This window comes from Aedes albopictus, unplaced genomic scaffold, assembly GCF_035046485.1.
Source record: "Aedes albopictus strain Foshan unplaced genomic scaffold, AalbF5 HiC_scaffold_65, whole genome shotgun sequence".
Classification (NCBI taxonomy): Eukaryota; Metazoa; Arthropoda; class Insecta; order Diptera; family Culicidae; genus Aedes; species Aedes albopictus.
Window position 1 is genome coordinate 4,194 of NW_026917476.1, and position 72,089 is coordinate 76,282.

Below are 72,089 nucleotides of genomic sequence, written 5' to 3' on the forward strand. Positions count from 1 at the left end.
TTTTTACTCTCCGGATAATACTAGCCAGTTAGAAGGTAAGATGTGGCCACTGATAATTCCGAGTTCCTCTGAATACCTATACTATGTATATCTAAATAATGCTGCAGCTTAATAAATAAAACAGAATTAACAATCAATTCAGGTTGAACAAAACTATATTGGTGGCCACTAAACGGCAGCCGGAATGCTTCCGGAATCCCTTAGGGATGCTTCCAGAATTCTTCTAGGTTTGGTCAAGAATCCTTCTGGGTTACTTCCAAAATACTTCTGAGATGTTTCCATATTCCTTATAGGATGCTTCCAGAATCCTTTTGGGATGCTTCCAGAATGCTAATGGGATTCTTTTAGTTTTCCTTCAGGATGCTTCCCAAGTTCTTATGGGATGCTTCCAGAATCCATCAGGGATACTTCCAGAATTGTTCCATGACACTTTCAGATTCCATCTCGGATGCTTCTAGGTTGCTCTCAGAATCTCTATGGGATGCTTCAAGATTTCTTTTGAGACACTTCCCGAGCATTTCTTGGATGTTACTAGATTCCTTCTGGGATGCTTGCAGATTTCTTCAGATATGGTTCTAGAATCTGCCAGGGATACTTACATAATCCTTCAGGGATATTTCCTGAAACAATCTGGGATGCTTCCAGATTCCTTCTGGGTTGCTTTCTAATTCTTCGAGGTTGCTCGCAAAATCATCCAGGGATGCTTTCAGATTTCTTTCGAGATGGTTCTCGAATTCTAAAATGTTTCCAGAGTACTTCTGGGATGCTTCCAAAATTCTTCTAGGATACTGCCAGATTTCCTGGAATACTTAGAGAACATCTGGGTACATTCCGTAGCGAATAAAAAAATACTAGAAATTCATTTTGAATTTTGAAATCAATTGTTATAATTTAATCAAACATTTTCAGTTTCTGAAAATAACCTGAATCTATCTCTGAAATACATTTTTTGGGGCTGAAATTATAGGGAACCATTCTGAATAAATTTCTTAACAAATCCTTAGAGAAATCGTGAAAAAAATTGGATCGCAGGATGATTTGGATTATTAAGTTGCATTGATCAGGAAAATACTGACTTCGTAATGCGTTTCAATCGCATTTCAAGCGCTTCTAAAAGTAATACTGAAAAAAAATATTATACCATTACCAAAAATATTTCTGGCCAATCTTGGAGAAAAATAACTGTTTTTTTTTTCAAAACAATTTGACGGAATTGTGGTACGCATCTCAAAGGAGTAACACATGGAGTAACAGATGTAATTTGAGATCGTTTTGTAAAAAAATCTGTTCTAAATCTGAAATGATTTGCTGCTGATTCGGCATTAGAATTTATTGACAATTCCTCAATATGTTTCTGATACAAATAATAATGATTATTTTAATTGATTCAAGAATATAGTAGCCTTGTGTTAGAAGTTCCTACACATTAAACATTTTTCAAAAATTTTCAGTTAAAGTTCCTGTTGCAATTCATTTATCAGAAAAAATCTAGGAGCCATTCTGATGGAGTTCATAATAGAATATTTAACGAATATACCAGTCATAATTTAGTAATTTTGTTTATAAAAACTGCTTATTGGATTTCTGAACAACTTTTATCTGATTTATTTTGGAGGATTTAAATATTTTTCCTCAAAGGGTTTTATGAAAAAAAAAATGCCAAATGCTACATTTGAAATTTCTAGCCATTATTTTTAAAGGATTCTGAAAATCATATTCCCTTATCAACTTCTTTATGTTTGTTTACGAGCTTTCATACAAATCTCCCGTTTAATTTTAACCTAATTAATGAAAATTTGTTTGCATATTTCAAAAAAAGATCAATTTCTATCATTCATTGCTTCCAGGTATTTATATTTTATAAAATATAAACTGATTTACAAATTGGAAATATTACAAAACTTAAGTTTAATTAACCCTGTTAAAACCTGGAAAACTTACAGAATTTCATTTTGTCTTATGAGTATGAGTAGATACCCTGGAGATGGTTTCCCAATTCTCCTGGGTTGCTTCCATGATTTTTCTGCGATGCTTTCAAATTCCCTATGGATTTCTTCCAGATTCGTTTTGGGATGCTTCACGCTTCTTCCTGTGATGCTTTCAGATTTCTAAATGAATGCTTCCAGAATCCTTGAAATCTTGAAGTGGCCCTTCCAGATTCCTTTAAGGATGCTTCCAGAATTCTTTTGGGATGATTCAAGACCAATTTCAAGAATGTTTCTAGAATTCTAGATAGATTTTGGAAGCATACTAGATGGAATCTGGAAGCAACCCAGACCATTTTTGGAAACATCTCATAAATCATTTGTAGGCATCCTTGAAGCAACTTGAAAGCATTCCAGAAGGTTTCTAGAAGAATACTTGAAAGATTTTTGAAGCATTGAAAACGAAATTTGAAGAAGGCATTTTAATGGATTTTTGAAGCATCTTTTCACGAATTTTAGAAGCATCACGAATTTTAGAAGCATCCCAGAAGGAATCTAAAAGTATCCCAGAAGAACTCTGGAAGCATCCCAGAATCTGAAAATATCACAAAAAATCTGCAAGCAATTCTGAAGGCATCCCAGAATGATTCTGGAAGCTTCCCATTAGGAATTAGAAAACATCCCAGAGAGATTCTGAAAACAACCCAGAGGAACTCTTGAAGCATTCATAAAAGAGTCAGAAGAATCCTGGAAACATGATTCTAGAAGTATCCCTGATATTATGTAATAATAGGATTCTTGCAGCATACCTGAAGGACTTTAGAAGCATTCCAGAAAGATTTTGGAAGCTTCCAAAAAGAAGTTTGAAAGCAACCCAGAAAAATTTTGGAAGCAGCCAAGAACAGTTCTGAAAGCATCTCATTAGAAATCTGGTGGCATCCCAGGAAGAATCTGGAAGAATCTCGGGATTCCTGAAGCAACGTATAAGTATTCTGAAAGTACCCCAGAATGATTCTGGAAGAATACCTAAAGTATTCTGAAAGCATTCCAGAAAGATTCTGGAAGCATCTTAGAACGAATCTGTAAACATCCTATAAGGAATCTAGAAGTATTCCAAAAGAAATCTGGAAGCATCCCAGAAGAATTTGGAAAGCATCCTAGAAGGAATCTGGAAGAATCGCAGAAAAACTCAGGAAGCATCCTTTAAAAACTGGAAGCATCCCAGAAAGATTCTAGAAGCAACCTAGAAGATATCTGGAAGCAACTCAGAAAGATTCTGGAAGTATCCCAGAAGGATTCTGGAATCTGGAAGCATCCCAGAAGAATTCTGAAACAATTCCCAAAAAAAAAATTGGAAGCAACCCAGACAGAATCTGAGAGTATCTCTGAAGAACTTGGGAAGCATCTTTAAAAAAATTCTGGAAGCATCGTAGAAAATTTCTGGAAGTGTCCCAGAAGGATGTTAGCATGCCAGAAGAAATCTGGCAGTATCCTAGAAGAATTTTGGAAGCATCCCAGAAGTACTCTGGAAACATTTTAGAATTCGAGAACCATCTCGAAAGAAATCTGAAAGCATCCCTGGATGATTTTGCGAGCAACCTCGAAGAATTAGAAAGCAACCCAGAAGGAATCTGGAAGCATCCCAGATTGTTTCAGGAAATATCCCTGAAGGATTATGTAAGTATCCCCAATTCTAGAACCATATCTGAAGAAATCTGCAAGCATCCCAGAAGGAATCTAGTAACATCCAAGAAATGCTCGGGAAGTGTCTCAAAAGAAATCTTGAAGCATCCCATAGAGATTCTGAGAGCAACCTAGAAGCATCCGAGATGGAATCTGAAAGTGTCATGGAACAATTCTGGAAGTATCCCTGATGGATTCTGGAAGCATCCCATAAGAACTTGGGAAGCATCCTGAAGGAAAACTAAAAGAATCCCATTAGCATTCTGGAAGCATCCCAAAAGGATTCTGGAAGCATCCTATAAGGAATATGGAAACATCTCAGAAGTATTTTGGAAGTAACCCAGAAGGATTCTTGACCAAACCTAGAAGAATTCTGGAAGCATCCCTAAGGGATTCCGGAAGCATTCCGGCTGCCGTTTAGTGGCCACCAATATAGTTTTGTTCAACCTGAATTGATTGTTAATTCTGTTTTATTTATTAAGCTGCAGCATTATTTAGATATACATAGTATAGGTATTCAGAGGAACTCGGAATTATCAGTGGCCACATCTTACCTTCTAACTGGCTAGTATTATCCGGAGAGTAAAAAAAAATCGAAGATTCAAAGTGAAAATTGACACTCATTTTTTTATTCGTGCTTCGCCACATTCATTGTCAGCTGAATGCCTCTCTATTTTCATTCATTCATGGTTTCCGAGATATTTGAAAAAAAAAAATGTAATATTTTGGTATCTAATTTTTGGGTTACGACATTTTTTTTCTCAAATATCTCTGAAACCAGTAGAGATATCACAATTTTGAGCACAAATTTGGCCCAATTGGGTTCTAAAATTACCGATTTAGTCTAGAAAAATTATGTTTGAAAATTTAATTTGAAATGTTTTTTAAATGTTTGCTCTAGAAAAAAAAATCGCTTAAACCCTTTGTGCCACCCCTAAAGATCAACCAAAATCGCTCATTTTTGTACTGCTTACTTATTTCGACTAGTAGATCAATTTCCACTTGGGAAATCATATCCCAGAGAGATTTTTTTAAATTAGCCCCACCCTAATGTTCCGGGTTGTCCCGGATTGTTCCGGAACCACTATTGGACCATAATATGCAACTGATACTATCCGGAGTGCGGTTGACTTCTGATTTGCGGCTTCAGAATTAATATCGGGTGCGAAAGTATTCTTGGATGACAATGGTTTTGCTTTCCGTAGGGAACTCGGGTTGATTCCGGCCCTCTAGCTGGCCAGGGTGAGGCCTCCGGCCAATGAGACCCCCACCAATCGATTCAGCACACTTTTTCCAAGCGAAAATGGTCTCAGCCGTTGGCAGAACCCGTTACCCAGCTGAGAAAATGAATTTAGTCGTGTTTCGGGTTCAATTTTTCCCACTGTGCAGCGTCTGATCATAATTCATACCGCCCAATTGCTATGTTATCATGTTTAAGGAAATTGTTAGAAAAAATGATCCTATCACGACTCGATCATTGGGTCGAATCGAATAACTTGCTTTCAAATACACAGTTCGGGTTTCGCAAGGGCAAAGGAACAAACGATTGTCTAGCGTTGCTTTCAACAGATATTCAACTGGCCTTTGCGGAAAAGGAGCAACTGGCTTCAGTTTTCTTGGATATTAAGGGCGCCTTTGATTCAGTTTCCATAGGAATATTGTCAGAAAAACTGCACAATAGTGGACTTCCAGGAATTTTAAATAATTTCTTGTATAATTTGTTGTCAGAAAAACATATGAGTTTCAATCTCGGATAACTGACAACTTCCAGAATTAGTTACATGGGCCTACCCCAAGGCTCATGTTTAAGTCCCTTGCTTTATAATTTTTACGTGAAAGACATTGATAGTTGCTTGGAAGGACAATGCACGCTAAGACAACTTGCAGATGATGCTGTGGTTTCTCTAAAAGGCCCACATGCAGAAATGTTGCAAAGACCATTGCAAAATTCTCTAAATAATCTGTCAATCTGGGCAAGAGATTTAGGGATCGAGTTTGCTCCGCAAAAAACTCAATTGGTTGTGTTTTCTAGAAAGCGGAACCCAGCCCAACTGAAACTCAATCTTTTGGGAATAGAAATCGACCAGTCTTTGACTTCGAAATACCTTGGGGTCTGGTTTGATTCAAAAGGCACTTGGGGTACCCAAATCAAGTATTTGGTGCAAAAATGTCAACAAAGGATCAATTTTCTACGCACAATTACCGGAACATGGTGGGGTGCTCACCCGGAAGACCTCATAAAACTTTACAAAACGACTATTCTCTCTGTTATTGAGTATGGCTCTTTCTGCTTCCACTCAGCAGCAAACTGCCACCTAATAAAGTTGGAACGAATTCAATACCGTTGTTTGCGTATTGCTCTCGGCTGTATGCACTCAACGCATAATGCGAGCCTAGAGGTCCTGGCAGGGGTGAAACCTCTCCAGAACCGATTCTGGGAGCTCTCGCTAAGGTTACTTATCAAGTGTGGAGTGAGCAACACACTTGTCATTGAAAACTTCGAAGAAATGCTCAGTCTGAACACTCAATCAAAATTCATGAGAATCTATCTGTTCTACATGTCATCTGACATAAGCCTACCAAGTTATAATCCTCCCCGTGTACACTTCACTAATGACAGTTCCTCTGTTAAATACGATCTGTCCATGAAACAAGCTGTTCATGGAATACCAGATCAACTTCGATGTATATCTATTCCTCGCATTTTTAACGAAAAGTACCAACATGTCAATTCCTGTAAGAGATTCTTCACTGATGGGTCTCGCATAAATGGATCCACTGGTTTCGGTGTCTTCAATGAAAATTTTACCGCCTTCCGCAAACTTCAGGAACCTTGTTCGGTTTATGTTGCTGAGCTGGCAGCAATCAATTTCGCTTTGGGGATGATTTCCAACATGCCCGTAGACCATTTCTTCATCTTCTCGGATAGCCTTAGTTCGATTGAGGCACTCCGGTCGATGAAACCTGTAAAACATTCATCTTACTTTCTTACAAAAATAAGGGAGCAGATGGGTGCACTGGTCGAAAGATCATACAAGATTACCTTTGTATGGGTCCCCTCACATTGCTCAATTTATGGCAATGAGAAGGCGGACTCTCTCGCAAAGGTGGGCGCACAGGAAGGTGAGATCTATGATAGAAGAATTTCACATGATGAATTTTTCCATTTTGTTCGCCAGAGTTCTCTTCAAAGTTGGCAAAATGATTGGCGAGATGGCCAGCTGGGACGGTGGTTACATTCCATTATTCCTAATGTTTCTTTGCGAGTGTGGTGGTATGGTCTGGATGTAAGTCGCAATTTCATTCGCGTGATGTCAAGACTTATGTCCAACCATTACTCGCTAGACGCGCATTTACACAGGATTAACCTCGCGTTGAGCAATGTTTGTACTAAGTGCGGTTCCGGTTATGATGACATCGACCACGTAGTTTGGCAATGCCCGGATAATGACGCCTCCAGAGCGCTACTTTTGGATACCCTTGAGGCCCGAGGTAGACAACCCTTTGTTCTTGTGAGAGATGTGTTGGGGACCCGCGATGTCACATACATGGGATGTATTTTCGACTTTCTTCGCTCTGCTGGTATAAAAGTTTAATTTGCTTGTCTTTTCTTCTCCAGTTTTTTTTTTTCTCTGTTTTGTCCTCTTTGTGTTACCAAGCTGCTCCTGGCCATCCGGAAAACCAAGTCCCACAACAAGTTGGTACCAACACCACAAGGCACCGAATACGCTAGCAAGATGCGATTTACCCCCGGATGAGCAGCAGTGAAACCTTTGGCCCAATCCTTACCCTGTCCATCCCTCAAAATGTGACCTTCTAACCTCGAGCTGCCACGAGTACCCTGGCTTCCACCCATAACTAACAGATATCATTAAAAAGTTATTACTCTGTATAATGTATACTATTAAGTACAAAGAAAGATCCTCGGCTCCGTAAAGCGTTATACGCGATTGAGCCCCAAATAAATGAACTAGATAAAAAAAAAAAGAATGCTGATAGGCACCATACCAGTAATGACGCAGAGAGCGTCGTGTGACACGGTACGGTACGCGCTCGCAACCCTCAGGCACATAAGCCTGTAAGTACTTTCCAGCTTCCGTCGGTAGGATTTAGTACTTAGCGCGGTGCCCCACGCCGGGCCGCCATACCTAAGTATGGACGTAGCAACACTAGCCAGAAGCTTGCGCTTACTGGCGTACACCGCAGAGCTATTGGACAGTGCCGCAATAGCTGTGGAGGCTCTTTTGGGGCTGTTCATAAACCACGTAGACCAAAATTTGGCAATCTCAGACCCCCTCCTCCCCCCTCGTAGACTTTCGTCCATACAAAAAATTTGAAATTTGTATGGAGCGTAGATTTTGGCCAGACCCCCCCCCCTCCCCACAAAAAGTCTACGTGGTTTATGAACGGCCCCTTTACAGGCATAGTCGACGTGGCTACCGAAGGTAAGCTTATCGTCGATCATCACGCCCAAGTGTTTGACGGAGCGCTTTGACAGGATAGTGCACTCTCCTACACTGATCTCCGTCTGCTGCTCCGACTTCAGGTTGTTAACAACCGTCACCTCTGTCTTGTGGTGAGCCAGCTCCAGTTTCCTGGACCGCATCCACGCCTCCACAACCTTGATCGAGTGGTTGGTAGTCAACTTTACCTCCTCGATCGTTTCACCGTAGACTTCGAGCGTAATGTCGTCGGCAAATCCGACAATCACCACTCCCACTGGGTACTCTAACCTCAACATCTCGTCGTACATGACATTCCATAACACCGGACCCAGGATGGAACCTTGCGGGACTCCTGAGGTTATGTGAAAGCACTTCTGACCCACCTCCGTGTCGTAGACTAGTACACGATTCTGAAAGTAACTTCCGAGAATCTTGTACAGGTACTCCGGTATCCCCAGACGCAAGAGCGCATCGGCAATAGCAGACCAGCTGGCGCTATTAAACGCATTCCTAACATCCAGAGTCACTACTGCGCAAAAGCGAATTCCCCTCCTGTTAGGCTCGAGTGCTTTCTCGGCGGTTTTTGTAACCGACAAGATAGCGTCTACGGTGGACTTCCCCTTCCGGAAGCCGTACTGGTTACTCGAAAGACCATTTTTGCCCTCGGTGAACCTCAACATTCTATTGAGGATGATCTTTTCGAGCACCTTCCCCGCCGTGTCGATCAAGCATATTGGTCTATATGCCGACGGGTCTCCGGGTGGTTTCCCCGCCTTTGGCAATAGTACCAGGCTCTGCCTCTTCCAAGCTTCTGGGAAAACTCCCTCGTCCAGGCATTTCTGCATAGCAGACCTGAACATCTCGGGAGCCTCTGCAATAGCTACTTTAAAGGCCAGGTTCGGAACTCCGTCCGGACCTGGGGCCTTACCTACGCTAAGGGACTTAGCTATCCCCGCAAGTTCCACATCGGTGACCCTCTCCTCATCGCCAGCCCCAGTCCCCGGCTGTCCTACGAAAGGAGGCCAAGGACTAGGATCATGACGCGGAAAAAGTCCTCCAATGATCCCCTCCAACATCTCTGGAGATTGCTCTGTAGGAGCCATCACACCTCTCGTCTTGGCCATAACGACCCTGTAGGCGTCACCCCACGGGTTCGTATTGACACTCTGACAGAGACCAACAAAGCAGGCCTTTTTGCTTGCTCTTATCTCGGTCTTAAGCGCGGCTTTTGCAGCGGCGAACACCACCCGCCGTCCGTTTCGCTCTTCCTCTGCTCGTGCTCGCTGCATCCGCCGCCTAGCCCGTAGGCAGGCGTGGCGCAGGTTCGCAATCGCGTCGGTCCACCAGTAAGCTGGTGGCCTCCCATTTCTAGGGTGGACTCGCCTAGGCATGGTCGCATCACACGCACGTGAGAGCACCGCTACCAGCTCGTCGCCGTCTAAACCGATTAGGTTTCGCTCACGGCGGAGCGCCTCCCTAACTACCTCTTCGTCGAAGTATGATGTCTTCCACCTGCGAGGGCTTGGCCTTGGCCTAGCCGCCTCTTCTTCTATCCGCTGTCTGCTGTTGTTGTAGTCAATACTGTAGCGAACCGCCAGGTGGTCGCTGTGAGTGTAGCCATCATCTACTCTCCAGTTCGAACTACTTGTTAGGCCAGGACTACAAAAGGTCACGTCAATAATTGACTCCGCTCCGTTTCGACTAAAGGTACTCTTGGTACCGACATTAGCCAAGTCGACATCTAAGATGGCCAGTGTTTCTAGCAGGATCTGACCCCGCTGGTTCGTGAAACGGCTTCCCCATTCCACAGCCCAGGCATTAAAGTCACCCGCTATTACCACCGGCCTTCGCCCTGTTAGCACGGTCGTTAAGCGGTCCAGCATTTGCGTGAACTGCTCGATCGGCCACCGCGGAGGCGCATAACAGCTACAGAAGAAGACCCCGTTTACTTTGGCGACCACGAAGCCCTCATAGGTAGCAGACACCAACTCCTGGATGGGGTATTTACCCGTCGTCCATATCGCCGCCATTTTTCTGGTCCCATCCGCGACCCAGTTGCCGTTGCCGGCGGGTACTCGGTATGGGTCCGATATGATGGCGATATCCGTCTCCCACTCAGAAACCGCCTGACAAAGCAGTTGCTGAGCCGCATCACAGTGGTTCAGGTTCAGCTGCGTTACCTGCACTGTGATTTGTTGTTCACTGCGGCTTTCTTGAAGGCCGGGCACCTTGGACCACCCATCGGATGTCTGTTGTTCGAGGATTTCCCGGTACAGATCATGCAGATGGGCGGACTCGTGCAGCTTTGGGCCTTATGACCTTCAGCGCCGCATCGCCTGCACAGTTTGCGCCTGTCGGGGCCTTTACAGTCCCACGACTTGTGTCCTGGTTCCAGACACCTGAAGCAAACCTCTGGTGGCTCGTGGAATGTCAGGTGACATACACACCAACCCACCTTTATGCTCCCTACTTTAACGGACTTTTTGACAGCGGGGTCTATCTCGGGCGAAACGTCTCCTTTAGTTTTCCCATACCCTTGAAACACAGTAGGGAATCGCGCCACTTGGGCGGTGGCTTCTATATTCGTCTGTTTTCTACTATATCTCAGTCAAATTTGAACCAATTGACACAACTTTTGGAATGTGGTGAGATAGGTATAGTATCTACCAGTGAACAACATTTCAAGTCAATTGGTCCAAAATTGACTGAGTTATAGTGGAAAACAGACGAATATAGAAGCCACCGCCCAAGTGGCGCGATACCCTACCATAATCTTTTGCGATACGATATGCTTCAACGCGGTACAATTTAAGGGGATCTTCTCTGGCACCTTCCGCCGCAGATGACTATAACGAAACCGAGTTGCAAAATTTGACCAATTTCAGCGCATCCCACACTTTTTCCGTCAGCAGTGGACGATGATCCCCGTCCACTAGGGTAAATCGGGGTAGTTTGGCCACCCTAAGCAAAAGTCGTTTTAACATGCAGAAAACAACGATAAATCTCTCGTGCATCGTATGATCATAATCATTCTGATAATACTACGCAAGATACATGAAAATATCAAAGTCAATTCGTGTTTAAATGCCAAAAAAGATTTTTGAAAAAAGTTTGATTTTTTCGTCGATTTGAGCACTCAATTTTCAATGAAGATTTTTTTCGCCTAATGTAACACAAACTTAATATGCACCGATAGACATTGAATTGTAGTGTGTCAACTTGATGTATACAGAAAATAAACTAATTTTAAAGCTATCTAATGTATTTGAACAAAAGGAGTCTTATGTGGTGTTTTTATTCAGCCCTCTTCGGGGCAATTTGGCCAACGTTTTTCAATTTTATTTTTCTAATTTACTGTGGGCTTAAACTAATTCGTTCTACCGTTTCAATGGCTTCCATATTAGACCAATAGTAGAGCTGTAAGGTCGGTTTGTTAAAAATATTAGATTTTAGATGATTTTTATGAGGTGCTCAAATTGCCCCATTGGCCAAATTACCCCGACTACCCCTACTTGAAACACCAGCTTTTGGTTTTTATGACGGCAAGGTACTTTTTCCTTGGAGCTTGACCTTCGAAGGAAGCAACGCTGGTTCTTTTTGTCCACAATGTTCACGGAGTCAGTTCAATCCGATTAGGCTCGTACCGGTGTCAAGCTCACATTTCACTTTTTTCCAACCGCCTTTGAATCTCAAATGCACATCAGAGTACATGTCCCCCTCGAGAAGAGTTGTTGTAAATCTTTCCGATTTCCGTCTCGTAAGCTGAATCATCTTCAAAACGGACCATAAATAAGCCTTAGATAAACGTGTTTCAAAAACCTCTCCTGAAAGCGCCAAAACGACTACAGCATATGTTGCTAAATCTCCAGTCTTACAGCATCTAGCTTCAGTTCGTCACGGGTAAGAATAACGTTGTTGCCGATGCTATCTCCAGGACACCAGAGGATCAAACAGTGAATCACCATACTTTACCGGTCAGACTAAGGCCTGAATGTCCTCTGCTGTATGTAAGAGTCGTCTCCAGTCTTCTCTGCCCATGGCTGTGTGTCTCCAGTTCCACACTCCGCGAAGGGTCCGCGGATCGTCCTACACTTGATCGACCCACTTAGCTCGCTGCGCACCACGTCTTCTTGTACCGGTCGGATGACTCTCAAGAACCATTTTTTTTAATTCTTCAATCACTTAACCTAATTTAAAGCTCTTTTGTCCACTAGGGCACTGCGTGAGCGATTCCAATTGGCGGCTGCACTTACACTTTGTACAGCGCCTTAATGTATTCTATTAATTCTACTATATCGAACTGGTTGTCTTTTGCGCTGATGTTACTTTTCTACCCTGTCCATGTTGATGTGTGGCTCTTGTTCCTTTTGCAGTCCGATTGGGGGTCCGCTATGAGTTGCCGTTTAGCCGATATCCATGTTTCCGGGTCCGGTAGAGCATATGCTCAGAGAAGAGGGTCAGGTGTCAGCCGCTCTCGGGGGGAAAAGCAACTGACGAAAAATTGTCACACAAATGTCCCAAATGGAGGATAACGTGCCTCTGGAGCCGGCCTTCTGATACCGGGGCTGGGATCGAACCCATGATGAAGTGAACATGCAGCCACTACGTCACGGACCCCGGCGGTCTCAAGAACCATTTTAGTCGGGTTGCTATCCGACATCCTTATGACGTGACCCGCCCACCGTAGCCTCCCGATTTTCACGGTGTGTTGTGGATGATGGTTGGTTCTCTCAGCAGCTGATGCAGTTCGTAGTTCATTCACCTTCTCCAGGTCCCGTCTTCCATCTGCACTCCGCCGCAGATGGTACACAACATCTTCCATTCGAAAACTGGTCTTCTGCACGTAAGGTCCGTGTCCATAGAGGACTACCGATCTAATCAGCGTTTTGCAGATAGTTAACTTCGTGTGACGGCGAACTTTGGTCGATCGTAGAGTTCTTCGGAGTTCAAAGTAAGCTCGATTTCCTGCCACAATGCGTCTCTGAGTTTCTCTCCTGGTGTCGTTGTTGGCGATCACCAGTGAGCCCAAGTGGAGCCTTTTGTCATCATGTACTTTGTCTTCGACACATTAATGACTAATCCGATTCGCCTGGCTTCAGGATACAGCGTCTTTGTTGCAAACCGTAGTACTCTACGATGGCCGGAGCAGATCGACCGTGTCCCCGCGGCGGTTCAGCCGTTTTTCAAGCACCGCTTTGACCTGTCTACACAAAATGGCATGCTATATCAAAACGAGCAGCTAGTAGTTTTTTTTCATTAATGATACACCATTTGTTTCAGTGTTATTTGTTAAATTTTAATTTTAATATAATAATGATTTGTTTCAGCCCTTTTCAGGTAAATAAAGCTGTAATTGTAATGAAGGTCAATTAAAATTCAATATAATAACAATATTTATTATTTCAGGTAAAATCAGGTAATTGGTCAACTATATAATAAATTATATTTAAATTACATGAAACTTGGGATTTTGGGAGGGGTAGCCCAAGGAAGCTAAATGAACTGGTTTCTGGGCAAATGTTCGTGGGGTATCCAGACTTTGTCACGAGTTAACAACCATCGTGTTGTCTTCCGAATGTTTCCAGTGAATTTAGCTTACCCTGCTACAACAAACTATCAGGTAGATCATTCCCTTCCGGTATGACTCTGCAGCCATAGGCAGAGATGGCATAGATACACTGATAAACAGCTCTGCGTACACATCTTCAATAAAATGAGCGCCGCTCTCTTTTGCTACGAATGTATGGACCGGCAACAAACACACATCGCTCAGCCGCAAAACTTTGCGTGAGAGTGCGAATGTGTAAGTTGCCACACCAGCTGCGCGAGACGTCGCAGAGCTCAAACTTCTTCTGTGTGAGCTTTGCTCATTTCTAGGAATGTGCTAGAGCAGCGCAGCGCTGTGATGTGAGCTGTGTGTTGGACTGTACTTTCTCTTGCTTTCGTGCGCTCACCGTCGTGCGCGATGCGACAACGATGCCGAGCGCGTGCAGTCGGACCACGCAGAAGATAATTCAGGCCAAACATTTGAATAGGTCCTATCTGCATTTGAGAGGCTCTCTTTGTTCATTTTCTCTTTCAATTATTGCAATGTAATGGCACACTTTTCAACTACTTTTGCAGTACAAATCGAAAGACGATTGTTTTGACCATCGTTCAATGCAAGGTGACAATCAGAATACAAATAAACAGCTGAGATATTACCGAAAGAGAGGAAAACCAAAGAGAGCCTCTCTTCTGCAGATAGGACCTTTAGACATGTTTGGCCTGAATTCTTTACACGCACTCTTTCTCATCATGCAGGCTGTGTGTAATGTGTATTTTTTATCTTCTCACTTAACGCTCTGAGGTGTATGCCATCTCTGGCCATAGGTAATCCTTGCGCTGATGGTGGGTACTCATTGAGGGTGCCAATGGAATGTATGGGAAAAATTTTACCATCGCATTTCGAACACGGATAGCGCTCAAAAGTTTCGTCTTCTCAAAAAAAGTCACCATGCGAAATTTCAGCTCAATCGGACTTCGTTAAGGGGTGGCCCAAAGCGGTCAAAGTTTGGCTGTTTTGAAACACGAAAAAAGGCCCTAAGTAGGGATACATGAAAATTTCAAAATCGATTTTTTTTTATGCCAAATGCTTTAAAAGTGCATGAAACGTCGAGATCTGGTGTTATCTCGAAAAAAATTTTTTTGAAAAAAATTGACTTTTTAGGACTTAGAAAATTTTTGAGTTGGGTAGTGAAATGAATTTGAAATGGACGATTTGAATTTAATTGCTGAGATATTCATGGCAATGGTACTGAAACTTGTCTCATATCTTCGTTGGCAACTGCTAGCATACTATATGATATATTTCGTTAGGGTGGTTCACTTATTTTGAATTAGGGTGGTCCTTTTTGTAGAAAAATAAAAAAAGTATTAAAAGTATATAAAGCAATAGCATTTAAAAAAGTATTATATTATCGTAAGCCATTATCAATATAATATTCCATTAGGGTAGCTTATTTATTTTCCACTAGTGGTTCTTTGAATTGGAAATCAATATTTTTCGTATAGCTTATAACCATTTCTCACAAAACTTTCCAAAATGCCTATATAACATCAATCCTATCGTGCTGTTTCATTAATTACGGCATCAATATAGTAATTTCAACCGATTTCTATCCACAAACTGAAAGATTGTGGTACTGACTACCAAAGAGGTTTATTTACTAAAGAGGCTCTTATCGTAAGATAGGTTCTTTTGAAAAGTTTTGCGAAACTACCATTGAGAATACGAGACTTTTTTAAGGAGAAACAGACCGGTGCCCTCGTCTAATTATAATATTAAAGCTTCTTATTTCTGTTTGCACCGTCATTGCAAGTTCTGATGAAACATTTCAGAATTATCGACTGTAACCCAACAAACAATTTTGATCGATAACACGTGAATTCAGCTGTTTTTATGAGGAAGAAGAGTTTAGTAAGCCAAAATTGTTTGTCGGACCCCTAAGTTAGGGAACTATTTCAGTAATGCGGCATTTGCAGATAATGGTTGTGGTAAAAGGCACGTTGCGAAAGGGAGGGAACAGTATTGTGATATTTCAGGCTATAGTTTAATTTAAAAACCCTTCACTAAAACTTCACTTTTGCAAAAGAAAAAATAAAAAACGACAGTCGAGCACTTGACACTGAAGAAGTCCGTAAGTCACAGACGAAGTAGGCCTATCTGTCCGAAGATAAGCATTAAGCACAGTAGTACAATTAAAAGGAATTTGCTCGTCCTTTCTAGTTTTTCTTTAAAGGGTTATTCATTTTTTATTTTTTATTTTGCAAAAGTGAAGTATTAGTGAAGTGTTTTTAAATTGAACTACAGTCTGAAGTAACAAGTTCTACTAAAAGCTCTAAAGTAATAGTGAAGTGATTGTGATATTTACAAAACTCATGTTGCTAGGTTTTTGGTACATTGCATCGCATATATTTCCTTAAATTACATCTGATTTTTTTTTTGAACTTTTATACATTTTTCGATGTTCTTCAACTAATTGCAAAATAAACTGTTTCTGATTTTCATCCGTTGACAATTTCGAATTATATGTTTTGATTAATGCAATACCTCGTTCTGCATTGTCATTGACTACTTCCAAGCTTTTAATTCGTTTAATGGCATTTTCATATTCTTTGTTGCTGTTCCATTGCGTAATATCAGCTTCCAACAAAGATTCCGGAATCTCTAGAGCACATAACAATTCTTTAGTGTGCTGACTGCCTTGTACAAATGAATGCAGCTCTAGTGTTGAAACGTCGTTTGATTCGACTATGGATTTAGCAGACACATTTTTTTGGTTATCTGAAAATAAAAATATTGTTAGAAAGATATAATCTGTGCAATAAATTGAATATATTTTTTTATTTGCGATATCCAACGTTTCATCAAATAAACACAATCCGATAAGATTGCTATTCAAATACTGCAGATGTTTCAAGAACCCTTTATATACTTTATATATTTCTAATCGACTCTTTGTTCAACACTAATGTTGAAACGTCGTGCCCCAATGATTTCGCTATAGATGATATTAAAAATACCGCATTTCGATCACTCACTTTGCAGCGGTCTAAAGCAGCAGCTACATCGACAGTAATAACATTTTTTAACTGTGATTTTGATGTGGAAGACGATTTGGAGGGACCTAGAATAAAATATAAGAATCAATCATTTGGAAATCACGAAATACATTTTAAAACATTTTTAGATGAATTCAATTGACACTTACCCGGTATCTGTAAATCTTCGCCGATAGTACTGATCGAAAGAACAGACTCACTCTGGGTTTGAGATGAGGACTCGAAATCACTAGCAGTTAAAATTTTACTTTCCTGCTCACTTGTTGGTGCATTAGTCTCTGTTGTGGCATCTGCTGTTTCTTCCTCCTCAAAATCACTACACGAGATAGTTTCTTTTGGACCAGACTCACTTGGACGAGTTAGTTCACGTTGTTCTTGCAAATATCGAAATGCTTCTTTTTCCTTTTTGTTCTTTGGTTTATACCTCGTCCCGATTTCTTTCCCGGTGCTGAAATGAATCAGAGAAATCCTTTCTTTTTTCAGCTTCTTTCGCCGACATTCTTAGCTTGCGCTTCTGTAAGCTTTTCCAAATTTCATAGTACCGTAAGATTTTATGTTGCACTGTTCTGTCGTCGAGCAAATGGTTCAAATGTTTTTTGTTCCATGATGCCTTCAAAGCTTGTGTTGTTAATTGTGCACTTGATTTAGTCGTTTGCTTCTCTGCCCGCAGATGAAACATGAATTTCCGGAAAACTTCATTGTATGTAGGCAAATTCGATGATTCTGGGAACAAAGGTAGGTATTTTCCAACTAGCCAAATATCTTCCATTTTGAACACGCAAAAAAACTGCTGCTCGCTGGGACACTTCTTCAACAGGATGAGATAGTATTCACTTTAAATTTGACGTTCTCACTCCAATTATAAAAATATGAAGAATGAGTGAAACTAAAAATAACGATTCCTTATATACTTAAAGTGTGACAATTTCACTGTGCTGTCTACCTATAGGTAGTAGCATCCGAAGGACTGTGATGTCTACCAACTAGTAGTAGCGTTCTAGTTTGTACCTACAGGTCTACGTACCCAATAGACTTACACTGGTATAAATACTGGTGGTCATTGGACCACACTTAGAAATATTTTGTTTAGGTAGATAGAAACAGCATTCGAAGCCGGAATTGTCACTACCGAAGCGCATATATTGTGGATTTACCAGCTACTTGTATTTCACCGGTTACTTCAGTACGGCCTCCAAAGTAGCTGTTTTATAAAAAGAGGGACTTAAAAATGAGCTTTAACATTTTTATTTATTGCGCGATTCCTCGTTGCCACCAGCTACTCAATGACATTCATTTTTTGATAATTAAGTTGACTTTAATATGAAAACGGCTACTTAAGTGACCCGTGAAATCCAAGTAGCCGGTAAATCCTCAATACTACAGCATGCGGAAGGCAACGTACTGTTGTTTTATTCCCCAGTAGCGTGCTTGTGTTTCTCGGAAATGAAGCAGCCTAATCTTTTTAGAAAAGATAAACAAACAACTTTTGTTGCACTTCATCGTCACCGATTGTCATAATTTTGTAAAAATTGGTTTATGCCTTATTTTTGTCCGTATTTTAATCACGGCACCTTTGCTAACAATTCAAAAGAAAACCACTATAAAAATATTTTAACAAATTGTTGCAAATAAAGAATAGTGATTTCAAACAATACAAGAACTAAGACTTATTTTGGAAATATTTTTGTTTCTTCATTTCCATCTCGAAGAATCACCCTAATTGAACATAAATAAACCACTCTAATGAAATATTGAAATTATAATGGCTTACGAAAATATAAGAGATATTTTAATTCTATTATCTTATTTTTTATTTTTCTACAAAAAGGACCATCCTAATTCAAAATAAGTGAACCACCCTAACGAAATATATCATATAGTATGCTAGCAGTTGCCAACGATGATAGAAGACAGGTTTCAGTACTATTGCCATGCATATCTCAGCAATTAAATTCAAATCGTCCATTTCAAATTCATTTCACTACCCAACTCAAAAATTTTCTAAGTCCTAAAAAGTCATTTTTTTTTTCAAAAAAATTTTTTTTCGAGATAACACCAGATCTCGACGTTTCATGCACTTTTAAGGCATTTGGCATAAAAAAAAAATCGATTTTGAAATTTTCATGTATCCCTATTTTCATCTATCCCTTTTTGGCCGTAAAATACAAGAAAATTGAAAATTTACCTAGACATTCGTTTGGCCGAATTGTACAATTTTTAGAATTCCATATCAAATTTCGAAAAATATCCAACACAATGTGTGGTGACCTGCATTAATTGTAAATCATTAATTTGATCGTTTTTGGAAGTGTTGCCATATTAATTTTACATGCATCCCATATAAATATGTTATAATATTGAAATTTTTTTCAAATTTAGATTTGTTGTAGTTATTTTCATCGGAAGTGTTTCAAAAGATTCTATTAAAAGAATCACGACGAGTGCAGGTTGAAAATCTACGAAAAACGAAGTTTTGTACAGAAAAAAATGCCGCGAACCATAAAAAAATCACGTATTGAAGTACTGTTTTGATTAAATATGATAGTATCACTTGCATAAATCACAGCGTTTGCTACTATTACGTTTACTTATAGCTCCTAATATTTTCTAGACTGTATTCTGGATGAAATAACATACATTGGACGCCTCACATTTTGAGAAATGGCACCCAAAATATTTAGATTTTTAGCAAGAACTACTTGTTTCATAATTTAGACGTTCGTTTCACATAAATCATGTTGTAAATGAATGTGGTTCAAATCTAAGACTCATTTATAATATATTTCTTCAGATTGAATGAAATAAACCAATGTTTTTAACATGTCATAAATTTTTGTATGAACATCTGCTTAAAAATAAACAGGGTACAAAAATTACGACTCTTCCAGCAGTTTTTTCGCTTGGCAGTCTTCTAATCCATTCAATAAGGCAAGTATTATAAGGTTATACTTCAGAGGCATTAGGATACGTCTTTGTTTCTTCACAGATCTATTTATTTTAGCTTCTATCACTCCCATTTTGATGTTTAACCTACCGAAAATTTGTATACTTTATTTTCTCACGAAATTTAATGCAATAATTCAAATATTTCCAACAACAATTCTGTGTCATATTTTCAAAACAACCAATCTAGTTTACATTAGAGTGTTTATAGGAAGCATTTTCCTTAAATAAATTTATTTATTATCGTTTCTCCTTATCGGGACAATTTTTTTAAATGTTTCTTCAAATTTCACAAATAATAAAAACTTTTAAGTTCAATTATCTTGCTAACACATCATAAACTAAATGCTTTGGGGTATATCTTCGAAATATATTTAACGAAATTACAGAATATCTATTACCCGAGCAGAAGAGAAAAACAACAGCATAACAAAATGCGTTATTTTGGCAAAATAACTGCATAACGGAATTAGTAATTTTCATGTTATTAACATAACATATTGAGTTATAAACTTGGCTGTCATAAGCGGCAAAATAACAAGTCACATAACAAAAATTTGTTCCTGAAAAATCAATTAAATAACATGTTTTGTTAGTGGCAATAACAACTTAATAACAGTGAATTTGGGAAATATTTCAATAACAAATTTTGATATTAAAGAGTTATTGATAACATTTCGAAAGCAAAATTAGGGTAAAAACTAACTTTTTTTTACTCATTTTTGGGTAATTATTTTAAGTGTGTTATTCTATTTTTAGAAAATAACAGGTCACATAAAAAAATTTCGAATTCATTATAAAACTTACAAACATGGACGGGATTTGAACCTCCAATCCTGCTATCGTAAATTTTCAGTCGCCTTTACCAATGAGGCTATCACAGCACTTGCGGTGAGGGACGATAGAAGCTTTACTGGTTCTACGTATTGCCAGTTTCCCCATTCCCCCATTTCATGTTTGCCAGTCGCAGGACAAAAATAGACAGAGATTTGAATGCAAGATCAAACAATGAACCTCTCTCTCTTACCAACAGCGCTATCGCGGTGCGCAGACATGTGCACTGTAACACTAATAACAGTGGTGGCGTTCGCATGGCCCGTCGTCGGCTGTTGCGGAACAAAAAGAACGACGAAAAAGTTGCTAGTCGACTATTTATGATTGAGCTTCGTCATGGGGTGCATTTTGGCGGTGACAAAGATTCTTTCCAGACGGAGATGATTTTTTTTAATTTTTTGTTTTGTTCGCGCTGTGAGAACGGCGATTATACACGTACCTACGTGAGCGAAGGTAAAAGGTAATTATATCATATGCCGATATGATTACTTCTGCAGATGCTGTTTAGTTTTATTCTGTTTTAGATTATTTTTAGTAATGAAAAAAGATATTTATGACATAATGTCAAACAATATATGATCGAATAATAATAGATCGAAAGAAAAAAGTTATAATAGACAAATGCAATCATCAATTGAGCAGAATTGTCTGTATAGTTGACATTTTTATTGATTAGAATTATTTAGTAGGTACCATATTTGCTATCTCCACTCTCACTAACATTCATTACTTCGTAATACATAGTCTGTTCGGTACTTTTTGACGATATAATTAGAGGTTAGAATAGCAGTACTGTTAAAATGACATATAAATTCAACTAAGTTTACTCAATTTTGAGATAAAAACTCATTTGCAGATGTATCACTTTTTGAAGGTAAAATTTTACTTAACCTATAAGAATTGGGAATCGTAGAAAAGTGATAGGAATTTGGCACCGTAACGGGACTGGGATATTGAAAGAAGGAAATTAACACAAAGATAAACATATCAATAGCTATGATGCTATATTTACCCAAAACTCAAATTATAGCAATGAATAAAATAAAAAATACGGAAGAGTCTGATGAAATTTCTAGAAGTTGCAATGCCTTTATTTTTTACTTCATAATATGAAACAGCAGACAATAAAATAAAGAAGGTAAACTATGTAATGGTTATATCTGCGATAAATTTTCTCCGATTTTGACAATATTGATCTCATGTGATCCAGATTTATTTTTTCCATCAACAACAAATCCGACTGAACCGATCTGGTCATCGTGAGTTAAGAAAAAACCCGAATTGCCATACACGTGGAATTTTTCATAGACCAGCTGCAATTGGCTTCTTTAGTGGTGTTCAGATAATTCCATATTCACAATCTACATGCCAAACTGAGCCGACATCCAAATTTTCATGAACTTTGGTGCCCGGGAACCTATTTAAAAATCGATTTAAAGTTTGTATGGGAGCGATTTGTCGAATCACCCCTCGTCGCATTTCGTACTGGGCGGAGCTGTCAAGCAGTTGCCCAGCTGTCAAAAGGTGATTTCAAAAAATCTTTTTGTAATTGAATTTAGGTATCAAAAAAATCTGAAAAAATCATACTGGCTTAAAAAAAGGTGCTCTTTCGAATAAAATCAAAAAATCAATATATTATTCTTAATTTGAAAACCCAATTGGTGATTGGTACAAATTAAGTACCTTACCAAAAAAAAATGTTAAATTTAAATTTATACGTTCAATATGTAGTCCGTCCAAAGTCTTACACCGTACATCAAACCGTTTTTAATTAGATTTTGTTTTAGATTTTATAGAGGCATTTTAAAATCTTCTCCTGTGTGGTAGGGATAGGATTTTTCAAAACACCATCGTTCTTCTTCTTCTTCATGCACCATCAAATCACCAATAGCATATCTGCCCAGCATAGGCCCAAAGTATTGACTTCAAAGTAATCATTACGAAGCATAAATGTCAATTTCTTGATTTTGCTTTGGCTGACCAAGCCAAGGTTGACCGTAGCATTTTCATAATTCAAATCTCAATTTGTTCATCGAGCACATGTTCTGTTGTGCTGCACGTGGATGTCAAAGCGTTTTCAACAGTGTAATTACGAAGCATGTTTCACGAGAGACCATATCTTTTCAATACGCTAACTCCACAACAACGCCGATATTACTGCGCCACTTGGGCAGTGGCTGGTATTTTGGGTACTTTTCAGCTACAACTCAGTCAATTTCAGAAATTTAGCAAAACCTCGCGCCGCCCAGCAGGGACTTTGTTTTGTACACATTACAGCACCTCCATGTCACGTAATATACCACACCTCTTATCAAATGTGATACCGTAAGCGTACCATACTTTGCGCACCTAGGGCCTAACTTTGCGCACTTTTCAAAAAATCGTTAAATAGTATTTCTGGTGCATTATGCAAACTTTTTCCCACGGAATACTAGCTAATGATATGGGGCATGCACTTTGTCTCAGTTTGGATGTAATGATAAATTGAAGAGGAAGACAAATTGATGAGTGAATATGCAGTTGCTTTCCCTAAAATGCTGTAAATAACGTTGTAGAATGACGTAGGTTTTGTTTCAAAATTTGTTTTAGTTTAGATAGCAATACCATAAAGTATTTGTGCACTCTCAATAATACAATAATAACCAAACTTGTTCCACAACAGAATGTAATATTGAAATGTTATTTAAGGGCTGCATACCAATTGCTTGGTCATAACAAAATAAGATTGTTCAACAAAACATGTTATGGAAACGTAATGCCTTGATAATTCAATAATAACAAAACAAGATATAAAAACAGGTTTTGTGATTTCGTAGTTATTAATTTGATATTCCCCTCTGCTCGGGTAAAACCCTATTTTTAATTTACCTTGGCTAAAAGAATGTCTAGGCAAAAAATGACATTTAAAGGGGTTTTATCCCCGTTTTTATTTCAGTGTATTTGTAAGTGTGATGTATCACCTTTTCATAAAACAGTACTAGATATACTATTACTGCAATAAAAAAGTTTTATCATAAAATCTTTTGTATGAGTTTCCCGACACTTTTTTAAAAATGTTTGGGCCTCAGCTAAATGAATGTACCGTCAAATGGGGTAACTTGCAACACTTTTCGACTTTGAAGCAATATCATTGAAAATCTAAACATTTGAAACATCCTGTAATGCATCGTGTACGCTAATTACCCCGAGTAGAATACTATGCAGCACTTGACTTACCAAAGTTCGTTGCCACCTAATCAAGAGGTGCGAAATACATGCTTGTTGCAAGTTTCCCCATCTGCGGGGTAACTTGCAACACAGAACATTAAGCTAAGTCTCCCTATCATTATACAGCAATAATATTCTAGTGCTTAGTCGTATTGTAAATTTTTGATGTAATGCATAAAAAATGCATTGAAAAGATGTACACTAACCAATTGACATATATTTTTTCATGAAAGGGTTGATTACTATTGCAAGCGAGAGTATATAGTTTAACAACAGGTCTACGTCCCTTAAATATAAAATATATATATAGATCTAGTGACTCAGTATTCGTTACAAAATGTCAACAATCATTATTGCCATTTCTTGAAAAGGTAGAGTGAGTCATCTTTAAGTAGTTTTCAGTTAAAAGTGGTGTTTGGCAATTTCAGCTAAAATAACATTGTTTCAAACCTATTCAAATTTGTAAATACCAAAATCGCTAATTTGGGTATTTAACCCTCTAATACCCAATCCCGCCTTTAGACGGGGTATATTTTAAGCATTTTTGTAATTTTTGTTTCGTGGAATATCAATTTTTTTATATTTTTGGCTGATATTTAGGACTGTTCTGTATATCTCAAAATGGTTTTTGATGTATTTTAAAGCGTATTTACATTTTCTAAAAATCATTGAAAAATTGATGTTTTGGTCACCTTTTAGAAGTCATTGTTTATTTTGTATTGAATCGCTACAATTAACATATTTTAAATTTTTCCCAAATTATTCTATCCTTGTTTAATAGTTTAAGGGAATCGAATACACTCTAAAATTATTTTCCTTAAAATTACATGGAAAATAAAATTTTCTGTGAAAAAAATTAAAAATAATTATATTTCAACAATAATCATAAAATCTCAAAATGTTTTCATCTCAAAAAATCCGTTCCCCAAATTGGCTTCCAGGAAAAATATAAAAGTGTGGGGATGTTCAAAAATAAAAATTAGAAAAATCAAAAACTGAAAATCACGAAATCGAGAATTAAAAAGAATCATCTTCCAAAACATGTTTAAATCGATTTTAGATGACGAAAAATGATATTTAGATCAAAATCAAAAATTTGGGTATTAGAGGGTTAACTGAAATAATTTACTCCATCTAGGTTCAGAATTGATGTTGGTGATTGTTTTAAAGCGACCATAAACTAAATTGAAATTTTAACAAGATGAAACATGAATAACACTTCAAAATATTGTATTCCCTAAAAATGTTGGACGGTCACGTGCAAAAATAGAAAAAATGAGCGCGTTACGTAATCAATAAATGATCCATTTCGATTATTTCTGTCAAAATTATCGTAAAATGAAGATATATAATTGAAAATTTTGTCAAATTCAACTGTTGCAAGTTACCCCATAATGGTTGTCGAATACTATGATGATTTTTTACATTACTTAGACGATAAGCTTATCAAACTTTTATAGTTTAGCTAAGCTTACTATTAGGTACCCTAACTGCAAGCAAGGTCATCAGACTTGTCGCACTTACCGTAGGGGAGAGGTGAAGAACGATTTTCATACTTGTTTTTATGACATAAAATGAGCAAACCGTTTTAACAGTGTAGCTAAACAATAAACAAAAAAATAAAACTAATTTTTCCACTGAATCGATCTTTGATACTCATAATCTCTATAAACGAAATAGTAGGGCATACTAATTTTCATTATTATTAGAAAATACTTCACATTTAGTGTATGTCATCGTGTTGCAAGTTACACCGCTGTTGCAAGTAACCCCGTTTGACGGTAATCATTATATGTAGACCAAGATATTCGTGAATTTACTAGACTAGATGACACTAGTGGGGTTTGCCACTACTGTAGTATCTACCTGTTGTATCCTGTTACCTAGTTGTCCAACCGATGATGCAGACATCACAGAGCCACCTGGTGTGGTATTTTTTTACTAAACATTTTTGGGACTTATATAGTTGAACGGTTCAAGAAAAAAAAAAATAACATCACATTTGAAACTAAAATAATTATCCAGCGTCAAATGTAATCTTTGCAGCAACCTTTGTGCCACCTAGTGAGCAAAATCAAAATTGTTCACCATGTATGAAGTATGGATTTTGTTAAGAGCTTCGTCGGAAGCAGTATGCTGAAATATTGTGTAGTTTTTGAAATATTCCCTGCAACAATACTGTCCTACAAATAGGATGCTGGGCGGATATGGGATAATTTCAGTATCTGTAATGTTGAATTCAATTTTGTTTTTCACTAGACGAAAACCGTGTCATCGTTGTCCACTTCACGTTTTCGTTTGTACACAATAACAAAAGCACCACATCCCTTGCGACATTCCTACCCGTATTGAATTTATCCAAACAGTTCAAACATTTTCTATTTGCCAAGCTCCAAAACAAGCCCATCATTTCTACGCGTGTTGAATGACCATACGCTTTGCTTCCATGTGCTGCGTCCTCTTTTCAATGTGAAGCGAAAGGCCTTGAGTTGGAATATTAGCTCATACTTTACCCATCAAAGTGTTTCCGCTTGTTGGGAAGCCGCCGCATTCATCATATTTTTTTTTTTCTCTTCGAAGCAAGTGATTTCTTTTCAGCTACCATTTGTGGATATTGTGGGATGATACCAAAAAAGCAAGATTTATTCTTGTTAAAAATTAGTATGTTGATTTACTTATTTATACACAGGAATATATTATACACATCATTAATCTTAACAAAATTCGATGGACAGAAATGCCAAACGCTTACGAACTATTGCACAATTTGCATAATCACAAACAGATACATAAATTTAAAAAAAAAACATAGGTTGCATTCTTACAGTTGCTGCATTGCCAGAATGATATTCTGCAGTGCCGTCTGGGCGTCGGTCGTCGGAAATCGATCCAGGACGTTCATCGCCGCAAGACTGTGCTTCTTCTGGAGGTTTCGGGTCTTCTCCAGGCCGGGTCCGCGAATGATCTCCCGATGCAGCGCAGCGTAGTCCACGTCTTCGATCGAGTTCTTGCCCGGTTCGATGAGTTCGTAGACGCTTGGATCGTACTCCAAGTGGAACAGAACCGGTGCCGAAACCAAACTGAAGTTGGTGCCTGTTGGAGGGGGAGATATTGTTGAATGCAAATTGGGGAGACTACACAAACGATCTTACCTAAAGGTAGTTGATTGAGCAGGAATGGCTGCAACTCGATCGAAGCTTGCCAAGCCAGGGACATGTGCTTCCCGAAGAGGTAACCCTGTTTCTGGAGTTCCTCGGGATGTCCGGCAAGCATCAGAGCTCCGTGGCAGCTCTTGCCCAGAAGGCTCCCTCCGCCGAGTACGTGTCTGAGGGACCACTCCTTCTCCGGATGTCCCATAACTCCTTCGATACGCATCGGTTCCATGTTGTCTCGAACGTCTTCAAAGTCCAGTTCTTCGAGGGCGCATTCATGAGAATTCGTACCGGCCGGAGTTTCCGGTTTCGAAGGCAGTGGATTGTTCTGATCGTCACTGTCACCTATAAAGGCGGATTCTGCCAAGTCCCGGTAGGCCGATGTCATCAACATGTTCAGATCTTGGTTCCTATTAGAAGTAGAAAATCGTTGAATGAGTCTTTGGAACCTTTACCAAATGAGTAATTTATCGTAGATCACACAAACCTTAAGGAAGCGATCTGTTTACTGGCATGGGCCAGCAGATAATCTCCGCCCAACAAAGCGATCTTGTTCCCAAAAATCATGTCGCTATCGCCGCTCAAATTGTTTCCGGCATTGTCCATCGATTGCAGATTGATTACGCCCTGGTGGATCAACTGGGAGCTGCGAATCATTTCCGTGACTTCGGCCAGGGCACGCTGTGAGTGCAGCACGCCAACGCTCCGGTCCTGGTCCATTTCCGGCACGGAGGCTGTGTGTCCAGCTGCCTTGGAAATCAGCAGAATGATCAGTCCCCATGCCTGCTGGCTTTTGTCGTTGTAGATGAGTGACCTTGAATTGAAAATCGGATATTGCTAAATGGCATGCGTGCTATAGAATATCAGCAAAGCTGTGATAATGATGCAACGCTCGAATGGACATCTGCTGAAGAAAGGCGAACCAATGCGAAGAGCAACCATTTGAATGCAAATTAATCCGGTTTTGTTAAATTTAAGCCATCTTCCAAAAACACATAAACTATTCTTAAGATTCGGAAGAGTCCCAAAATAACTCCAAACAAGTTTAGCGGATAACCTAAATGAAAGTGGCATTTTGCCGAAATGCAATCAACATAAAAATCTGCACATGGTTTCTCTACTACAACAAATACTCTACGATGCAGTCAACTCTCATGAATATTCAAAGCATTTAACCCATTCATTGAAATTCATTTATCAATCAAGGGTACCATTTGTGTCGGAATTCGAAATTTTATCGCCAGCTTAGCTTCACACAGCTGGCGTGGCGTAGGGTTTCGGGTAGGTTTAATTTAAAAGGTTCGGGACGGGTTCGTCGCTTGTCCTAAAACATATAACACCATCAATCATTCGTATAAACTGGCTTCGCGGTGGACGATGCTTTGATCGGAGACTAGTTTTATCGATAGATTTTATGCAATGCTGTATTTTCGATTGCTTTCTTTTTTCACACGGGTGACAATATGTTGTGACAGATCGTGGTGCTTTAGGGCGAATAGTCGATGATTATGTTGGACTTTGTTGATGATGACTAGGAGGATCCACCTAGCTCAGCCGGTATATGCGCAGAGGGCGTCCAAGTGTATTATTCCAGCTTGGTTCCAGAGTTTTTTTTGTAATATAAGTTTTATTGATCTAACTTTGTTTGTGAATCAGGTGGTCAGGTGGTCTGAAATTGTTTAACAATAAAGTGAGGCACGATAAGAATACATTTTTACGTTTTCGAGCTCAATTCAAATTGATTCATTCGGGTGTCAAGGCTGTACAAAACCTTTTTAACCATCGGGTGATCGCGCTGTTGTATTTTGTACAACACGTTGAAAAACTCTCGCTATAAGTTGATTGTAAAATCATCAATGGATCATTGAAGCCGACTTTTCCGCTACTCACCGCTTCAAAACAAATGCGCCACCGTATATGGACGGTAACACAGTGACAGCAATCGAGTTACGTCAAACACACAAGGCCACGGTGGCGCTATCTGTTCATTTCATAGCGGTCGTTTTAGTTATTTTAGTGATTCATTGACCACACGGATTGGTATACCGAAGACTTTGCACTTAAGTCAACAAAGTATCAAACTTTTCACCCAGTCTCCAACGATGCACGTACGTGAACAATAATTTGACGTGACCTCTTCTGTCAGAAGAGTCAAGAAATTTGAGGTACATTCTATGAACACATTTCTGGTAGTTAAATGAAGAAACTCACAAAGACATTCTTTCCCAAGGAAATAATTAATACTTTTCAGGTGCAATTGTTATTATTTTTTAGAGGATATTTCAGATGACTATTTCCGGTAGAAATCTTGACAGCATTTATCTTTTGGAGTTCAGTAGAAAACTTTACAGAAATTCTGTGGGACATTACTTCATGCATATCAGTTAAATTGTTTAACTTCAACTGAAAAAATGTCGCCAGGATCATGCCGCTTAAACTATTTTTATACACCTCCAAAAAGTTTTTTATCAATCTATAAGCGTAAAAACAAAGATTAATAATATCAAGAATGCCCACTCCGCTGACGGTCGGGGGATACTACAACAGCGCTATCTATGGATGAATGTTGAATCTCCATGTGATAGTAAGTATGTGTTGTTGATTGTATAAGGATACCAAAACATACGCACACCACCTTCTCTTATGACAAATCATGAAAACTGATAGAGAGAGCTTCCACCTTGATTCGCTTAGAGAGCGCCACTTAATACAGATGATGGGATTTTCTCTATTTTTATTCTTTATTAAAAGTCAATATTTGCAGAGTTGATTGAAGATCGCAATGTTTATAGCACGTTCGAGGTTGTTTAGGCGGTGCTTAATGAACAACCGTTCAGCACAACATAATTTCAAAATTTATGGAAGCACGATAAAAAATTCAGCATATTTCATGCAAATGTGGAAAATCAATATCTTATTGATAAGATATTGGATCTTATACTGGGACCAATCTAATACAATATTTTTACCTCCGACTTACCTGATTTGCCACAGGGATGTCAAAAATCGTTATTTGCAGATGACACAGGTATCTCAGCCAAGGGGCGGAGTTTGCGTGTCATTTGAAGTAGATTGCAAAAAAGTTTAGATATTTTTTCTTATTATTTGCAAAAATGGAACATTTCTCCAAATGCTTCCAAAACTTAAATTATCATATTTCCACATAAGCCAAGAGCTCTTTATTTGAAACCAGGGATGCCAGATGATTTTTTTGAAAAATCTGTATCACACTTTCCAAAAATCTGTGTTCCATACAAAATTTGGGAGAAATATCTGTATCCCATACAAACAAAAAATGGCCCATCTAGTTCAAAAATCTGTATTTCATATAAAACGAAATCTGTATGGATGTTCAAAAATCTGTATAATACAGATAAATCTGTATATATGGCATTACTGTTTGAAACCCTCACGTAGACATGTTGCCACTATGAGGGGAACTCCAATATATTGGTTGGACTATGTTAAGTATCTAGGACTCTTACTGGATAAAAACTATATTTTTAAAAACCACATAGAAAGTATTCAAACTAAGTGCAATAAATACATTAAGTGTTTATACCCACTTATTGATAGAAAATCAAAACTTTGTCGCAAAAACAAATTTTTAATTTATAAACAAATTTTCAGATCGGCCATGTTGTACGCTGTCCCAATATGGTCGAGCTGTTGCAATACCAGAGAGAAGCAACTTCAGAGGATTCAAAATACAATTTTGAAAACGATTCTGTAGTTGCCTCCCTGGTATAGCATTAATGAGTTGCATCAAATTTCTAATATTGAAGCATTGGAACAGCTGTCAACTAAAATCATAGCAAATTTTCGTCAAAAATCGTTGCAGTCTTCTATTGGCTTCTTCAGCGATGTTGAGATAATCCCATATTCTGAATCTGCATGCCAAACTGAGCCGAAATCCAAATTTTCACGAATTTTGGTGCCCGGGAACCTATGTAAAAATCAATTTGAAGTTTGTATGGGAGAGATTTGTTGAATCACCCCTCGTCGCATTTTGTACTGGGTGGAGCTGTCAAGCAGTTGCCCAGCTGTCAAAAGGTGATTTCAATAAATCTCTTTGAAATAAAATTTAGATACCAAAAAAAAGTTCTAAAAATCTGAAAAAAATCTTAGTGGCTCAGAAAAAGGTGCTCTTTCGTATAAAAACAAAAAATCATTACATTTTTCAAAATTTAAAAACCCAATTGCTACGATTAGTTCTTTGTATAATTTGTTTAAGTTAGGTTAGGGTTAGGTTAAGTTAAAAAAATATATTTCTGACACGCAGGTGTAAAATTGAGACTGCAAAAAAACTTAACTGCTACAGCAAATGAAATATAATATGTTATTAATTAGTATTTATAGTAGCTGAAATTTATTTCACCAAATTAGGATGATAGTGTGTTATAATATACAGAACACACAGATTTAGTTGAAGAATGTAAACATTGGTTGAGATACCTATAAAAAAAGCAGGGCCCATATAGCCGAGGCGGTAAACGCACGGGTATTCAGCATGACCATGTTGAGGGTGACGGGTTCGATTCCCGGTCGGTCCAGGATCTTTTCGTAAAGGAAATTTCCTTGACTTCCTTGGGCATAGAGTATCTCCGTGCCTGCCACACGATATACACATGCAAAATGGTCATTGGCAGAGGAAGCTCTCAGTTAAAAACTGTGGAAGTGCTCATAGAACACTAAGCTGAGAAGCAGGCTTTGTCCCAGTGAGGACGTTACGCCAAGAAGAGGAGGACCTATAAAAAAAATAATAAAAAAATTTTGCTCTCCGATTATTATCAAAAACTTATTAATTTCAAAATATGCTATAAAAATATTTGTCGAATTTTCTGTTATTAAGTTGTTATTGAAACTAACAAAAAAAATATTAACTCTTCAGAACGCGCACCGTTGTAAAAAGTGCAACACTTCCAAAGAAACCTCGCTCGTCGTATACAGCGCGAGCGCGGTGCAGTTTTAGGCACAGAGAACAGACATCCAAGTTCAGTTCCGAAGCTGTGTAAGGAATTTAACGGCCATTTGAATTCGGCAACACAAGTGGCAATAGCGTGGCGCTGCAATCGGTTAATTTTCCATACTAATTTAATTCACCACTTGAAATGTTTCAATTCACCACTGACTGTGGCAATATAGTGTTTGGTGGCGTTAGTGTTGTCATCGTGTATTGGTTTGCAACCTTACTCAAGTAAAGATTCAAATCCTTACACAACTTTCCGAATGAAATTTGTTCTAGCCTGGATGTCTGTTCTCTGTGTTTTAGGTTTAACTTTTTGGAGCCGGAGGGGTCATGTATGACCCCAACATAGAAACGGCTGTATAAATTCACCCATTTGATAAAACAGAATACTGTCTTCGACAAAGTTGTTGAAAATTGAGTTTTTTATTAGGGATAAATGGGAATATTTGTATTTAGGATTTCATTGATAACCTAGAACACCATGAAATTTGGAAGAACGAAATATTTGACATATCAGTTGTTTTAAAAGCTTAATTTGGATGTGGGTTTCTCTTATATGTACTCATTTAACCTTCGTCAAGAATATCAAAAGGTGTTTTATATGCTGGGAAGTTCTAGGTGTTCCAAACTGTCCTATAGTGAAGTCCTTCAAATCTACAAGAATAATTTTATGTATTTTCGCCACAAATTATAGTATTGCATAACCTACTGGGATCCGTGAAGCTCTTGACATCTACAATGTCATTTATAGACACTATAGAAATATTTCAACCAAACTACTTTGGAGTTCAGAACTTCAGGTCTACACTCGTAATAGTAGCCATATCTGTTATACTGAGTAACGCTGCATAATCAACCGCAGTTACTGGATCAACCTGAAGTCTACTAGTTTATTATAAACCTTTGGGACATTCAGGGTCGTACAAACTGTTCTATAATGAAGTCCTTCAAATCTACAAGAAAAACTCTATGTGTTTTCGCCATAAATAATAGTATTGCATAATCTGCTGGGATCTGCGAAGCTTTTGAAATCTCAAATGTCATGTAGATACACTACAGGGATATTCCAGGTCAGCCAAACTACCTTGGAGTTCAAGACTTCAGGTCTACACTCGTAACAATAGCCATATCTGCTATACTGAGTAACGTTGCATATTTATCCGTGGTTACTGGACCAATCTAATGTCTATTTTTTATTATAATCGAGACATTCAGGTGTGTTTTCGCCCTAAATAATAGTATTGCATAATCTGCTGGGATCCGCGAAGCTCTTGACAAGTCATTTAGATATTTCAGGACTTCAGGTCTACACTTGTAACAGTATCCATATCTGTTATACTGAGTTACGCTAATCAACCGTAGATACTGGAGCAATATGAAGTCTACTTTTTCATTATAAACCTTTGAGACATTCAGGTTCGTCCAAACTGTTGTATACAAGGATGGGATCATTCATTTGAAATCAGTTGCATTCACTTGCTGTTAACTCGCTTCAAAAGCATCGTATCAATGTTTGGAACACATTTCCATTTTTGTTTTACCTTAAACTTTGTAGAACAATGTACTAGCGTAGCATCAATGATTAAGCCAACAGAAACCAGCAAACGCAACTCTCCACGGCGTGAATGTAATTTACATTCACTGCGTGGAGAGTTGCCTTCACAGCTCGCTCACGACTTTGGTGTGCATGTGCGACCCTTATGTCATTCGGCAAACTTTCAGATAAAACTACAAGGTTAAATTCATCCATACATTGTATTTTGATAGCATGCTTCTGAACTGAGCTAGTAGCAAGTGAATTTAATTCTTTGCAAATGAATGATCCCATAACTGGTTGTATAATGAAGTCCTTCGAATCTACAAGAAAAGCTTTATGTGTTTTCACCATAAATAATAGCATAGCATAATCTGCTGGCATCCGTAAAGCCCTTGAAATCTCAAATATCATTAAGAGACACTATAGGAATGTTTCAGGTCTGCCAAACTATCTTTGAGATCAGAACTTCAGTTCTACTCTCGTAACATCAGTTATATCTGACATAATGAGTAACGTTTCATAATCAACCGCGGAGACTGGACCAACCTGAAGTCTACTATATATTATTATGAACCTTTGGGATATTGAGGGTCGTCCAAACTATTCTGAAGTTTAGCTCTTGACAGTAACAGTATTTATTCTCACAATGAACTATAAACTGTAATCTGTAATCCCTCTGGCATATCATGAGATAGTTTTGAGATATCCCAGATCAACGACACTACTCCGGAGACCATAGCGTCTGGTCTACACTTATGCTAATAGCTTTTGCCACTACGTTAAGTAGTGTTACATAATCCACTGTACTTACCAAAGTAGTTAGAGGAGGAACAATAAGCGTTGTTATATATTTTTGGGATATTATGGGCTTCCTTACTGTTATGGAGCTTAGTTGATAAAAACAACCACTGTAACTTTCCGAAGACTTACTGGACAAGATAGGTTACAAATCGTAGCTTTTAACTACCGTTACACCCATAAACTTTAGGATCTAAACTCAAGAACGGTATGGATGACCTAGGATATCCCGACTGATCTGATACTGGTCATTGAACTTTCAGAACATTTACTGGACATGACAGATTACAAATCGTAGCTTTGTATAATGAAAGAAGTTACCATTACAGCCGTAGACTTTAGGATCAAAACTCAAGAATAGTTTGGATGACCTAGGATATCCAGAAAAAATATTCTGCATAATATTCTATCGTTTTTATGCTATTGATCACCAAAACTACAGAAAATCGTTGAAAAAAAAACTCCATGATAACACTTGGAAAAAAATCCGGCTACAAAGGGTTAAATCAGAGCGTTCATGATTAACAAAAAAATCATGATTAATCCTTGGTGATTAAAATTCCAATTTCTGTGATTAATGATTAAGATTAATGATTAAGATTGATGATTAATTTGATTTTTAGGATGATTCATGATTATGATTATTGATTAATTGAACCTCTCTTAATGCCATTGGCTGGGGGTGCATAAATTGAACTGGCATGAAAAGAGGAAAATTTGTACATTGTTTATGTCATTCATGCTGGGCATTTGAGATTAGGTCAAAGGGATTTCCAGGAAGTTCCCAGAAAGCCCAATCAAGGGCGTTTCAGGACATTTCTGGAGCATTTTAAGGACGTTCCGTCAGTTTTCATTTTTTCTTTCATAGGATTACGAGAGTTTCACGACCGTTTCAATAGTATAAAAGGGGTTTCAGGGGCATTCCAGAGGCATTTCAGATAGTTTTGGGGGCGTTCCAAGAGATTTAAAGTTTTTTTCATATTGATTATCATGATTTAAGGTAGGTTAATATCAGGAGGGTTTAAGGAGCATTATGAAGTTTCAGGCTTTTCCGGGGCGTTTCAAGGTTGTTGAAAATCCTCTGAAACTTCTTGAAACGCCTCTGAAATCCCTTCAGAACCCCCACGGACCTCATGTAATTTACTTGAGACCCTACGAAAGCACCGCATATGTCTTAATCCCGCTCTAAATCCCACTAAAAATCGTCTGAAGCTTCCTAAAATACCTCCGAAATACCCCAAAATCCCCTCGGATTCCATGTAACGCACCTGGTATCAGCTGTCGGCTCCAGTGGCACGTTATCCTCTGTTTGGGAAATTTGTGCCATCAACGCACCTGAGACCCTCTTAAAGCACTGAAATCGACCATGTAACGCCTCTGAAACCTTCCAAAAATCCTCTGAAGCTTCCTGAAATGCCTCCGAAACTGTGTAACGCACCTGAGACCCTCCGAAATCATCGAAAGAACCTCCGTAACGCCTCCTAAAACTGTCAAAGATCCTCTGGAACTTCCTAAAATGCTGCCGAAAACGCACCTAAAACCTGCTCCGAAAATCAATGTCTCCGACCTGACCTCCATGTACTTCCTGAAACTCCTTCGAATCCCCTGAAATAGACCTCTAAAATGCCTCTGAAATGACCTCTAAAATGCCCCTGAGACCCCCTGAATTGCCCCAGATACCCCCATAATCATCCATGACAGCCCCTAGAAATGCTTAAATGCTCCTGAGACCTCAAGCCCCCTGAATGCCTTGAAACGCCCCATGAGACCCCCTGGAACCTTTACAGACCCCCTTGATCGCCCCTAAAACATCTTGGTACACCCCTGAAATGCCCCTAAGATGCGCTATAACTCCCCTGGAATTCTCTGAGCCCCCTGGAATGCCCCTGAGACCCCCTAAAGCACTCCTTAAAACTCCTAGAATCCCTGAAGCTCCCTGAGAGGACCCTGAAAGCCCCTAATGCTCTTGAGATCTACTCCCAAGCAATACACATGTCATATAAGAGTTACGGCAGCGCCAGTTTTGGTTGTATGAAAGTTAGTTTGACGTAATTCTAGCATTGTGTTAGAATTACATCAACTAAAATTATATACAACCAAAACTTACGCTGCCAAAACTCTTATATGACATGCGTGTTGCTTGTTAATGGCACCTTCTACGTGTTGCTTGTTAAAACACCCCTGCAACATCCTGGTACCGCGCTGAACCCTCTTTTTGACCCGCTGCAACCTTCCTCTGCTCGTCCCTATAAACGTCCCCAAGCCGCCATTGCTATAGTTACTGTCATTTTAAAATTTTCTTTTGCACAATCTTGGTTCTGAAAGAAGGTCTACTATTCAACACAGCATTGAAAATAATTCAAATTGGATAATATATTTTATATGGTGAATCATTTTTATTATGAATGATTAATGATTGATTAAATATTTTTTCTTATGATTATGATTACTGATCAATGATTAAATTGCGGAAGTAGTGTGATTAAGATTAATGATTAATGATTAATCGATATTTTTTGTGATTATGATTAATGATTTTTGATTAATCTAATCATTAATCATTAATCATGATTAAATTTTTGATTAATCATTAACGCTCTGGTTTAAATAGGCGCGCGTCCTGAATAGTTAAAATGGTCTTCCTGGAAATTTGTGTTGTCATGGTATTTGTTATTTTGGCGTTTATTACAGACAAGTTTATAACATAATATGTCATGTTAATAACATAAAAATAACTGATTCTTTAATCATTTATTTTGCTAAAACAACTTTCGTTGTTGTGATTCTCTTCTGCTGGGGATGATAACAAAAATAATAAAATGATAACACCGAACACGATCTCACAGTTTGTTATCAAAGTGATGTTACTTTGTTATCCGGCTTCGCACGGGTTGCGATACACAAACGTGAGCGTGTTTTGTGTTATCAATGATTCCTTAATAACACATGAATGGTTTTGCATTAGTCGACCAAAACCCTTAAAAATTATTCAAAAAGTGCCTCCCTGTATGTCTACAAGCTGAATATCATTTCACGAAATCATTCAGTATAGTACCTGTTAAAAAAAAACGATTCCTTACCGTGCTAGCCAATCTCATAGTGATTTCTCGAAATAATGTAGATTGTAGATACTTTGGGTAAGAGGGCCTGTCCAAAAGCTACGTAGACTCTTAGGGGGGACGGGGGGGGGGGGGGGGGGGGGGGTCCGATCAAAGTCTACGCTTCATACAAATTCCGAAAATTTTGTATGGACAAAAGTCATGATAGTTAGCAGAGTTAAGTTTTCACCAATAAAGCCTCCTTTCGAAAGAAAGCAGTCCTTTTTTCATCCTACTAAAAACAGATTATTGAAACGTCGTTTTTCTTTTTGTTGTATTTTTGTTAAAAGTTACGAAAAAATCAACATGAATCTGTTCAGTAATCGTTTTAGTAGCCTCTCAGACTACTAATGTCATTGTGATTCTACCACTAAATTTCCGGAGTCAAGTTTTTGCAGAAATTGATCTTCATATTTTGCTAAGCAGACTGCTACCTCGCAATACAACTCCATAGTCCATACTAGTATATTGATCACATAGCCTCAGTCTATTCTGGCTTATTCTAACAACCCAAGATCGACACTTGCTCATACAGTCCGCTCTCATTGCCTTTGCTGAAAGGTACATAGGAGCTCAATCAGGCTGTCCTTGCTGAAACGAGTTTAATGATGCTAGGTAATGGTGCACACACTCCGCCTAATAACCCGCCGATTGAACGTATAATTTGGTTGTTGTTCTTTGCAGACTCAAACGACGCAATATATAGAACCATTCACTTCAACTGCTGATCATGGTTGGTTCACATCACAAACAATATTCTTCACAATATCCAGGAACACCACCCCCTTCACTCAATGGGTAACCAAAGCTTCGCACTTTCTTCACAGCACCTTCGAAGCGAGTTACCTAAGATCATCCAAACAACACCTCAATTATCCACACGATCAAACAACCCACTCAAATGGCCATCGCGAAACAACCGAAATCCTCTCGATTCACACCGTCCAAAATCACCGTCAAAAGCACTTACTTGGCGGACTTGAGCAACGGATGATTGCTTCCAATCAGTTTTCGTAGATGCAATGCCACATTGGCAATCTCGTCGCTGAGCAAAAACCGTAGATTCAGAAACGACGTCGGATAGCCCACGATCTGTTCCGCCTCGCTAACGGCTCGATTCCAGTCGTGCTTCTGGACTCCCTTGACTTCCGCTTTGGCCAGGGCCAACTTTTCACCGGCTCTGGAGCTGGCACTAATCCACCGAACCGGATTTGTTGTCCGCTCGCCGAGAACCGCCACCGCTGCTGGACCACTAGAACCGAGTGCGCCCAGAACCGAGCAGTTCCTGAGCAGCAGACACCGCGAGACGACCATCCTACTTAGAGCCATGATGCAGACTGTGCTGTGCCGTGTTCGAATTTGCCTACAGCCACACACGCTGGATGGGTGACCGAGAGCGCGCGCCTTCGATCAGTTGCCCGCCAAGACCCAACAACGCTTGCTTGTCGTTAACTTTTAGTGCTTGCTCACGAATTTTTCCGTTGACTCTTTGGTGCAACCGCATATGGCGCGGCGCAGGAGCTATCATGGTCCTACTTGAAAGGCCGAAGATCAAATCGAGCGTATAGTTTGTGGTATAGATGAGGTGGTTTGGTTTGTGTAGAGAAGCCCCTTGATAGACTTTTGGTTGACGCTACTTTGGGTGCAGTTGGCCGCGATGTAACTGGGGAAGATCGCGCAGGTGTAACAAACACCATGACGAAGCTGAACTTTGCTAAGGTCTTAGGTATGCCGTATTCGAAGGTAATTTATTTTTGTGTGTTGAAACTGGGTAAATAGCGTGGATCCGGCACTAAATTGGTGATCGATGAATAAGTATGCTTGAAGCAGTAAGTACTACACCGATGTTCCTTTCCACAGTTTTGAATCAAATTATTCAACTTATACTCAGGACTAGTGGTTAGGTTTTATGTTACTAATCTTATTAAACCTAAAAATGCTGTGTGAAATTTAAAACACATAATTTATTATTATTATCTAATGAATCTCTTTTCACTTGTTCATATGTGAACACAACATTTAGCTTAATATATAATCAAATTTCTTACAAAGTACTAAGTTGTACATAATTATGTGTAATACCATTTTTCAAAAGCATTACTTTTTATTTTATTTTGATGATCTTGATGGTTTTGTATTTGTGAATTTTAACCTTATACTAGTTGTTGCCGTGAGTGTGGATGTAATTTTGGACTTTTATGAGCAAACCCGATTCTTTGCTGTGATTAACTCTAAGATAGAAATTCAATTTAACCCTAGTAGGATGTTGGGGTCAATATGATCCAGACAGGCACGCTGAACGTGCCCCATAGTCAAAAATGAAAAAAATCGACTTCAAAATTGTGTTTAATCTAGTATAAGATACAATATACCGCTCGGGCATAACCCGGGTAGACATAAATATCATAATCATATCTTAAAACGATCACATTTTGATGTCATATCTTAAAATGATATTGATGAGATATTCAAAAAGTTGTCAAATATCTGCTCAATATCTCACCGTGATATGATTTCAAAATTAGAACTTAATTTGATCTTTAGAAACCCTTGTGCAACCCGCTGTATGTGGAGCCTCGTAGCCGTGCGATTAGGGTCACCAAGCTTATGGTCGCACCATGCTATGGGGTGAGGGTTCGATTCCCGCTTCGGGTGTTGAAACTTTTCGTGAGAATAGTTTCTTCTCCGTTTCCACTGGTGCATGCTCCGTTGTCCGTTGTCTAATGTTAAGTTTGAAACAGTCTGTACAGCCGAAAGCTGAAGATGTTGTCCGTGTCTTTTTTTTTTTTTATATGTCGAAATTTCCCAACATTGCGCATGAAAACTATTTTAGGTTTTCTACTTTCATTATGCGCCGTCCCCAAATAACGCTTCAGGAGATAGGGGATTAATAAATTACGTAACCCTTCAGGGGAATAGGGAATACATCATAGCGTTACGACTCATACAAAAAAGTTGGAGTTATCATACAAAAACTCATTATGGAGACCGTCAGATCCTAATAAACCAATCACCGCACCGAGTTCAAAAATGTCAAATTTAGCGTTTCGTAATAAATAGATGTTCCCTTATGTCCACCACAAATTTAACAAACGAGCACTGGGACAAAAAGGAAGTAGAAGTGGCCTTCATTTTCAATAAGTGGGTTTATAGATGCGGATTCCGCATCACCGGACAATTTGGGAGCTTTATCGACCCGCTAAGCAAAAAAAACGGACCATTTGATTCTAGATTCAACAAAACATACCGCTGCAGACGACCAGCTTTTTGAGTTTCAACCAACAAATTGCGTAGTGATTCTGCCTCGGATATACGAATAGACGACAGTCGTGATGACTACGATCTTCTGAATGTTTCCAAAGCTTTTCTGGGCGACAGTTCACAATTGGGCACGTTCAGTGAAGTGCTAGATTTTAGCTGATTTTTTGATGGCTTGAAGAGCTTCGTTATCAATTCAGAGAATAGGCATAAAATGTAAAATCATCTAGAGAAATGTGCTCTCTTAGTTTAGGAAAATATGCAATTTGAAATTGAGCCTTAATTTATTTTTATTTCCCATACTATCGCTTCAGTTTGCAAATTTTGGGTGGAAACTGTATTAATATTCTGCAATAGAACATTTATCATTTGGAAATCTGAAAAATACAGCATAAGATCAAAATTAGCACTTCACATTTCCATCTGCAACATCCAGAAATCGAAAGATCTGAAAATTACTGCTCAAGATCAAAATCAGTTCTTTCACACATTCATCTATAACATCCGAAAATTGTAAGATATAAAAACTACTATTCAAGATCAAAATTAGTTCTTTCACACACTCATCTACAACATGGCGGGACCAAACCAACACAGCTACCATGCGAGTCGCAAATACCTTGGAAAACGTAGAACTTGATGCTCTTGTCATCTCCTATTTTCAGATATGAGTCATAGTGCAGTGGTCACGTCACTACTCATAAATCACAAGGTCCTGAGTTCGATTCTGGTCGCGGCCGTTTTTATTTTTTTTACTCTAATCCATCTGTCAGATTATTTTATGATATTGGTTTTATGTGCTACAGCCCAGATCTCCCCACATATTAGTCTGATCCTATAATATCAAAATAAGATATTATTATGTTCTTCCCCATACTAATTTTTGATCTTATTTTTGATCTTTTATCTCTTATGTCAAACAACCCAATAGCTAATTATGATCTTGAGTACGTCACTGAGGAATATCATGTGATGATATTGTTTTGATTTTTACTTCTACTCGGGATCCGATTTGGATTATCTTAGCTCCAAATGAAAGCTACAACATCCTAGAAGAAACCTATTAAATTTTATTACGATAGGACATTTGGTTACCGAGATATCTTTCGAAGAGTACTTAGGAGTAATAAAACTAAACTTTTTGAGATTTTTAACAAAGTATTGAATATCTCAGCCGTCTGTCAACCGATTTGGATTCTCTTGACACCAAACAACATCCTAGTAGAAGTAGAATCCTAATAAATTTTATTTCGATTGCACATTTGGTTTTTTTATTCTTAATCACTTAACCTAATTTACAGCTCTATTGTCCACTTGGGCATTACGTGAGCGATAACAATTGACAGCTGCACTTAGACTTTGTACAGCGCCTAGATGTACTCTATTCTATTCTTCTATATTGAACTGGTTGCCTGTGTGCATCTTTCACTGTTCTACTCTATTAATGGTAGAATGAAGAGCACGAGGATGTGGATGTGTGGCTATTGTTCCTTTTCCGGTCCGATTGGGGGTCCATTATGAGTTGCAGTTCGCCGATGTCCAAGTATCCTGGTTCGTTTGAGCCGTAGCTCAGAAGAGGGTCAATGCCAGCCGCTCTCGGGGGAAGAGCAACTGACGAAAAATTGCAAGTGCCGGGGCTGGGAATCAAACCCATGACCATCCGCATATGAAGCGAACGTGTGACCAACTACGCCACGGGCCCCGGCTTCACATTTGGTTACAGAGATATCTTTTGAAGAGTACTTAGGAGTTATACAACTAAACTTTTTGAGATTTTTTACCAAGTGTATCATAGTAAATATCTCAGCCATCTGTTAATCGATTTGGGATCTCTTGGCCCCAAATGAAAACTACAACATCCTAGTAGAACCCTATAAAATTTTATTAGGATTGGACACCGATGGTAACCGAGATATCTTTCGAAGAGTACTTGGGAGTAAGTAATACAGGTTAGCTTTTTGAGAGATTTTTGACCAAGTGTATTATAATAAATATCTCAGCCGTCTGTCAACCGATTTGGGTTCTCTAAGCACCAAATGAAAGTTACACTTTCCTTGTAAAATGCCCTGAAATCTTATTTCGATTGGACATTTGGTTACCGAGATATCTTTCGAAGAGTATTTCAATAAATTCCTTTTTTTATTATTATATTCGCTTGTTATCTTGCATGAGCTTTTGGCATGTCTAAGGGAAAGTATTTTTCAATAAATAATGCTGACCTCATTTAAAGTGTATACTAGCAGGTTATTGTTCTCAATAAAATTATAAATAACACATTACAAATACACAGGAATTCTATGAAAACTAACAATATGTTAAAAAACTTTGAATCTATATATTGTGGGAAAATTTCAAGAACCGGACAAACATTTGTCCAATAAACCTCACAGATTTAGGTTGTAATAGCCAAAATAACTAGTGCTGGATGAGTGTGACTGGAATTCTGTTACTTCCGAAGATCTGGCTTTCTCAGCCTTGGACTATTCAAAACGGTGTGTTTCGCTTTGCCCGACGTTTAGGCTCTTTTATTGGGCCTTTATCAAGGGGATAGCTGTCAATTGTTCCTAGTTACACCAATGTAACAAGGCCCAATAAAAGAGCCGAATCGTCGGGCAAAGCAAAACACACCGTTTTGAATAGTCCAAGCAAAGCAAAGCAAATCAAAGCAAAGATAACCGTACACATCGTAGTTGCTACTCCGTGATTGACCAGACCAATCGAAGTTGCACAGAGAACCAATGAATGGTTCTTGGGACTAGCCACATACTCTCAATGTGCACAATTCGAGAGTTCAATATTTTAAAGTCAATAACGGCGCCGGCCACGTCCTTACGGTCATCAGGAAAGGGGAAGGAATGTTAGTTCGACAACCGTTGTTACTAGAAACCGTGGAATCCACAGTATCCCCACAGTTGTCTCGGGAAGGAGTATTTGTTAGTAGGGTAGGGTAAAGTGTGGATCTTGGAGACACCTTTGGTACGTGATATGATCCACTAGTTATATGAAAATACACGACACGGTCTTCATCCCGATTATGATTTATTTGGTCGCGATAGTAAGGGTAATGCACATACGTCAACCATCGTTCAATATTAAACGCGTCAACGATCAATGCGTTTACTTAACCGTGAAAACCGACTTTCCCACGAAAGTTATCGCGCGCTTTCGATTCCGCATTCAATATTCGCGTCCCCTTCTCCCTACCGAGAAAACCGACCGACTGACGAAAATAGTCGCACGCTTCTCACAGTATTGAACTTAGAGATACGGAGAATAAACTTTCAAGCTAGATAGCTATTTTCGAATTATGTATTTTACTGAGAGTAGTCCCATGTGTTACCTGTGATCGACAGCCGTTGAGGTAATTTAGCCAATTATTTTTAATTTGCTCAGTGACTGTTGTGAGCTGCAATTACTTCTTTTTAGAACCAGAGCAACAAGATGAATTTGCAGATATTACCAGACTCCAGGAGTCCTCATGAAAACGCATTGGCGAAATTTCCCCAACTCGTTCTAGGATGTAAAGAAAAAAAAAACTCGGAATGATCTCACCCAGTTCCATGTCCTCGGATGACCGCAACCATTCCTTGACTCCTTCAATTTTCTGCAATACTGTTGGCATCCATTTTCATCACTTCACGAGGAAGGACAATGTGCACCTGCCCCAAACACGTGTCGCTTTTCACTTTTTCATTCGAACAATGCAACGCGACCGAGATCCCCATCGCAACTCCACACCGTTTTGAATAGTCCAAGACTGAAAAAGCCAGATCTTCGGAAACAAAATAACTAGCTAATGAAAAAACTGATTAACATAGTAGATATCATTAAACCGATGCAAATATTTAATTTGTTTAATTTGAAGTGGCGAAAAAAAAATGGCGGCTCATGACTCCATCTTCAATAGAAAAAATGTTTTCAAGCAACAATTTTTCAATAGTCAAAAAATATCAAATATCATAGCGATCCATCGATGCCGAGCGAAAAAACAGTACCGGAAGTTGTGACTCCCAGAAAAACAGCGATTGAGAAAACTTCAGGAGTTGGACCGATTACTACGAAGAAAGTTGTGCCTAAAGAGATACAGGAGTTCCCACACGTATTAACTTCGCGTTCCATTTTGTTGCCAGTTAAGTGTTCATCTTTTAAGCAGATTTCGTCAGTGGTCATTCCTTCGACCGACGGTTATTTGTAGCAGAAAAAGGAGAATGCGCATTTCAGATTCTATACACTTCTTTTACTACCGCTTAGGGTATCTATAACAGAAAAATACGAAGAAGTAGGAACCTTGTGGTTAAAAAGATATGTGACAACAATTATATGCAGAAATAGTAAAACTACCGACAAGGTTGGAAGTGTCAGAAATACGTATAGGAAGTTAGTAATTTCAACCGATGAGAAGAAAGCGCTTGTTCACGGGGAGGGGGATGTTGCGGTAACTACTGCGTTACGTAGCAAGCTGATAAAGCTGGTGAAACAACCGGCTTTCAATTTGTGCACCCCTGAATGTTCAACAAACTTCAATGATTGATATTCGAATATAAATAGGCTCGCTTGAGAACCACACACAATAATTCGTAGATAGCATGTATTGAATTCGATGCCTATTGTCTGAGATCAGTTAATTTTGAAAAATACACATGCGCAGCAAGCATAGTAGAAGCCCTGTAGTAAAGGGAAGTTAGCTGTTTTTAGTGGGAACATAAGTCAGGAAATCACTCAAATAATACAGAAATGTAAGTAATATATGAAATAGCATTTAGATACTTATTATAATTTGAATAAATTTGTAGCTTTGAAGCAGCGTAGTTCAATTTGTAAATCAATTTGTGAATTTAGTAAAACTATCCCGAATCACAAGAAAACTCAGCAGAGAGAGTTTATTTATGTGAGCATGTTATGAAAATGGTTGAAAACTACCAATTCATTGCTAATTTAAGCAAAATTACTATTTTTCATTCACGTAAACTAATTCTTCAATATGGCGACGACCATAATCAGCGAAAATAAAACGAAAGCGAGTTTACTTTTATGATGACCGCAATAAACCTAGCAGTGTCGTAGTTTCTGCTTTTCCACCAACAGATGTCGTTACTAATCGAACGGATCGCCATCTGTTGAGAGTTTTAACAAATTTATTGCGGTAAAAATGATTGCCAGAAGGTTTACATATCGGAAAGTTTTGTTTACTCTTAAAATCTGTCTTTATGGATATCTTCAAGTATACTATAAAAATGTTTATTAATGGTTTTCATAAAAGCAGTCATAAAACTGTGAGTTTTAATTATTGCTGTAATAAAACATTAATAAAAATCAAACAAAACCAATCAGCGATGGAATTGTTACTTGGGATACGACATTATCGACGTCAGGACCTATCGTGGCATCAACATCGACTCCACTATTTGATGATGGTTAAACTGCGCCCAAAACTTTCCGTCATCAATAATGTACGGTACCCGCGACCGCCCCGGTGCAACCTCGAGCTACTGAAGCAACCGGATGTCGCCTCAGCATACGCGCGGAATCAGACGAGGCCCAAGTAACAATTCAATTGCTGCTTGGTTTTGTTTGATTTTTATGAGGGTTTTATTTCAGCAATAATTAAAACTCACAGTTTTATGGCTACTTTTATGAAAACCATTAATGAATTTTTTTTATAGTATACTTGAAGATATCCATAAAGCCTGATTTTAAGAGTAAACAAAACTTTCCAATATGTAAACCTTCTGGCATTCATTATTACCACAATAAAACTGTTCAAACTCTCAACAGATGGCGATCCGTTCGAATAGTAACGACATCTGTTGGTGGGATAGCAGAAACTACGACACTGCTAGGTTTATTGCGGTCATCATAAAAGTAAACTTGCTTTCGTTTTATTTTCGCTAATTATGGTCGTCGCCATATTGAATATTTAGCTGCCGTGAATTGAAAATACACTGAAGTTTTTTTTTACGCGGTTTTTTTTACGCGGTTTTTTTTACGCGGTTTTTTTTACGCGGTCCGTCCTAAAAAAAAAACCGCGTTATTTCAAGACCCGTCGTAAAAAAAACCGCGTTATTTCAAAAACCGTCGTAAAAAAAATCCGCGTTTTTTCAAAAACACGCGTAAAATAGTCAGCACCACATTTAACGTGACTTGACTTTTTTAACGACGTTTTTTGAAATAACGCGTTTTTTTTTTACGACGGGTCTTGAAATAACGCGGTTTTTTTTTACGACGGGTCTTGAAATAACGACGTTTTTTTTTACGCGGTTTTTTTTACGCGGGACCATTACCGTCGTAAAAAAAAACTTCAGTGTAGTTAATTTTGCTCAAATAAGCAGTGAATTGATCATTTGCCGCTATTTCCATAACATACCCACATAAATAAACTCTCTCAGCTGAGTTTTCTTTTGATTCGAGATAGTTTTACTAAATTCACAAATTGATTTATTTCTTTCCAAGATGATAATATTAATTATTTTCGGAGCGCATTAAATGTGGAGCGCATTAAATGTGAAGCGCAAAATTAATGTGTTTCTGCAACTCCAACATTCACGGTAAAATTGAATGCGCATTAGACTGTCCCAAAATAAATCGATGTTCGAAAAGTCAAAGTGCTCAACCCTAAATTGAAAGATATGCATATTTGAAGCATTTTTAAGGAACATTTCGATTTTCTAAAAAATCATTTAGAGGTTCCGCTGGGGCGATTTTTGAAAAATGGCCTTTTTTCATGAAAAGTCTCAAAAAATCATTTTTTTTCGTAATATTTTTTCAACTTCTGAATTTTTTCAATATTTTTGTATTTTTCTATGGACCTCTAGGCATTCTTGAAGGGGATAAGTTTTTGAAAAATTGTGTTTATATTGACGGCACAACATTTTTTATGTTAATAAAAGGAATATTTTTTGAGAATTTTTCATCTAAATTTGAGAAAAAAATACATGCACGATTTTTTATTTTTAACTTTGACAGTTTTATCTGATAATACTATTTGTATGCGTCATTTCTCTAAAAAAAAGATTTAAAATATCTTGTCTTAAGCTGAGATATTAGGATTTTGGTCAATGGACAATTTTTAAAAATTTTGCAAAACTTTGTATATTTGGAATATTGTAAGGTCTTTGTGACACTCCAATATTCGTATAGTAAAAAAAAGTTAAAAGAACAGCTTTCCTTGTTGGATGATCAAGCTAGTTTAAATATGGATATTTTATTCTGAGCTGGTTGGCAGTAGATTAATGAAGAGCTTTCTGAATAACTACAAATATGACGGGTATTGTGGTTACTGGTAGCAACGCATTTAGTTCGAGATTACGTCGTGGAATTCTCGACTACTGTGCCCCTTTTTCTGAAATAGAAACGACCATTCCATGCAGAGATTCTATAATATTGATAAAATCAATAAAAAAAACATAGTTAAGTCATGATTTTTACTTAAAATTTGAACTTAAAATATTATAGACAAAATAAAGCTTTTGTAGAAATACGCGAATTTCTGAATCTCAAAAATTGCAGAATTAATATATATTTATTTTTCTTAATATCTGTGTAATTGCTCAATTAAATATAATTGCAAATAATTTGGATCGAATATGTACATACCGTAAAATGGGGTGTTAAGAACTCATGGCAAGGGGTAGTCACTCTACACATTTGATTTGTGCCAACGGTGCCTACCAGTGTGCACTGGTGTGCCTTAGTGTGCCGAGGTGCTGAGGTGCCGAGGCTCCAAAATGTATTATGGTGACTGCTATAAAAAAGCGGCGCCGCACTGGCATTATTTGTTCTTAGCAACCGTGGAATTTATAGTACTTAATTGTTTTTGCTTTTTCCTAAACTGTCAACGAAAATACTTGCAGGATATTTTTTTCAAAATTGAAGAGAACTTGCTAATTGTATTCTTTTTAATTTTAGGTTAATGGCATTTGGACTTACATATATTGACGGAAGCACAGGATTGAACCTAACACCCGATTTTACTATTGTTCAACTCGTCATCGCAACTTCCGTGATAAGCTTGTCTTCCAAAACTGGATTCTGTAGCGAAAAAATACACAAGATTTTCCAAAGATTTCCAATGTTTTCCTGGCCTAGCACTATCCAGCAGGATTCGCCAAGTGAGAATGAAAGACCACAAATAAAACGGCATCGCTGTAACATCCCAAAAGTTCAATCCCAGCGAGAAGAGCTGCTCAAGCTCCAGCCTTCCGGTCTGAGTTTTTGGAATGTTTCTTTTGAAAAAAAATAATGAATTGATTTTATGTTGTATTTTTACTTATAAAAACAAAACTTTTGAACAGTTTATTAATTGTCCCAGGTTTACATGTTCTAACTACTTTTCGATTATGAACGTTCAAAATATTTCACACCGTAATTGGAACGTTGTCTGTGTATTGTCTGGATTGGTTGGACCTGCAGAGCAGGGAAGCTCTGGTGTAGATGGATGTCTAGCTTGCCTGCTTTTGGAATGGATTGAGATGGCTGGTTTAAGGCTTGTACGTAAATTGTTGTAAATCGAATGCTGGACCGCTTAAGAACGAAACTGATAAGCGCTATGAGGGCTCCCAGATCTAGCTTCTGTCCGGGAATATTTGACAGTTAGAAGTGTCTTGAACAGCATAAATAGAAACGATAATTCGGTACCGGAATGACAAACTGAATCGTTGATGCTGTAGATTAAACAATGCATTTAAATATCTACAAATGGGGATGATAGAAGAAACCAGAGGGACTATCTTTCATTGCTTTCAAAGATATCAGTAATGTAAGCTAATCACGAAAGCTGCCTTAGGTTCATTTCTGTTCTTGCGTAAATAGAAGTCCAAACGCCATTGGCCTAGAATAAGAAATAATATAATTAAAATTGATACATACAAATCAATCAACCTTAAAATTCTGATGATGACAGATAATTAATTTACTTCGGAATCAAGGATTGCTGGGATTGGCACATATATTGTCAAATTTATTTATAGCATCCGTCATTATAGCATCTGTGCCACTCGGTGCCACTGGTGTGCCCGGTGTGCCCAAGGCACACTGTGTAGAGTGACTACCCCTTGACTCATGGGGTGTTAAGGGATTCATCTTCACATACTGCTTTGAAAAATCGTTAAACCGTTTAAAAATTGATTCACTAATTCCAAATTCGCTTTAAATGTTTGTTGGAAAGAAAGGTATACTATAAAGGTTACCACTCATAAAAATATGCTTTTTACTGGACACTAGACATCATAAATAGAACGGCATAGGTTTTTCTCAATTTCGCTACCCTTGAAACTTGTAAGGTCAGAAATATTTTTAGGAAAAATTTGTGAGTATTCGTAAGGTGTTCTACAACTAATTTCAAACGAAACTAGGGTAAAATATTTGATGTTACTAAAGTTGTTTTCGAACACCGACAATTTTTGAGAAAAAAAGTCTAGTTTCATAAACTGGTGGGGTGTTAGGAGATGAAATTTCTCATATAACCTTTTTATTTGTATCACGAAGTTTTGAGGCAATTTATTCATTGTATAACCATTAATTTTCTGGATGACATATTACGGATTTCATTTTGGGTCATAAGCGTCCCAACAGTCGCTATGGATGATACATTCAACTGATACAATATTGATCTTTAAAAACAAGTGTTGGATTGATACATATAATAAGAAAACTGATCAAATGTTTATACTCAATGCCGCTGTAGTCCCCTCTTTACAGAAGTTTGTGCTCTTTAGGTGTTAGGTTATGTTTTATTGAAGGCGTATTCTACGAAATAGATTTTCCATCTGTTTTCTTGTCTAAGTATTATCAATGATTGGCGTTAAAACGTGACAGCTTTTTGAAAACGAGGAATATGCTCACTTGTTCCATATATTTTGTAAACCAGACTGTCAGTAACTCTTACAAAAGCGAGTATTTGAGAAGATGACGCATGACTGCTAAGATATCTCAACATCTAAAATATGATCTATTAGCGTTGCTCCAGAGTAGAAATATCAGCATTGAATATGTACGCGCCGTACGCGTGCAGATCAAATGACGCCACGCCGGCGTCGACCGACCATTATATACTAATCTAATCTAATCTAATCTAACACATACGCAGCCAGTACAAGAAAGCATCCTGGAAAATAATTGGGTTAGATTACGCCCGATTATTTTTCTTGAGAGAACATATTTTTGCATATAAAACAAACCAAATGGTCCATAAACAAATGCAAAACGATCCATAAAAAATATTTTCATGTTCCATTGAAATTAACTGAAAATCCATAAAAAAGCATTATTGATCCATAAAAAAATGCAAAATGATCCATAGCTAATGCGCAACCTAACAACAAAATTTAAAAAAAAAAATCCACGGAATGATTTAAAAAAAACATTAATAACCACCAAACGATCCATAAACTAATAATGAATGATCCATAAAGTGGTGCATTTTTTCATATAAATGAAACAATGTTGCTCCATGAAAAATGTTGTATGATCCATAATACATGAACACATATGTTCCATAGGATAACAAAAAATGAGCAATAAAGTTGAAGAAAATTCTCTATAAACCTAGAAAAATTGCTCACAGCGTTACGCCAATATATTTTGGACACTTCCATTTGTTTTTGCCGTAAGTGTCCAAAAAATATTGGCGCGTTGCTGTGTCCATAATATATTGATTCTCCTACACGGTCTGTTTGGATTCACTTTGTTACCCAAATAATGTGGTTTTGTATGGTTTTGAACAGTAAAACCTACAGAAAGCGTATTGCCAGTTTCACATTAATTTTTATTGAATGATAATGGTTTTCTTCTGAAAAAAAAAAAACGTATACTTTTACTTGAATATCTTTAGAAAATGCTACAATAACCTACAATACACTCTCTCTAAAATAGCACCAAAAGGGTCGATCAACTGTCAGTCTGTGTCTATGTGTTTGTCAAAAATAGGAAAGGAAAAGCAAAGTATGTTGTCATTAGGATAATGCGTGTTATATATGACAAACATTTATCAATTCCAAGATTAATTCTGACTGACTCGAGTCCAACTTATCTATACCTAAGTGTAGAATTAGCAATAGTTAAAATACACAAAAATAAAAATAAAAAATAATCTTTCTAGTTAAGTTCTATGGTTCTTACGTTTTTTGATTTATTTTGGGATCGAACTATCGAAAACCTAAATTTCTGTCAATAAGGGTTAGAGACTACAAAATTCTTTATTTTTTTTTTGTTATTCATTTGAGGTTGTAATACCAGACATCATTTTATGCGTTACACAATAGTCAGAAAACATAAGCTTCCGTTTCCCACCAGTCAGTTAACTGACTTTAGCTAACCTATTACCATTATTGTGGCAACTCTTTAAGCGGCAGGGGAACTATGCCATTAGCACGCGAAGAGTTGTTAGACCACTGGCATAGGCGCTGATTCATGGGTGACAGGGCGCATAGCCTTTACAGCGAGTTTAACTATTTTTGCAGCATATGTGATGAACATGATAATCAACCAGAAATGTGATAAAAGCGAAAAATAAAAAAAAAATCTCCTAACTTGAAGCTTTAATCGATTACTAAGATAACTACGGATTTGTAAGCTGTAGGTGATAATAGATATTTAAAAAAGACGAGAAAGAATAATAATTATTGTACTATTGCAGATTGTGTGATTTTATAAACATTAACATGAAAAACGTTTTGCCCTATTTTTATGGGACGACGGCCGAATCACAAAATGTCGAATCACAAAAGGCCGAAACACGAAAGGCGAAGGTAACGAAAGACCGAATGTAACAAAATGCCGAATGTGACGAAAGACCGAATTGCATCAGGAGCCAGTCATTCATAAGCCAGCTATGTCAAAAAACACAGTAGGCAGGCAGTACAACGTTTTCCGGGACAGCTAGTTATATATAGAAATCAGTGGCATCACGGACTGTATTTTAATACCTAATTCCTGAAAATCCTCAAAGATCCTCAGAAATTCCCAGTCAATTGGGATGTATTCTAAAAATCATAGAAAATATTCTAAATCATTTATAGAAATCAGTAGGTTCACGGAAAGACGTGGGTATTCAGCATTACCATGCTGAGGGTGATGGGATGGGTTCGATTCCCGGTTGCTCTAGGAAATTTGCGTAACGGATATTTCCTTGGGCATAGATGCCACACGCTATACACATGCTAAATGGTCATTGACAGAGAAGGCTCTCAGTTAATAAGTGTGGAAGTTCTATGAGACAGAGAAGCAGGTTTTCTCCAAGGGGAATGTTACGCGCCCAGAAGAAAAAGTATTCTAAAATATAATAAAAGATTCTCAATCATTCATAAAAATCAATGGCTTCATTAGCTACGATTTATCGAAACTAATCTCAATCATTTATATGTAGAAAACTTTAGAAATCAGAAGTTTCACGAAAAATATTTTGATAATTCTTGAAAATCCCTGAAGAATCTAAAAAATTCGCAGCCATCTGAGATGTATTCAACAAATTATCGAAAATGTTCTCAATCAATCATCGAAGCCAGTTGCACAGAAGACATTTGAATGATTCCTGATAATCCCTAAGTATTCTCAGAAATTCTCAATCATTTGATATATATTCTAAAGCCGTTTTTTCTTTATTATGCAATTCCAACCTGGGTTGAAACTGGATCAAACACATTTTCAACCTTAACCCGGATTGGGTTCGCTTGCGCTGCAATTTGTTTGACGTTTGCTGATTTACACATTTCCGCCGATCGAATTCCAACCCAGGTTCAAAAAGAAAAACGGCATAATACCTATTATTGCTAGAGATTCTCAATAATTTCTAAAAGTCAGTAGCTTTACGGACAAAAGTTCCTGAAAATCACCGAGGATTCCAAAACAAATAATCCCTGATGAATACCGTGGAGAACTCATGGGGGAAGGCCGCAAGCAATGTATAAATTCCTGAAGGATTCAGAGGAAAGATTCAAATATTACATCCATCGTTTTTCGGGTTTTCCAGACCCCCCCCCTCCCTCCTCTGTCACGCAATTTTCCTATACCCAATACAACACGTACTGTCACACTTTTGTAGACCTCGTCCCTCCCCCAAATGTTGGCCGTAATTTTTGAACGTTCCCAGAAGTGAAATCTCAGGATGAGGACGAGGTGAAACCCAGCTTAGCAGCTCTGTGGCTAAATTCCACGAACGGGGATATTATGCCGATTGGGCACCAGCTCAATAGACATGGACATCATCGGTTTCCTCCGGCAGGTTGATCGACCGTGGCAGACTTACCCGACAGGCATGGGCATTCTTCTGCCTGTTCGATTTCTTGTCCTCCTGGTGGACCGGCTCGGCTGCCCGGGACATCGGCCGTTCCTTGAAGGCCCCCTTCATTTCGGCGATCACGTCGTTGTTGGTCTCGTTGAATAAATAGTTGGTTGGTTATTGTAGAACGGGAAACATGTTTTTGCAATATTTAAGATCGCAACGCAACACCGAACAACCGACACACAAACTATTTTGCACTAAAATTGACCACTCGCGGCGTCACTGTCACTGCAAAACAATGATGGCGGATTTTTCACCCCCGACGGCGACGACGGCAGATGAACTGTCAAACACAAGATATTTATACATTCAGGTGAATATATAAAAACCTTGGTCAAAGCCACACACGGAGAAATCAAATTACCTAATTTTTGGGTCGATTTTACTCAAAGCTGAGTATATCGAATAAACTAGTTACCCAAAATTAGGTTGTTTTCCCTCTTTCCCTCACCGATGTTGTCAAAAACAAACAGAGATGCATCTACCCAACGGGGGTCCTTGAGCCCAATAAGCCAATTTTGGGTAAATGCAGGTTTACTCAAATTTGGGTTGAATGAGGGGGGGGGGTCTTGGGTTGAATTTACCTACTAGTAAATGTTTTTGCTGGAGGTGAAGGCAATTTACCTAGTGTGAGTTTAATCGATTTACTCAAATTTGGCTTATTGGGCCGAACTACACGCTCGTTGAAAACTACTCTAAAGTGAGTCGTTTTCGACTCACTTTGGTACATAGTGGAACAGCTCAAAAGAGAGTAAAGTCCAGTTACTCACTTTTGAGTAACGATGGAATTTTCAAAAATTAGAGTAGCTTCAACTCACTTTCTTTATTTGGATAAAAGCAAAAGTGAGTAATTGCTACTCACTTTTGCTAATTATTATTTTTAGAAAATATGCTTAAAAGAATAACAATAAAACGAATTAAAATACGCAACTAATCAAATTAATTTATTTAAATTATGTTTACATTAAACAAATAACAATAAATTAAATACAATAAATATATAAAAAATAATCACGAACCAGCTTTCTTCGGTCGTTTCCTCGGTCTTCCCTTTTTGGATCGATCGGCTGCAGCAACTGATTTCTGGGAAACGTCGGCGACCCACGGGTGATCGTACTGCTAATCCTTTCGAACCGATTTCCCCGTAACGGATCCATGGATGTCTATCGGATTCGGGTTTCCTTTTGTGCAATTCCTGGCAAAATATTTTCGTGACCATTGATGAGTTTATTCCAATTCATTAGATTTATTTCAAGTGAGAAACTTACCTTGCTGTTCTAATAATAGTTTTCACTATAAACAATGACTTCAACTGATGTATAAAATAAATTATTTGGCGAAAGATTGCAACTTCGCTCATTTGCATGAGCGGACTTTATACTTTTTCAAGATTTTGACCGTTACGGGAGAGTAGGATTGTACAGCCGTTACTCAAAAGTGAGTAAAATTAATTTTTCTTCTGGGAGAGTAGAAAGCTACTCAGTTCGTTAAAAAAAATGTTACTCACTTTTGACAGTTTTCGCAAAAGTATGGGCCTTTTCATTTGACGTCTTAAATCAGCTGATTGTTCGGGTGTTTGACAGTTCTTCTATGAAGATGACACGTTCTTGTTAGCAGCTGTTGTTCAAGCTTTGTAAACAAATGCATGCACGGATCTGTCACATGAAAAGGCCTATTGAAGTGAGTCGAAAACGACTCACTTTAGAGTAGTTTTCAACGAGCGTGTATGGGATTGCGTCAAAAGAACTCAATTTTGGGTAGTTTGGCGGTTCCGTGCACGGAATTACAAATCAACCCAATTGTTTTATGTAATCCCGCCCAAGTATTATTTAAATTTAAATCTATAAATATATTTATATATAAAAGTCAATATTCTTTATTACACCAACGAACCTAAACTCAAAATGACTGACAAGTCTCAGGTCATTTTGACAGATGTAACATGAGCATTAAAAAGACGCCAACAAGATCGATAAAGTAGAATATATGATCCGTCTCTTTAGTGCCTGTGTGTGGTCTGTCAAAATCTTGGTCAAAATGACCTGATAAGTGTCAAACATTTTCATTGCTAGCTTTGTTGGTGTAATGAAGAATGTATGTATGTTTGTATATATGTATGTATGTGTGTATGTGTATATGAATGTATGTATGTATTTACGTTCCAGCATAACTCTGGAATGCCCCAACCAATTTTAACCAAATGTGCTATATACATTCGTTAGGTTAAGGAGGATAAAGCGTAAAAATGTATAGGATAATATATATGAGTAATTCAAGATATAAGGGTAATTCAAGATGGCGGCTCGGGTTCCAAGACGGCGGGCAAAAAGTCAGAATGTATGCTATTTAACGGTAAATCTGTTACTATGGTACTATGCAATATGGATATCTATCGATCGGGCTTGATGAGTAGAAGTCAAAAATCGATAATTAACGCCATTTTAAGATCCAAGATGGCGGACCACAATCCAAGATGGCGGCCATGGAATGGTAGTTTGAGCTACGATACCATGCAATATGGGTATCTATCGATCGGGCTTGATGTGTAGAAACCAAAAATCGATAGTTGTCGCCATTTCGAGATCCAAGATGGCGGATCACAATCCAAGATGGCGGCCATGGAATGGTGGTTTTAGCTATGATACCATGCAATGTGGGTATCTATCGATCTGGTTTGATGAGTAGAAGTCAAAAATCGATATTTGTCGCCATTTTAAGATCCAAGATGGTGGCCATGGAAATGTCCATCTAGCTGGCAGGACACTTTTCATAAAATTACTTAATAGAATAGCCTTGATCTGTCTATCTGTACTTCTGTCTGATTACACGGTCCGACAATGTTTTTGCCCAGCTCCAAATTTCACCTTTTCTGATTGCTTCCTACTAGAAACTCACAAATCTGAAGTTTTTGACCCTCCCCCTCCTGGGAGAGGGGAGGGGCATTGATTTGAAATTTTGAAAAATCGAAAAATTACGAGGTTTTTCGATCGCTATTTTGGCTAAATGCACGATATCAAAAAAGGAAAAGGTTGACCACAAAGCTTTAGGGGTTGTGCAACTACCAACAAAATTTCACAAAGATCCGTCAAGCCATTCTCGAGAAACGGTGTTTTTACGAAATGATGTTTTAAAGATTTCTTATATTGCACGTAAGGAATCCAACTATTATATGGAACAATTTCTGATTTAACTATGCCGTTTAGCATCATGGTGTCTTCGAGAAAGTTTTTCTCTACAATAACGTGCTTCTTTTAACCTGTTGGTAAAAGTGATCAATCCCCCTAAAAGTGAGATAGAAAATTTACTTTTTTGAATTTTTCAAGATACAAGGTTGATGTCTTCACAAGAGTTGTAGAAAATGCTGTTCTGAATAACTTTGTCGAAGATGCCAAATTCGTAGCTCCGTTAGTTTTCAAGATACGTTGCGTTTTTATTACCAGTGGCCCCTTGAAAGTGTTTTTTTCCTCAATAACTTTTTTCACTTTTGATTCCACAATTCTATTCTCACCAACTCCAATTGGTCAATCATTTTGACTTTCTAAAAGAGACAATTACTTGTACTTTCGCATTTGTATGAGATAATTTGATTACAATTGCCTATGAAGTAGTGCGGGGCAAAAGTTCGCACCTAACAGTCTCCACAAAATAACTATTGAGGAGAAAGACATTAATTTCGTTTTTCATTGCCTCACGATTCCCTATCATGTACTTAACTTTTTTTTGTAACGGATTTTGTTCTGCCGTGTTATCTAGATGGCCATGAAAACAAGTTCATTCTATGTAAACATGGCACCGAACAAAAGACAAATAAGTGAACTTATGCAAAAGCTCATATTTTTTTTGAAATTCAGTCTTTCCACAGGAAACCAATATAGTGGATGTTATATTTGATGGGTTTGTCGTTCTTTGAAAAATATTGGATCATATTTTATTTTTATGTTGACATTACAGCAATTAATTTTAACCCTTAGGATAGGGCTGAGAGAAAAGACAGCTGGCTTCGATTGCGTGCTACTTAATGTCAAGGAGAACCTGTCACAAACTGTCACCACGAGCCGAGCAGAAAACGCACATTGATGATGTGAAGTGGGCAAATATAAAAAAGAATACATTAAAATTTCGCGTCGTTTGTTGTAATTAAAAAATATACAATGATGATGATCAGTTTTCCTCAATCAGGGCAACGAATCCATTTATTATCCACGCTCTGTCGCTGCGAATTCATAATGCAAATCATTTTGACCAATTATAAATTTTCAAATCATTGTGCGGCACACAAAATTGTTCAGAGAAATAAGAAGAAGAAATGTAAACATCGGAGCAGTCAGTGAGCGGTCTCCTCTCTCTCTCAGGAATAGGGGATAGTTTGAACATTTTTGTATTTTATAGCTGATAGTTAGGATTGTTTAGCATATCTGAAAATAATTAATAATGTCTTTTGAAGCGTATTTCCTTTTTTTATCATCAAAAATTTATGTTTTGATGATCTCTCATATTCAATTGTTTCTTTTGTATTAAATAGCAACAACTTACATATTTCAAAATTTCCCCTAACCATGATATCATCGTAAAATAGTTATGCGGTATTGAACACTAGCATTATTTTTTCAAAAGTAACACGAAAAATGAAATTTTCCTAAAGAATATTTAAAAATCAAAACATTTTAATAGTAATCACAAAATCTGAAAATGTTTTCGACTCAAACAATGAGAACTCAAATTGGCTTTAAGGAAAAAATATAGTAGTATAGGAATGTTAAAAAAAAATAAAAAAAATAAATTCACAAAATCACGAATAAAAAAGTATCTTCAACCAAATCACGTTTAAATCGATTTAAGATGACGAATAATGATGTTGAGATCCAAATAAAAAACACACATTTCGTTGCTATAGTGAAAGGATAAACATGAATTAACTTGAAATAAATGGACTTTGTACCATTAAACAATCTTTTATCATGTGCGAACTTTTCCCCAAGTAGAGTAAGGGGGGGGGGGGGGGGTGGCAAAAGTTTGACCCTAGTTGAAAATTCAGTTTTTTCAAGAAATCGAAGCAGATAAAAATAAATGAATACCGTGTAGTGATTCTACAAACCATGAGCTAAAATTTTGCTGAACAAAGTTACGCCAAATGTCTTTTCAATTTTGAGTTACAACATTTTTTTTTCAACTTTGATCGAATTTTCTCACTAGTTCCATCATTTTTAGAGATAATATGTACATTTTGCAGAATTTTAGGGTTTTACCTAAAGTTGCCACATGACTCGAACTTTTGCCCCACTATTTGTAAAATATAATTTCCAAATTTTTTTTGCAAAAAGTTATACATGCTAAAGCTTCTTCAAAATATACCTAGTTACGCCCCAAAATAAAATATCGAGTTCGATTTCATTACAATTCTATTCCATGCGTTGGAAGGACCATCGCATATTACAATTTTTTTTATCAAAAACCAACATTTTGTCATAACTTTTAGAAATATTGATCAACTTTCATAATTTTTGGAGTAAAGATTCCTTTCCAAAAAGGCTTCGAACAACCTTGATACCCGGAAGAAATAATTTGAATTAAGCTCAAAAACTTTAAATGAAACTCTCGCCCCACTCGAACTTTTGCCCCATTTTACTCTATGGGGCAAATGTACGCATTGAAGTACATACTTGCATTAAAAGTTTTATTACTAGGGTAATTGTTCCCATCGTTGTGGTAGTACCTATTGTTGCGGTAATGGCAATTGAGCACTTTTTCGACTGAAATGTTACCAAAAGGTATTTTTAATAGATGTATGGTGCTTAAATTATGAGATTGCACCATTTGTTTGCTTAAGATTTGCCCAAAAACCTATTTTAAAAAAATATTTTCCTAAATGTGTTTGCTGCTGTGTTCCTATTGTTGCGGTAGTGTTCCTAATGTTGCGGTATCCCATATGATTTCAATGAGATACCGCAACAATAGGAACAAAATACCGCAACATTAGGAACACATACCGCAACATTAGGAACACAATGTTCTTTCAGATAAAAACGAATAAAATGCTCATAACAACATCAAAGTGGCAATATTTCGTTATTTTCCCGTAGATTAAGGATGGATTTTATTATTTTCAATTCAATCCATGTAAAAAGTTTGCTTGGGGCGATACAATTGTGGTTTAAACATGAACCCAGCGCTTAACTCCTCCATGATCGGATCAATTACCCTAGAGCTACAAAAAGAACTCGATAAAATCTAGTGCTATGTTTTGAAAGTTACATGATAGGATAGGGAATCGTGAGGCAATGAAAAACGAAATTAATGTCTTTCTCCTCAATAGTTATTTTGTGGAGACTGTTAGGTGCGAACTTTTGCCCCGCACTACTTCATAGGCAATTGTAATCAAATTATCTCATACAAATGCGAAAGTACAAGTAATTGTCTCTTTTAGAAAGTCAAAATAATTGACCAATTGGAGATGGTGAGAATAGAATTGTGGAATCAAAAGTGAAAAAAGTTATTGAGGAAAAAGACACTTTCAAGAACTAACGGAGTTACGAATTTGGCATCTTCGACAAAGTTATTCAGAACAGCATTTTCTACAACTCTTGTGAAGACATCAACCTTGTATCTTGAAAAATTCAAAAAAGTAAATTTTCTATCTCACTTTTAGGGCGATTGATCATTTTTACCAACAGGTTAAAAGAAGCACGTTATTGTAGAGAAAAACTTTGTCGAAGACACCATGATGCTAAACGGCATAGTTAAATCAGAAATTGTTCCATATAATAGTTGGATTCTTTACGTGCAATATAAGAAATCTTTAAAACATCATTTCGTAAAAACACCGTTTCTCGAGAATGGCTTGACGGATCTTTGTGAAATTTTGTTGGTAGTTGCACAACCCCTAAAGCTCCGTGGTCAACCTTTTCCTTTTTTGATATCGTGCATTTAGCCAAAATGGCGATCGAAAAACCTCGTAATTTTTCGATTTTTCAAAATTTTAAATCAATGCCCCTCCCCTCTCCCAGGAGGGGGAGGGTCAGAAACTTCAGATTTGTGAGTTTCTAGTCGGAAGCAATCAGAAAAGGTGAAATTTAGAGCTGGGCAGAACAAAAGTTGATTTTTTGTCGGACCGTGTTATCTGTCTATCGGTCTATCTATCTGTCAGTCCTTCTGTCTGTAATGCTTGTATGCAAGTTGGTAAAATTTGCAAAAGAGTGCTTGGTATTGAGATGACGACCAAGGGTAGAGGATTAGGGTAGTGGGTAGGGTAGATGGTTAGGGTTAGAAGGTGCGATACTAGTTTTGCCAAGCCAAAAAACCTCGAAAAAGCCGAAAAAAGTCGCAAAAACCCGCAAAAGTTTTGCGGGTTTTACCGGGTTTTTCGTCTTTTTTCGACTTTTTTTGGGGGTTTTCGGCTTGGCAAAACTAGTGTCGCTCCCCCTGGTTAGGGTAGAGGGTAGGGTTAGGCAAGAGTGAGATGAGATGAGAGATGAGAGATGAGAGATGAGAGATGAGAGATGAGAGATGAGAGATGAGAGATATGAGATGAGAGATGAGAGATGAGAGATGAGAGATGAGAGATGAGAGATGAGAGATGAGAGATGAGAGATGAGAGATGAGAGATGAGAGATGAGAGATGAGAGATGAGAGATGAGAGATGAGAGATGAGAGATGAGAGATGAGAGATGAGAGATGAGATGAGATGAGATGAGATATGAGATGAGAGGTGAGAGATGCGAGATGAGAGATGAGATGAGATGAGATATGAGATGAGAGATGAGGTGAAAGATGCGATGAGGGATGAGATGAGATATGAGATGAGAGATGACACGAGATGAGAGAAGCGAGATGAGAGATGAGACGAGAGATGAGATGAGTAGAAGTCAAAAATCCATAATTAACGCTATTTTGAGATCCAAGATGGCGGCCATGGTGGTTTGAGCACTGATACCATGCAATATGGGTATCTATCGATCGGGCTTGATGTGTAGAAACCAAAAATCGATATTTGTCGCCATTTTGAGATCCAAGATGGTCGACCATAATCCAAAATGGCGGCCATGAAAATGTCCATCTAGCTGGCAGGACACTTTTCATAAAATTGAAAATAAATCTAATCTAATCTAATCTAATCTAACACATACGCAGCCAGTACAAGAAAGCATCCTGGAAAATAATCGGGTTAGATTACGCCCAATTATTTTTCTTGTCAATATTGATGCTTGCAGCATATCAAAGATATGACACAAGCGTTACAGAGGCCAGGCCTACTGCGTAGTGTTTACCGCAAAGATGATTCTTTGAAAATCTTCGACATTAATAAACTTTCGTTTAACATCGAATCATTTCTCGAATCTACAGGGGAGGAAGGATGCGTGGACATACCGTACCAAACGCTCCGAGATATATGAAATAATATGGTTCAATAACAAGTTCAATAATGTAATAATGGAATATGAAGCTTGAAACGTCCTCACCAAGTTTGTCATTTTATGTATATCCATTTGACGGTTGATATTTTTTTGCGCCAGTCACATCTTGAGGGGTAATGTTGATGCTTGAAAATAGTCACTCCATGAAATAACGACCAAAACAACACTCGCGCACATAGTTGTTGTACTTATGTTCTCAACATTTTCTGGATAGTACTAGCCAACAAGCCATTTCACTATTGCACTGTTTTGATTGTATTTTTTTTTTTCAACGAGCGGACAATGCACTGCGACCCGGTATTCGCTTGCTTGCGACGTATCTTTAAACCAGTCACACGAGGAATAACGGTAACAAGTCCTTTAAATTCTTCTTCCGGTCACATATAACATGCGAGATGCGAAAATCATCGATTCAGAATAGAGAGCTTTCTTGCTGCAGCTTTGCGTTCAAAACATTCCGTAAATATTACGTGTGCTACTTCCGGATGGCGTAGCACCAGCCTAATTATCACTAAAACCTTGCTGAAACCGCACAAAATGGGAGCGCGAAAAAACCCGGTGACAGGTAAAACAAAACCACGACCGATCGCCCTTTTCATAAAATTAAAAATAAAGACCGTTAAGTGAGTGTACCAAGTGCGCCCAAGTAACAAAATTAATTTTATAATGCTTTTGAAGAATACTCCAACACATATGCTTTAAACCTATTTTTTACACCTAGCTTCACGAAAAATGTTCAAAAATTCCTAAAAATCCTAGATTTTCCCAGAAGTTCTAAATGTATTCTAAAAATTATAGAAAATATTTTTTTCATTTATGGAAATCAGTAGCTGCAAAGAAAACGTTTAGAAAATTCATGAAAATCCCTAGAGATTCTCAGAAATTTCCATACATCTGGAATGTATTCTTGAAATTGTACATAGAAAATAGTTATAGGTAAAATTAAAAATATTTGCATATTTCCTGAAAATCCCTAGAGATTCCCAGAAATTTCCAGTCATTGATGTATTTTAATAATTATTCATAGAAAATATTTTTAAAAATTTATAGAAAAAATTAAAAATATTTGAATAATTCATGAGAATCCCAAGAGATTCCCAGAAATTCTCAGTTGTTTGGGATGTATTCTAAATATCGTAGAAAATATTTTAATCATTTATAGAAATCAGCAGCCTAACGAAAAATGTTCAAATAATTAATGAAAATCCCTAGAGATTCCCAGAAATTCCCAGTCAACTGGGATGTATTCTAAAAGTTGTAGAAAATATTTAAACTGATTTCAGTAGCTTCAAGGAAAATGTTTAAATAATTCCTGAAAATCCCAATCCACTTATTCACAAGCGGTAATGGCGGCTGCGGGCATAACCAACCGGTTTGGATTTTGACGTTTCGTGGGGGAGAGTCAAAACAGTTTCATTTTCCTCCTCACCTCTTCGCCCACCGTTCGGTGGCGCCAACCGATTGCAATCCCCATGAAACGTCAAAATGCGAATCTTTAATTGTGCCCGCCGCCGCTATTACCGCTCGCGGATAAGTGGTTAGATTCCTAGAAATTCCCAGTTATCCGGGATATATTCTAAAAATTATAAAAAATGTTTTTATCGAAAAATGTTTAAATAATTCCTGAAAATCCTCAGCTTCCTAGAAATTTCCAGTCATCTAGACTGTAGTATTCTAAAAATTATAGAAAATATTTAAAATGATTTAAAGAAATCAGTAGCTTCAAGGAAAATGTTTAAATAATTCCCTAAAATCTCAAAAGATTCCCAGAAATTCCCGGTCATCTGGGATGTATTTTAAAAATTGTAGAAACTTATGTTTAATCCGAAAGGGGCGACATATGCAGATTATCTCGATTTTAGACCATAACTAAATTATTTTATGAGGAATGAGCAATAATCGATTAAAATCGTCCATATCCGAGAAATCCGATAAAATCGATTATAATTTTGACATAATCATCGAATCGAATAGAATCGATGCGCATCTCTTAAGTTAATAAATGTCAAATTTCCTCGTTTTTTTTTTGTTTACAAAAGTTGTGATTACAAGCTGGACTTTGTCCAGAGCGTTCGAGGGTAGAGTACCTCTAGAACTTCAAGTCCAGGAAAAGCGTCAGCCGGTGTCCTGGTCGGAGGATTGCGTGTCGACTAGTTCGACCGGGAACAGTTATGGAAGAATTATGTGATGGCTGGGCTCTCCTTGGTGGCGATGAAGTCATTGCCGGAAGATTGGATGATTTGGAATCAACGCTTGAAATATGATAACTTGTTCGGCATTCCGTTTGAAAAAGGATTCTGTGATGCAGGGGGAGCGACACTAGTTTTGCCAAGCCAAAAACCCAAAAAAAAAAACTGGAAAAAGCCCAAAAAAGTCGCTAAAACCCGCAAAAGTTGTGCGGGTTCTCGCTCCCCCCGCTATGATGTGATATCTGAGGTACTGTCTTACCGTCGTACGTCGAATATATTCTCCGTGTGTGGCGGCTCAATAGAGTTAGAAAATAAAATAAAATTTGGGGCTTGTCCCGCGAGGCTTTTATATTTTGAAATTTATGTTTCATAAAAAAAACTTAAACAAGGAATATTACAAACAACTTTTCATGTTTGTTTGCCCGAGGATTTGCTGGCGGTTTTGAACTTCGTTGATGTTTGAACTGCGGCTTGTACGGGTTTTTGAGCTCCAAGGCAGATCCGGTGCCGAGACTGTTTGTTTTGTAAGCTGTGTTCCCGAAAAGGGCTCCGCCCAACTAACACTCACTCATTTAACAGGCACCATTATGACGAATTTATTCAACATAATGTTGAATAACATTTGAATTATTTTCACGTTCAACCTATGTTCGGGTTTTGTTAACACAAATTTGGAGAAGTTGTAAAGCATAGTGTTGTGTACCAACTTGATTTTTTGTTGTTAAAAGCGTTTTGCAAATATGCAGGAAAACTTTTATTAAGCATTGGCAAAAATGACTGAAAACAAATAAAATGCAAAAATGTTGAACTCTCACGGGAGTAATTATTTGCTCTCATGTTATGAACACCTATTATGAAATAAGAATGACATATACCGAAGGTCATTAGACCGAATGGTCATAAGGCCGAATGGTCATCAGGACGAATTGAAAATCAGCCGTTATGAGCCTGTAAAGAGATCTGTTGTTTTTACTTTTTCCAAAAATTTTTTGCCGAAAACTACTTTAACAATGAAACTAGAAAGAATAGCCTATGTTTTAACACTCCCACTGCCATGCCTCCCAAACAGTGGGAACGGTAATTTCAACTTGATATAACTCAGCCGTTTTTCATCCGATTTGCAAAATTTTTTAAGCTATGAATTTTCCCAGCTTTCTAGATGAATATAAAATTTTCAAACAATGGATTTGACCAAAGTTCTATTTTTGAGTACTCAAAAACTCGGAGCAAGTACCTTAAAAATGCTGTTTTTCTGGAGCCATTCCGAATGTAAATTAGTTTCCACGCTTATTTTAATGTTGAATTGCCCATATTATTAAAGCATAATTATTGCAAAGAAATATATGGAGATACTCATTATTTAAGACTATAAAATCTTCACAAAATTACGTATAATACAGGAAATTTATATATTCGATTTGAACTTTGTATTCATCGCGACAACCCCTGTGTTTTATTGCTTGAAACCAATCACGCGCACATGAGAAATCTTTTTCCAAACGATTGTGAAAAGTATGAATCTCAGAAACAACAAAATTTTCATAAAATCACGTATAATACAGAAAATTTTTATTTTCAGTTTGAACTTTTCGTTTATCGCGACAATCTCCATGTTATATTGCTTGAAAACAATCACGTGTACTTAAGATTACATTTACAGATAAATGAGGACAAGTGTGAATCATAAAAACTACAAAATCTTCACAAAATTACGTATAATACAGAAAATTTGTATATTATGTTTGAACTTTACATTCATTGCGACAACCCCTGTGTTTTATTGCTTGAAAACAGTCACGTGTACATGAGAAAACTTTTTCAGAACGATTGTGAAAAGTGTGTATTTTAGAAACTACAATATTTTCACAAAATCACTTATAATACAGGAAATTTGTCTTTTCAGTTTGAACTTTACGTCCATCGCGACCACCCTTGTGTTTATTGCTTGAAAACGATAACGTGCACACGAGAAATCTTTATCCAAACGATTGTGAAAAGTGTGAATCTTAGAAGCTACAAAATTGTCATAAAATCACGTATAATACAGGAAATTAGTGTTTTCAGTTTGAACTTGTCGCGATGGACGTATTGCTTGAAAATAATCACGTGTACATAAGAATACATTTACAGATAAATAGGGACAAGTGTGAATCATAAAAACTACAAAATCTTCACAAAATTACGTACAATACAGAAAATTTGTATATTCGGTTTGAACTTTGTATTCATCGCGAAAACCCCTGTGTTTTATTGCTTGAAAACAATCACGTGTACATGAAAAAACTTTTTACGAACGATTGTGAAAAGTGTGTATTTTAGGAACTACAACATTTTTACAAAATCACGTATATTACAGGAAATTTGTATTTTCAGTTTGTACTTCACGTCCATCTCGACAACCCTTGTGTTTATTACTTGAAAACAATCACGTGTACATTAGGAAACTTCTTCCAATCGATTGTGAAAAGTGTGTGTTTTAGTAACTACAAAATTTTCACAAAATCACGTATAATACAGGGAATTCGTATTTTCAGTTCGAACTTTACGTTCATCGCGACAATCCTTGTGTTTTATTGCTTGAAAACAATCACGTGCACATAGGAAAACTTTTTCAATGCATTTCTGAGAAGTGTGAATCATCAAAACTTCTCAGAAATTTTCACAAAATTACCTATAATACCGAAATGTTGTATATTCGGTTCGAACTTTACATTCATCGTGACAATCCTTGTGCTATATTGCTTCAAAGCAATCACGTGTATATAAGAATAAATTTACAGATCACTGGAAACATGGATTCCTACAATTTTTTTTCGTCTAGGCATTCCTACAGAAATTGTTTCAAGAATTGTTGAGAAAACTTTCCTGGGATTTCCTAAGTAATTCCTCGGACCTGGTGTGATGATTGAAGCACAGGCATTTCACCCCGAGGACCTGGGATCAAATCCCACTCCCGAAAAAACACACAAAATGTGAGTTCTTCCTTCGGAAGGGAAGTAAAGCGTGGGTCCCTAGATGAACTAGCCAAGGGCTAAAAATCTCGTTAATACAGATAAAAAAATATTTCCTCATATGATTGCTTATGAGATTCCTCATTGGATTTCTTCAGGGATTCATCCTGAGATTATTTTTTCTGTGTTTATTTCAGGAACAACTCCAGGAATAATTTAAAAAAAATTCCTCCAAGAATTCCCTAGGAACTCTTTTAAGAATTTCTTTAGGACTTCCTCTTAGAATTCTTTCAGGAATTCCTCCAAGAATTAATCCAGTACATTCTCCAGGATTTTTAATGGATTCCCTTAGGAATGCCTCTTGGAATTGCTTCCAGGATTCATCCTGGGGTTTCTACAGGAACGCCTGCAGGGATTCCTTCAGGAACTGCCACAGGGATACCTCCAAAAGTTCATCCACTCTTTCTAGAATTACTTCAGGATTTCTCCTATAATTCCATCTGAGATTTATTCAGGAACTTATCATGGGATTCCTCCACAAATTTGTTCAGGAATTCCTCTAAGAATTCTTCCAGTGATTTCTCTGGGGATTGTTGCAGGGATTCCTCTAAAAACTCCTCCAAGAAATACTTCTGAAATGCCTCTAATTTTTTTATCAAATTCCTCTAGGAATTCCTTCACAAATGCTTCCAGGAATTCTTCTAGAGATTTCTCCAGGAGTTTCTCCAGAGATTCCTCAGGAAATCCCTACACGCTTTCCTCTAGGGTATCTTCCAGAAACTCCTCCAGGAGTTTCTCCAAGGCTTCACTCGGGAATTCCTTCTGTGACTCTTTCTGGAACAACTTATTTTAAAAATTCCCCCAGTAACTCTTCTTAGGATTCCTTCAGGAATTGAATCCTTGAATTCTTTAAGGAACTCCTCCAGGTATAAATTCAGTACTTCCTTCAGGAACTGTTTAGGGATTCTCTTGGGAATTCCTTGGGATTCCTCAGGAATTCCTCTAGGGTTTTTCTTCAGGAACTGCTATAGGGATTCCTCCAAGAATTCCATCAGGAATTTCCCTAGGAATTCCTACAGGATTTTTTCCAGGAATTCTTCAAGGGATTCCTCCAAGAGTTTTTCCAGATACTCCTACAGGAATCCTCCAAAGATTTCTCCAGGAATTTATTCAAGGGTTCCTCCAAGAATTCCACTACGAATTCTCCTCGGAATTCTTCTAGGAATTTATTCAGGGATTTTCCAGGGATTCATGAAGAAAATTTTCCAGGATTCTTTTCAGCGATTCCTTCAGGAATCCCTCCTGATATTCCTCCAGGAATTCATGCAGGCATTCCTCAAATATAGGAAATTTCTTCAGGGATTCCTCCAGAAAGTTCACCAGGAATTGATCTAGAAATTCATCCATAAATTCTGTCATAAATTCATCCAAAAATTTCTCTAGGAAATCCTTCAGGGATCTTTTCAAAACTTCTTCAAGGATTATCCCTTTGGATTTGGAAGACCCTTTGATTTTTTTTCCAGGGATTCCTTCAGGAATTCTTCCAGATTTTCCTCCAGCAATTGCTGCAGCGATTCCTTCAGGAATTCTGCAAAGAGAATTCATCCAGAAATTTCTTCGGAGATTTCTGCACGAATTTCTCCAAAGATTCCTCCAGGGATTTTTCAAAAATTCCCTTGAGGATTTCTTCATAAATTCCTCCAGAAATTCCTCTAGAAATTCCCCCAGGAACTTTTCAAGATTTTTACAAAAAAATCTCCCAGAGTTGCTTTAGAGATTCCTCCAGAAATTCATCCAATAATTATTTCAATGATTCCTCTAGGAGATTCCTCCAGGTAATCTTCCAGATATTCCTCCAGAAATTCTCACAGAAATATCTCCAGGAATTCCTCTAGGATTTAGTCCAGGAATTGCTCCAGGAACTCCTGCAGGAAAATCTCCAGGAAACGCCCCAGGAATTTCTTCAGGAGTTGATACAAAAATTGCTCCTGGACATTCTTCAGAAATTATGTCAGCAATTTCTCCAGAAAATCCTTTAGGAATTTCTTCAAAAATTCTTGCAGGAAATTCTCCAGGAATACCTTAAGGATTTTTTAGGAATTCCTTCAGGCATTTCTCCAGGAATTACTGCAAATATTGTTTCAAGAATTGTTTCAATGAATTCTCCTGGGATTTCTCCATGAATTTCTCCAGGGCGTTTCTCAAGAATTCCTCCAGGAAATCCTACGAAGATTCCTCCAAGAAATACTTCAAAGATTTATCCAGAAATCGTTCAGAAATTCCTCTAAGAATCTTCTAGGGATTTCTTTGGAAATCCGTCCAGGATTTTTTCCAGGGATACTTTCAGGAATTCCTCTAGAAATTCCTCTAGGAGTTGCTTCAGGAATTCCTCCTGGGATTTCGCACAAATTTCTCTAAGGATTCCACTAGGTATTAGTTCAGTAATTCCTTAGAAAATTTCTCCAGGAATCCCTTCAGAAAATCCTTCAGGAATTTCTCAAGCGATTTTTTCAGAAAAATATATTTTCCAGATTTCCTGTAGAGATATCTCCAAAAATTCATTCAGTATTTTTTTCAAGAATTTCTCTAGAAATTCATCCAGGAATTCCTTCAGGGATTCCTCCAACTTTTCTCACAGGAATACTTCTAGGAATTCCTTCAGGATTTTATCAAGGAATTTCTCCAGGAACTCCTCCGGGAATAACTCCAGGAATTTCTTCAGGAATTCTTCCAGGAAATGCTCCTGAACATCTTGCAGATTTCAGATTTTTTCAGCGATTCTTTCATGAAATTCTTCGAAAATTCTTCCAGGAAATCCTTCTAAGATTCATCCAGGAAATCCTCCAGAAATTCCTCTAGGGATTCTTCCAGGAAATCCTTCTGAAATTTCTCAAGGGATTTTTTCTAGAAATTTCTCCAGAAATTCCTTCCAGAATTCCTCTGGATATTTCACCAGGAGTTGCTCCAAGAGTTCCATCAGGTATTTATCCAGGAATTGCTACTGGGTCTCATCCAAGAATTCCTCAGGGGGTTACGCCAGGAATTCATTTAAAAGTTGTTCCATGCATTCCTTCAGGATTCTCTGTAGAGATTTTTTCAGGAATTGCTTCAGACATTCCTCCAGCAATTCCTTCACGGATTACTCCAAGAATTTCTTCAGAGGTTCCTTCAGTAATTCCTCCAAGACTTTCTCTAGGAATTCCCTAAGAGATTTCTTCAAAAACTTTTCTAGGGATCCCTCCCAGAATTCCTTCAGGATTTTTTAAAGAAATTACTCCAAGGAACCCTCATGAAATTTATCTAGGATTTCTTCTAGTAATTCCTCAAGAGAGTGTATGACAACAGTTATTTATGTTATTTTCCACTAATGTTCATGAAATTCAAAAATGTATATACACTGTGGTGCATAATTGATCGGACAAACGCCGATTTTCATACAAAATGGCCAAGTTTGAGATGCTGTAACTATGGTTTGCTTTGACGGATTGAGCTCAATTTCTGACACGGAACTACTGATATGCTGAATTCTACGTATACGAAGTACAAAATGTTTTCGTTCATAGGTTTGGGCGTGACAAGGCGTTCAAAATGTGCAAAAGTGATCGAACAGCGATACCCCTTTGATTTACACGCGTGCCGCTGTCCGATCCCTTTTGCACATTTTGAACGCCTTGTCACGCTTAAACCTGTGAACGCAAACATTTCGTAATTCGTATACCTACATAAAATTCAGCATATTACTAGTTCCGTATCAGAAATTGAGCTCAATCCGTCAAAGCAAACCATAGTTACAGCATCTCAAACTTGGCCATTTTGTATGAAAAACCGCGTTTGTCCGATCAAGTATGCAGCACAGTGTTTGATGAACAGGTGGGTTTGAGGTTAGGGAACCGCCACTGTACGTAATATCGTAAAGATTATACATTCATATCAATTTCTTGAGGTTTGTGCTAACGTAAGAACCTCAGCACTACTGTCGGACATCGTCCTGTAGATGGGCATTGTCGAGGCTGAAACCGGTCGACTTAAAAAGGTAAATTAAAACCCCTTTTAATTTTTTGTAAGAACTATAAGTGTTGTGTCCTGTCTCGCGCCGCGTGTTTTGTGTATACATTCAAAGTTTACAAACATCTCAAAATTAATCTGGAAAGTATTCTCATGCACACTTGATCGTCTTCAAAAAATAAACCCCAGGGGTTGTTACGATGAATGTGAAGTTTAAACTAAAAAAAAAACAAATTCCTTTTAATATTAGCAACTTTGTGAATGTTTTGTAGTTTATAGGAATCAACACTATTTCAATTGTTTAGGAATGTTGTTCTTATGTTCTTGTGATTGTTTTCATAAAAATAAACACAGTGGCTATCGCGATGAATGCTGAGTACGAACCGCAAATACAAATTTCCTGTATTATACGTAATTTTGTGAAGATTTTATAGTTAACTTATTTCAAACTTCTTACAATATTTCTGAAAAAGTATTCTTATGTACACGTGATTGTTTTCAAGCAATCAAACACAGGGGTTGTCGCGACGAACGTATAGTTAAAATCGAGAATTATTATTCCCTGTATTTCACGTAATTTTTTGAAGATTTTGTTGTTTTCAAAAATCATACTTATCATGCGCATGTGATTGTTTAAAAAAATAATACACAGGGGTTGTCGCGATGAATGTTGAGTTCCAATCACAAATACAAACTTCCTGTATTATACGTAAAATTGTGAAAACTGTGCAGTTTTTATGATTCATACTTCTCCCTATCGCTGTGGAAATTCTTATATAAGTATGTGATTGTTTTGAAGCAATG

The 72,089-nt window shown here is 37.7% G+C and overlaps 1 protein-coding gene across 1 annotated transcript; it reads right to left on the reverse strand.

Annotated features, from left to right (window-relative positions):
• Positions 1-26,282: 26,282 nt before the first annotated feature.
• Positions 26,283-38,557, reverse strand: LOC134284734 (all trans-polyprenyl-diphosphate synthase PDSS2-like). Its single transcript, XM_062843924.1, has 4 exons — positions 38,166-38,557; positions 27,281-27,607; positions 26,794-27,203; positions 26,283-26,734 (listed from the first exon to the last, which is right to left on the reverse strand). Exons 1-4 carry the CDS (start codon positions 38,522-38,524, stop codon positions 26,463-26,465), a joined length of 1,368 nt encoding a protein of 455 aa, XP_062699908.1. The 5' UTR covers positions 38,525-38,557; the 3' UTR covers positions 26,283-26,462.
• Positions 38,558-72,089: the final 33,532 nt, after the last annotated feature.

Excerpts from the sequence above, each read along its gene's own strand:
- LOC134284734 (XM_062843924.1), bottom strand. The coding sequence starts at position 38,524 with ATGGCTCTAAGTAGGATGGTCGTCTCGCGGTGTCTGCTGCTCAGGAAC. Across the intron at positions 27,608-38,165 it reads CCGTTGCTCAAGTCCGCCAA|GTCACTCATCTACAACGACA; the intron begins GTAAGTGCTTTT and ends TTTCAATTCAAG. Across the intron at positions 27,204-27,280 it reads AAACAGATCGCTTCCTTAAG|GAACCAAGATCTGAACATGT; the intron begins GTTTGTGTGATC and ends TACTTCTAATAG.